Genomic DNA, 72,089 nt, shown 5'->3' on the forward strand with positions numbered 1-72,089 from the left:
AAAAGTGGAGCTGTATGCAAAGTTTGAATGAGAATTAATGGTCAGAGAAGGAAAAATTACAAGTTAAAGTTCATCATCAACCTTCTAGGCGATGGTCAAGGGACTTCAACGTGGATTTATGGTATTTTCTTGCAATCTATAAGTTGGATTGGATTGAACTTCTTGAGCATTTAGAATACTTATAAAGACACTAGTAGTAGAAGTCTCACAATAATCGGATGGTCAGATTACGAATTACAGTTTGTCGAGGCTCGTTGTCTAGAATTAGGATTTAAAGAAATAAATAAAAATAAAAAAATAAAAAAAATAAAAAAATAAAAAATATAAATAAATTAATAAGTAACAAAAAATATCTGTGCTTATAATATTCAGAAGCTATTAAAAATAGTGTTCTAAGTAATTTGTATTGGAATTAAGCTTGTACATTGAAATCCAAAATAGTTTGTGTTTAGATAGTTGAAATCCACTAGACTACTTGAATACTTGCATAACATCGTTTTATCTTCCACATCCAAATGTACGATGCATTCTCAAAGTAGATAGTATGTAATACGACACCATCATAAATCTGAATGATTTAGGAAGCCTTCCCTGTACGTAAACTAATTGGTTGACATCATGGAATTTCAGGAGTCCTCGGATTGATGTTTTGCTCAATTCCAAAATCCTTTATAAAATCCAATACAATAGAACTTTCCAACTCTAGTTCCATAGCATTAACGTAATAAATATCCCATCTATTCATTCAATATGTAATTATATGATCAGAATTCTCAATAACATCTTGAGGAACTAACGACTTTCTTGATCCCCTATACTAGTAGTTCATTCTAGTATGCTCGACAACTTGTCTTGTATCAACATAGACTCAATCAGGTGCACCAATTTCTCCTTCTATAGACTCATCTTCACAATTCGACATGAATTCTGAACTGCCCAATTGAGTTTTTTCGTGATATTGGACATGGTACATTTGAAGCACAATTTTATGATGACCTTTTTCAATTGTCAATGTACTATGGCTCCAGTCATTTCGAGCTTTAGCTTGATACAACCACGGTCGTCCCAATAAAATTGGATATGACAATATAGAACTTCGCAATCAAAAAATAATATAATCAATTTTATAGGTAAATTTCACAATTACTGTATCAATACTTCGTAAAATATCCATAAGTTTAACTCGACTAGAGTCAGCCATTCTCAAAACCATTGTAGTAGGCAATAAGTGATCCAAATCCAACTCCTCCCTTGTAGTGGCATTCATAAGATTTATACTAGATCCTCCGTCTACTTGTACTTCTGATAGTAACATTACATCAATTGAGACATCAATCGTAGGTGCACCCGGATCTGGATTCAAATTTACTTCTCAGATTTCTTTATTTCGAGATCTGCAATGAATTTTGAGGAATTCAAGGTAATTTGGCACTCAGATGCTACTACCAATAGTTGCTTCATAGAGATTGTGGGCTGTATGGTGTCCAAATCTTTTAGAATATCATATGGTTCTTTATTAGTGGTAATTCCCAATGTGCATTTCTTCTTCCCAGTCTTAGACACCAACGCAAGTAAATTGATTTTCTCTATATTGAAAATTGGTAGAGCTATTGGAACTGAATTTGACGGAGCCTGTAAAATCGGTTCTTTCAACGGATAAGATTATTCTCCCAATTGGGCTGATATTAGTTCCTTGGAATTTACGCCTCTTAGAGGATCTTTCAATGAAAAGGACGTTTCTCAAAATTGTGTAGAGAACGGTGTCATATTACGTGAAGTCTTGCTTGAGAATGCTCTGGACACCAAGCTGTAGAAAGAAGAATAGAAATTGTAATAAAAAAATCCTAATTCTAATAGAATACTAACAATGCTCTAATTTGACTACAATAATGCTAAACAAGCTTAATCAAATTCAAAAAAAACCTCAAAGAAATTTCAAAGAAATAATAAGAAATCTTAAAGAAATATTAGAATAATCACAAATATCTCTCAAATATATCTCAATTCAATCTTAATTTAATCCTAGTTAAAATCCTATTAGACTTCATTCAAACTTTAGGCCCAAATTATTTAAATCTTAAACTCTAAATAAATCCTAATAAAATCCTAAACCAAATCCTAAACCCTAAATCAAACCCTAAAAAAATCCTAATCTAAATCCTAAACCCTAAACCAAACCCTAATCCAAACCCTAAATCCTAAATCAAACCCTAATCCAAATTCTAAACCCCAAACCAAATCCTAATCAAATCCTAAACCAAATCCTAATAATTCCTACAACAAATTTAAACCTCAATAACTAATGAATAAACCATTGATCTTAACTCAAATTTTTCACTCTTCTAAAAAAATAAGTTAAAAACAAGCACAAAAAAATTGATAAGGATCAAAGTGACTAAATTGACGATATACTCAAAAATGCGCTCGGGTATTGGCCGGCCTCCTTCTTCAATCTTGATGCCAATCTTCTAGAGCCAATATCTCTCTTTTGCATTGTTTAATTGATCTAAAAATTCTCAAACGCATAGAAAAACAAGTCTAATATCCTCTCACGTAAGTTTCACTCTAATCCAACCAATAGATTGCAAGAAATCTCAAAAACCCCCACTGGACCTAAAATTCTACTTTCTAAGACCTTGACCCATTTAAACCTTAATATCCCTCAATTTAACCGTTAGATCAAGCTTAAATTTACAAAAAATATTAAACACAACTATAACCATGAATCTACAAATTTTCACCCGTAGATCTATTACAAAACTCTTGAAATCATCCAAAACGTAAACCCTATTTTATTTCATAAAACCCAAGTCATCCAAAACAAACCTTGACTTTGCAAAGCTCTTACAAAGTCATATTAACTCCAAATCACACAAACTCAACTCTTATAGAAATCCTATTTAGTCTAATATCAAATATTGCTCTCCGATTTCCAAAAGAACCCCAGAGTCGTCGTCGAGACTTAGTTTTGTGCCCTAGGGTCTGATTTCGACCCTAGTTCATAACCGGCCCTCTCCAGGTATCAATATTTAGTTTTTCTAAGTAACGTTTTTCAAGAATTTACTCTTAACTTTCTTCTAAAGATGCCTATATTATTTATTTTCCCAATCTACTTTAATTTGCCTTACTTATGGTACTACAAAGTAAGTAGAAATCACCTTTCTAAAAGGCAGCATTGATACCTTATAATTTTTCTACCCCTTTGACTATTAACTATATTTCTAAGATAATTTTTTCTAATACTTTGAACTAAGATCTCCTAAATTACAATAAGTTCCACACTGTTTCACCTATTAATTGTGTTACATCACGACAATGGAATAGATTGACATGGAACCGAAGCCTCCGTAATTGGTACCTCATTGGGGTACACAACCGATTCAAGTCTTATACTGAGTAAGAGGCCCATGTCAGGACCTGGATTGGATGTCTTTGTAATTGGGTCTAATTGGCCCTTTGCTTTAGGATCACTCAAATATTGAATTGGTCCCTTCTCCGTTTGTTGACTTCTTGTAACGACAGCTTGGACTACTTCTACCCGATGAACTGGTGAATCTTGAGGATCTTAATTTATCTCCTCCATTTTTCCTTAGCTTTGGATCTATTGATTTTGATTATTGAAATTGAATGGAGCATTATATTCCTGATAAGTATGTCCCAACTACTTGTAATTTATATATACTGACACATAATCATCATTAGCTCTAATATTATGACATTCACTGGCATAATGACCAATCTGTCTACAACGAAAACAACGAAGTGGTCTTCTTGCACCCCCATTTGACATATTAGGTGTCACCACCGGTATATACCTACTAGGTTTGTTCCATGTAGAGTTAGAAAATGATCCTAGTTGTCCCGTTGGTATGGAGGATATTTCGTTCGATGACGTCGATGGAGGATATTGTTGATACCTCTGCTACTTCTTCCTGTAGTTCTAGGGATTTGATGCAGACCCTTGATTAAAATTGGAACTTTGAAAATTATTGAATGTTCAATTTTGTCGATTAGATCGATTTCCATTCCATCCATACGTATTTTTCATTTGAACTTGATTGACTTTTGACTGAATTAGTGGGATCATGGTCTGATTACTGAATTGTTGTTGCCTTTGTAAATGCCACCAGTTTTGGGTAGGGTAGTTTCCTCTGCAAAATATACATTGATCATCCATTTGTCTAAGTGATGGACATTCCGTATCAAAATGACCTTGTTCCTTACAATTATTACATCATACATTAGGTCTCGTATTAGAAGATTTATGTCATTTCTCCTTGTCTTTAGCCAAATTCATGACCAATTCTTCCATCTTCTTTGTTAGATTTAATAACAAGGCTTCATTTGGATCTTTAACAGTCGCATTTGTAAACAACTGTGGTTGTTGATAGGTTGGTGATGTAAAATAAGATGTCATCATTATTAGCGCTATTACTTGGAGTCGTGTAGTATTAATTGGTTGTTGCAACATAACATTCTTCACATTGGAGGCAGCCATTTGTGGATAATTACCCATCGATACATTTGTCGGTTGTATTTGTTGGCTTCCTGAACTTGGAATCATTGTGGCTCCCACTATTAACAATTGGTCATAATGACATTCTTTCCACACCTTTGCTCGTACCAACGATACCTCTACCGTAGCTGATCGAGCATCTTTTACAAATATTTTTAATTTTGGTGGATGCAAACCGTTAATTAATATCGATAATATAAATGCATCTGGCATTTAATTATTTGACCATTTACGAAGTATATCCATGATTTGGCCATAATAAGACTCTACGGATTTCTTTGTAAACATCCTGCTATTCATAAAACTTTCTCGAAGCCGATCTTCAAATCCAATTAGTCTAAAATGGGTTAGAAAGGCATTCTTCAAGGCCTCCGAATTGTGAAATCTATCCATTGATTGCCGAATACACCATTCAAAAGCTGTATCTTTTAAAGTTGCTGGAAACTATCTCAATCAAATGTCTTCAGTTCTACCATTATTAGCCATGCAAGCTATCAAGAATTGAAATATATGGTGATCGAGATCAAAGCTTGGCCAACCACTAAAAATAGGTAATGGTGCCACACTTGTAGTTCGGTCTCCTATTGCTCCCATTTGTACTGCAATTGGTACTTCTGACACTCCCGCGGCCATTGGTGTTATCACTGGTCTCTTTATTATATGAATTTGAATTTTTCTTCTTTTTGTTTTTCTTGGACTTGTAATTCTTTTGTATCATTCCTGTAGGCTATTTCTTATGTGTAATCGCTCCTGTCTTTTTTTTTCTTGTCGATTAATTCTTTGATAATCCTTCCCTCCATGACTATTATTCATAATCTTCCATTCTTCTTTACAAAATCAATACTGTCTTGAATTATAACTTACATATTTGTGATCTCAAAACTAGTTCTTTTCACGTTCTCATTCAACATATAATTCCATCTCCCATACAATCAATTTCTAACATTTCATATTGTTATTATTTCCTCAGCAGCGACGCCAAAATGTTATTTTCATTGTATTCAAGCTTCAATATACCAAAGCAATTGAACTAATAGAGGTGGATTCGAACACGGAGAAAGATTGGTTGTATAAATTGGGTTTGTTAGTATCACAATTGACTATATTCTGGCTATCTAAAATCAAGTATCAAACTATAAAACACCGGGGCTTACAACTTCCATCTTAATTCAACCCATTATCCATTCTACGATTATCAATTCAACAATACTTCTTTATTCTTATTCGTTCATCCTTCACTTACTCTCTTTGTGGTTTATATATATTCAATTACTGATCTTCCGCTTACTTATTATATTCAATTTCTCAATTTACACCCTGAATTCAATATCTTCACTTAACACAACACAATTTGATAATCTCAATTCTTAAGGTCACAATTTTTTTTCAAAATGGTCAGTCTAAAGTCATATTCCACAATATTCTTATCATAGTTTCAATAATACTTCTCTCAATCACAATTCTTCATAAGTAAATAATAAAAGCAAAAAAAACAAAGAGGTAGCACCAAGCTTACTTCGGCTTATGATTCTCACAGTCTGGCCCCTCGACCTACAACTCTCACAGTCTAGCCCTTTAGCTTACGACTCTCACAATCTGGCACTCTAGACTAACTTCTTAGTATTAAAAAACTATCTATTATTCGTCAACAACAAAGAAACAAAAAGAAGTAGCACCAAGCTTGCCCCAACTTACTACTCTCACAATCTAGCCCCGATCTCCCTTTCCTCAATCTCTTTATCCTACCAAAAGATGGATCGTTGGGTAGCGGATTCAAAAGGTTATGACCTTTTGAATTCTTAACCATTTATTCTACTAATAATCTACTGTTACTAACTAAATTTCCTAACCATCAGTCTAATTATCAAGGTTATCAATAATCAACCAATAACTTACCACAAAATTTATTTACATATTCTACAAACCTTGAATATTTTATGTCAACACGTGTTTTGAATCGTCGCCAAGTCTGTTGAAATATGTCTTTGTCAAGATTCGAATTCAAGATCATTTGTCGATCAGAAAAACAACAAGGTTTGTCAAATGTACTCTCTAGATCTTACCTTGCACCTAAGGAAGGAGATGTTGCTTTCGATCAACAATGGACAATTCTCTTGAAGCCAGAGCATCTTCATCTTTGAGCAATAAAAACAATACTAATTATTGATTCAACTTTCATTAAGCAAGTTCAGTCAAGTATATCTTCTGATCCTCTTATTCATGATATTAAGAAAAATCTTTCAAAGTCTCATGATACTTCCAAGTTTAAATTCAAGAAGAATCTACTATATTTTGAGGGATGCCTATATGTTCCAGAAGGTGAAGCTTGATTACGTATTCTTTAAGCTTGTCATGACTTTTCAGTAGCATGATATTTTGGGTACAATAAAACTTTGGAACTAATATCTAGGGACTTTTGGTAGCTCCAAATGTGGAAAGCAGTCAAAGATTTTGTACAATCTTGTGATGTTTGCTCGAGATCAAAAACTCCTTGTCATCAACCTTACTAACTTCTTCAGCCATTATCCATTCCAGAACAACCATGGTCTTCTGTTTCTATGGATTTCATCACGAATCTTCCAATCTCAAGTTCTTATGATTCTATATTCATGATAGTAGATCATTTTATCAAGATGGCACATTTTGTACCATGTATAAAATCTATCACACGTGAAGAAATAGCTAAGCTCTTTCTTGATAATATCTATCACTATCATGGATTATCCAAGGATATTATATCAGATAGGAGAACTCAATTTGTATCAAGATTTTGATGGACTCTTTTCAAGATTCAAAAAGTAGATATAAGATTATCTTTGGCATTCTATCCTCAAATTGATGGACAAATGGAGCATGTTAATTAAGTTTTGGAGCAGTATTTAAGATGTACCATTAACTACCAATAAGATGATTGGACAACTCTTTTGCCATTGACAGAGTTTGCTTACAATAACACGATACATTCTTCTATAAAATAAACACCTTTCTTTGCCAATTATGGTTATCATCCACGACTTGATACTTTTGACTTTTCAAAAGCTGATAATCCTATGACAAAAGATTTGGCAAATCATTTATCAAAGCTACATACAACAATGAAGACGCAGTTACAAGAAGCTCAAGAACAATAAAAGATCAATGTGGATGTCTATAGAAAGAAATAACTACTATTCTACATGGATAATAAGGTATGGTTACTTTGTTACAATATGAAGACCACTCGTCCTGGTAATAAGTTGGACTATCGAAGGCTTGGACCATTTTCTATTTCTACATAAATCAATCTAGTGGCATATCGTTTACATCTATTGGAGTCAATGAAAATCCATCCAATATTCCACGTATCTCTTCTTGAACCATACAAGATAGTGGACATACCAAGAAGAAGACAAGCTCCACCTCTTCCTATAGAAGTGGACAATAATGAAGAGTTTGAAGTGGAAGAAGTCTTAGATTCAAGGAGGCGTCGAAATAAATTAGAATATCTTATCTATTGGCACGGATATGATATTAGTAAACGCACATAGGAGCCAATAAAAAATCTTACAAATGTAGCAAAGGCGGTGGAGGCTTTTCATCAATGACATCTATCAAAATCAAGATGAAAACCTTTCTTATAAAAGAAACAAGATCTAAGCAAGATAACATTCTACTTTCAATCTTTATTTGTAGGTTCTTTATAGTTGTGACACTAAGGAGATGGAGAACCAACAACCAGCACATTCGACTTAAGAGCCTTGATTTGCTGACCTGTCGGACGAGACATTATGATGTTACAACCTTCAAGATGACGCAATCAAGATGAAGATCTTCAAGAACGAGATGTTCTTCTTCAAATAGATGGCAAGATACAATACGTTTAGTATCACAACCTTTGGAAGGGACTCCCGATGTTTGGTGATTTTACTAGAGGTAGGAACAATTCCTGATGGTGTTTCAAATGTTTTATTCAAAACAAGTTATAAAAGTCTCAACAACAATGAAATAACTGGGTGGTCTTTCTGTCCTTGTATGAAATACTACCGATGGTTGAGAGGCCCTATCAATCATCTTCGAAGAGAACAAAGATCAGAGTATGTAGCGAATACAATTCATCGCATCATAGATTTCTTCAATATATGATGACCGCTCGTCGTAGAACTTGTCCCTAGAAGGGAGGGTAATGTCACAGACATATACATGTAAGCCAGTAATTACATGTATAAATAGGTAGAAGTAAGTAAAAGTAGATAAAAGTAAGTTAATTCTATAATATTTGCTATGAAAGCTTCCTAGAAGCTTCATAGATGCTGCTTTGACTTTATAGGTATCTTTAATTATCTTTTTGGATTAGAAATGTGGTCAACAAGTTGGCCATGTGCCACACATGTTGTTAGCTTGAAGACCAAGCTAACTATGTGGCTCACACATAGAAAAACTTGCCTTGTAAATCAAGGCATGTGTCCTACAAAGTCAATACATATTGAAGGTCCTATGGAACGTTGCCACATAGTCCCTAGATAGTATATATAGAGACAAGAGTGAAGCCTTTTTCACTCTTGTCAACTCCTTTCTTACTTTTAGACTAGTTTCAAGGGTCTCTAGTTTTCTTGGCTTTTGGCAATAGCCATTCCAGTTTCTTTCTTAATATATATATCAAGTTATTTCTATTTTGTCATCTTTCTTTGAAAGAAGCCTCACTTGTTTATTTTTTTTTATCATGTTCTTATCTTTGACACACTGCCTTTTACAACTATTGTGTAAAATTATATTTTACATTTTAAATATTGGATGTTTTTTGTGGCCAACAACCTTAATTTTTGCTAGTGTGTGTATGTATATAGAATTAAATAAAACAATAAGTTGCTATAATTGTGTACATAGTAAAAATATATTGAAGTAAAAAAATTTACCAATAATTTATGATATTTTTATTTGCACTAAATAAACATCCACACAATAAATACAATTAATTATTTTGATTGTAACATTTATTATGTAAGTTTTTTAGAACATTTTTTTAAAAAAAAAATATAATAAATGAATAACCTAAAACAAGTTTTTACATCTTATCTTAATATTTTAGATTTCTTTTACCCAAGTTTTAATTTTATTTATTTTTGTAAAATAAGTTGATTGATCAGCTATAGTTTGCAGTATATCCTACTCATAAACAATTCTTTCTTATAATTTTTTAAAAATCCATCTTAAGAACACTCTATTACTAAAACTTACATAGACATAATAGTCCCTCTCATCTGTACACTTCTCATTACAACTAACAACCAAACAAACTTATCATAAAAATAACTACAAAATTTTGAAAAAATATGTATCTATATATATATGTAAAGGTATGGTAGACATATACATCATGAACAACTTGATGAAACTACCGAAATATTCTGCAGGATTCGAAAGATTGTCAACAAAAATTTGTTGCAGTTCCGATCTCCTCTGAACAAGAAGTATATACTCATGTTACACAAAATGAAATATATGAAAAATGGTGCCAGTGGTTTTGCATTACTTTCCACCGTCTGCGCCGAACATCCAACCCGAGCTCCGGCATCCTACACATTCGTGTCAGTTACCGACATGGTCCAGTCCACATCGACACATCGTAGAGTCCAAGTCTATCTGCAATCGAGTCACGTTTCGAAGGTTTGAATCAGACGCTGCTAGTTTCGTGTTTCAGCGGTGGATCGTAATTCACTTCGAACTGAGCTTGAAGCTGGATCCTCGTCTGCACAGAATCGGTTCTAGTTGGGTTGTGTGGCTCTTGACGAGATTTGCTTGTGGTCTCTCTAGGTGTCAGAGTTGTGCTCAGAGGTGTAGACTAGCTGAAGGGAGTGGTCAAGTACTGAAATCGAAATCGGAGCAACATGGAAGAATTCCAGGCGATGTCGAGCAGGAGGGTTTTTTGCACATGCGCCGGTGTTTGTTAAGTTTCACGGCTGCAAACTCGATCGACAGACTAGATGGGTCAACGTGGGGTTGCAAGGACGCTAATCCTGCTCACTGGTTTTGAAACTGGATACACCGTTGTAGTGGAGAAACACGGTTTATGAATTCGAGCATCAGTGAAAAATTCATGGAGAGAGAGAAAGGGAGAGACAGGAGAGGAGCTGTGTTGGAGACATGGAGGTTGCATGGGAATTTAGCTGAATGAATCGAAAACTCTTGATGGCAGTACCTAATGAAAAGTAAGTTAATAAGGTGCACATTACGATGACTACATTGTGTCGACTGAGCCTTAATTTTGTAGTGTCCACGCAAATTAAACGCACTGATTTCTTTTGGTATGCCGATTGTGGCGAAATTAGCGAGGGAGGAAGTTGTCAATAGCAAGCCTGCGCAACGTCTGCAGGATTTCTACCTCTTTAGGTGTAAACCAGAATTGAAACGGGCCCTTCTTGGGGTAAGAGGCGTTGCCGGCTTCCATTTTGTACCACCGACGTCGCTGCCTTCAAGGGGTAGTAAAAATTGACCCCAATTGTCTGAACCACTACGGTGCATTCAGGCTAACCTGAGTTGATCCAGTCTTTTGCAAGAGGTGGTATCACAAGCGCTTGAAACAATTTCATAATGAACACGCAGGTCCTTGCTTTCTACTTCAAATTCTGGAGTTATTTTTATGTGTTGGTCCAAGACAGAATCTGCCGCAGGTGGTCGTGTTCGTGCTGGCAGGATGTTGTACAACTCATCGACCTTGAGTTAGCGGCAACGCAAGGATATCTCCCTTCGGTGACGGCAACCGACCTCGCACAGTCCCTTCCATCACTTGCAGTGCTTTTCAAGCGATGGACCCCGCCTCTCTCATACTTCAACCTGCACACCAAACCAGACACTGTGCACGTGTTTTACCTCATTTTGATGCTTCAGCATGGGTAAGATCACTCTCACAAACTAATAATCGTTCTTAGCGTTAGTTACCACTTCGATGTCGAAGATGCCAGACTTGCATGGACAAATATCTTGGTTTTTCGCCGTAACTGAAGAACTGATATAAAAGGGTAATATCAACATAATCAACATAATTTATATTTAATTCATGATGCTCTTTTGATTTTTGATATTTTGTATAATCTTATTTTTTAATAATATTATTTTTTATCAGAATTCATACATTTTTTAGATGATTTTTTTGTTTTTATTTATTTTTATTCAAGGCATCTTTCAATGTGAGTTTTAATATACTTTCTCACATATATTACTAAAGTATTTCAGTGTTATATATATATATATATATATATATATAATGTATTTTGGTGTACAAAGTAATATACTACATATTAGATACATCTAATAGATCTAATGCAATATTTGTAAAATATCTATTAGAGTTGTTAGAAATAATCATTTTTTATTTTTATTATAACGTTGGCTTTGTCCATCTTAATAGAAATCTGTACATGTCCAGTGTTGTAAAACAACTAAAAAAAATCACCCCAATATATGTTGCATTCGATTTCAACAAAAGTGATAAGATGGATATTAAACAAGTTGCCATCAATTTCTTTGAATGGGTGGTATCAATAGCCTCTTTTGATGAAGCTGGGTTAGAAATGATCATGGACATCACAGAAACACATACTTTCTTTGTATTAAAATTCCTACAAAACTCATCGTTTATAGTCAAAATTGGAACAACTTTGTTACTAGCCCATAACACTACTTTTCTACCTTGTCTTATTTAATATCATTATTCTTATTATCATTACTATTTTATTCGAGTATTGAAATTTTGCAGTGTTTGAGGAACGCTGATTGCGTTACAATTGTCTTTGGTTTTATCCTTTTATATGTTTTATCTCATTTTAATTCTTCTTATATGGCTGAAACCTATTAGGATTTCTTGGATACTTATAAAACACAACTTCATCTTTCATAGCCGAGTCTTTGATGTATTTTCAAACAAGACAACACATAATACAATAACATGAGGAATTTTTTACCTTCTATAGTGATTAATTGGTTTTTGTTAAAGAATTGTATGTAGAATAGTGGACGGCTTGATAGTTTAATTTTGATGAAGATGGATGACTGGTTACAGATACTAAATTGAAAAGGTCATATTTCAAACATTCTTCCTTTGTCTTGTAGCTTTTTTCCTATGTAGATTCTATCTATGTATGTTAGGACCATTATAGGAGTCACGTTGAAGTTATTCTAAGTATAGTTTTTATTGTTAAACTTCCTAAACTTGCTTATCTGGAATATATGTTGAATTTATAATTTGGTGAGTAGGTTGTTTCAAGAAATTATTTTTCTTGTGTTACATCCTAAGATGGCATTACCACCTCATTTATCTTTGAGGGCTTCTACAAAGTTGAAGTCTCCACCCATAATCTATTGAGCTTTTGGTAGTGGATAATTAACAATTTTCTACCATAATCTTGTCTGAGATCCTATTGGTTATAATCATATAGATTGAAGATTTTGAATCTCATATTCGATATTATATTAAAGATTACAAATTGTATCCATCTAGAAATGATGACACCATAATCTTGAATGTGTGGTGATATTATTGCACATATTAATATGGTTTTTTATTGGTAAGGATATTTTTTGTTCTCGTTACGTTCAAGCTTCAGTAGACCAAAGCAATTGAATTAATAGAGGTGGATTCAAACATGGGGAAAGACTAGTTATATGAATTGGGTCTGTTAGTATCACAATTGACTATATTCTGGCTATCTAAAATCAAGTATCAAACTACAAAACATCGGAGCTTACTACTTCTATCTTAATTCAACCTATAATCCATTCTACTATTATCAATTCAACAATATTTCTCTCAATCACAATTCTTCATAAGTAAATAATAAAGAAAATAAAGAAGTAGCACCAAGCTTACCCCGACTTATGACTCTCACAGTCTGTCTCTCGGCTTACAACTCTCGGTCTGGCTCTCATCTTACGACTCTCAGTCTGGCTCTCGATCTCTCTTTCCTCAACCTATTTATCCTACTAAAAAGATGATCCGTCGGCCAACGGATTCTAAAGGTTATGATTCTTTGAATTCTTAACCATTTATTTCACTAACAACCTACTGTTACCAACTAAACTGCCTAACCATCAGTCTAATTCTCAAGGTTGTCAATAACCAACCAGTAACTTACCACAAAGTTTACTTACCTATTCTACATAGCCCCACTCCTAATTGTGCAGTATCCTCGTAAACATTATTTAGCCTCAACTTATAAAGACGTAGGAGCGTTGGCTTCTTCAATCAATGGCGTTGGCTTATCACCCTTTGAATTCATGACCTTCTCCTCTTTACATCTTTGTCATCTGCCTCAGTGTTCGAGGATTTTCCATCCAAATGCACCGTCAGATCTTCATTCAAAAAATCTAATTCGCGTACCTGAGACTCACGTTGGGCAATTTAGTTGTCACACTCCTCTAACATCTTCTGCCATTCTTCTGTGAGTTTCAAAGGCATCTCTGAAGGTATTGATGCTGAAACTGGCATGTTGGTCTGCACTAAATTATTGGCCTCTTTTGTTAATGCGGCTAGTTTAGTCTACAACATCGCAACGTCTATCTGCAATTGTTCTTGCCATTCCTTCCAATCGATCATCATCCTTGCTTTCTTAGACACCATGTTCGCCATCTTCTCCTTAACCACAAAAGAAAATAGGATGCTTGTTAAGGGCATCCCTCCTACTTCTTACTATGGTCCAATTAATTAGGTCGACTCTCCCTTTTGTAATAGAAAACCTATTCCAGGTTTATGTATAATATAGTTTAAGCCAGTTGCCATTGATCCGTGTCGTAAATTTAGTATCCATAAAATCTTCCAATTGTACTAAACTATTTGGAAACCCTTCAATAACTCGATATGGCCCATGCCATCGAATTTAAAATTTTCTTAGAAAATTTTTAAATCGACTATCATAAAGAAGTACCAAATCATTTGGCATAAAAGCCTTTGGTCTAAGCTTACTATCATAATAAGTCTTCCTCCATTTTTGGATAGTTTCCATTATCATTAATGCATTGGCTCTAGTTTCATCTAATTTTTCCAATTCTTCTAAACGGTGTCGTAATGAATCTTGATCTCTCAATCTATTATCGATAGTAATTCGTAAACTTTGGACTTTCAATTCAATAAGTAATATTGCTTCCTGGCCATAAACCATTTGGAAAGGAGTAGTATTGGTAGTAACTTTATACACAGTATGGTATGCCCGTAAAGCTGCGAATAACTTAGTGTTCCAATCTGTTCCTGCTTCTGAAACTATTTTTGTTAAGATTTTACATAAATTTCCATTAATCTTTTCTACTTGTCTATTGGCTCTAGGATGATACGGTGTAATCTTACAATATTTTATGTCATATTTAGCCGTGAGTGCTTTGATTGTACTATTGATAAAATGAGTTCCTCGATCATTACCCAATTCTCGAGGACAACCGAACCATGTAATAATATTTTCATACAAAAAGGTTGCTACTGTACTTGCACTATCGGTTTTTGTAGCTACGACTTCAGTCCACTTTGTTACGTAATCTGTTGCTACCAATATATACCATTTTTGTCCATTTCTTGAGGCTGGTGCAATTGGTCCCACAAAATCAATTCTCCATTTTTCAAAAGGCGCTTGAGCCAGAATTGGTACCAATGGCATTGCTAAAGTTCCAATAGGTCGACTCATTCTCTGACATTGGATTACAATGACAGACGAATTGGTGGACATTTGCAAACATTGTTGGCCACCAATAACCAGCCTATAAAGCTTTATGAGCCGTGTTGTCCCTCGAAAAATGTCCACCACAACTATCCAAGTGGCAACCTTCCAATATAGTATGCACTTCAGTGTGATAAATAGAGTGTTATAAAAGTCCATCCTTGCCTTGTTTATATAAAGCTTCACCAATCATCGTATAAGGTACACATTTTAATATTAAGCGGCGTTTAAGTTTTTCATTAAAATTAGGTGGGAAGGTTTGAAATGTCAAGTATTGAATTATTTTACTATACTCTAGAGTAATTACATCTATCGCAAACAGTTCCGCATCGGGTAGTGCATCGTTAATGGGTTTATTACCCAATATATTGAATAATCGAGATAAATGGTCCGCATTGGAATGTGATTTTCCTGGTCTTACCTGAATAGTAAAGTCAAATTCCTGCAAGAGTAGAATCCATCATACAATATGACCACTCAATTGAGGCTTATTAATCATATATTTTAAAGCATCATGGTGGACATGGAAAATAAATTTATAACCAAGAAGATAAGGCAAAACTTTCGTATGGAATAAATTATCCTCAATGCTTCTCTTTCGATTGTTGTATAATTTCTTTCAGCTGCTACCAATTGACGACTTGCATAATAAATAGGCTGATCAAAACCTCGATCATCTTTCTGGCTTAGCACAGAACCAATCGCAATATTAGATGCATCCACATAAACTTGGAATGGTTTTGTCCAACAAGGTGCCACCAATATTGGTGCAGAAACCAATTTCTGTTTCAATGTTTCGAATGCAATTGTACATTTCTTTGTCCAAAATGGACTGGTCCCATCGGTTGGTGGTTTCTTTAAGAGATTTGTTAAGGAAAGGCATATAACTACGAATAGATAGATAAATCGTCGATAATAACTGACATGGCCGACAAATGTTCAAACACCCGTAATAGTGTCTAGCTGCTTTAATTCTACTATAATCTTTAGTTTATCTGGATCTATAGCAATGCCTACCATCAAAACTATATGATCCAACAGTTTACCAGAAGGCACACCAAATTAATACTTTTCTAAATTTAAAGAAATTCCATATTTGGCACATTGATTCAAATATTGACTTAGACATTCTAAATGCCTGACTCTTGTACTAAATGTACAGAAATCATCTAGAAATATTTCCATTAAAATTCGTAGATAATCTTAGAACACTTGCATCATTACCCTTTGAAATGTAGTTGGTGCATTACAAAGTCCAAATGGCATAACCTTATAGGCAAAGGTCCCCCAATCTATAATAAAAGTAGTTTTTAACTAGTCTTCTTTTGCAATCTTAACTTGATTATAACCAGAGAATCCATCAGGAAATGAATAATATTCATGTCCAACGACAACATCCAATATACTATCTGTGAATGGTAAAAGAAAATAATCTTTCTTGGTAGCCGCATTTAATTTTCGAAAATCTTGGCAGATGTAAATTTTTCCATTCTTTTTCGATACTATAACAATTAGTGAAACCCATTCACTGAAAAGAACTAGATAGATAAATCCAACCTCTAAGAGTTTACCCAGTTCTTCTTTTATCATAAATTAGTATTTTAGATTAAGTCAATATTGTCTTTGACGTATTGCTGTAGCATTCTCCTCCAATATAATTCAATGCTCACAAACTTCAGCTGAAATTCTTTTCAAATCCACATACGACCATGCAAAAATAATTCTATGTGTTAAAAAGTAATCCACCCAAATTTCTTTCTCTTTGCCTTTTATACCGTTGTCGTACTATAAATGCTTACAGGATGTAAAAATTAGCTAAAACATATTATATGTTAATAAATTTAAATGTATGTTAGAGTGGCTAGTAGATTAAATTAAAAGGAGTTGGAATAAGAAACTTTACTTTGTTTCTTTATTTCTTTTGATTTTGACATTAATATATATATATATATATATAGGACCTAAATGTTTAGTATGAAACCTTAGGGAAAGGTGGAAACCTAAGGATGAAAATCTAAACTAGTAGGAAGCTAATTGGGAGGGATGGAAGCAAGGCATGGTCGGATGAAGGCAAGGAATGGGGAACTTCATCCCTATTAGTCGAATACCATGCCCAATGGGCTTTGAGGAGGCTGCCGGCGACCTTAAGAAGGGTTTCGGTGACTTCAAAGGGAGCATTCGGAGATTAGAAGCTAAGGTTGTAAAGTTAAGGATTTGGAGAACAATTTATGTACAAAAATTAGAGGATTTGGAATTAGGGTGAAAAAGTTGTAACCGTTTGAAGTTAAGGTGTTTATTTAAGACATACTATTACTCTTTTGAGAGTATGAGGAGTTTTACAGCAGCTTTTGAAGATCGAAAGGTGCGACTGGAACGACGATTTCAAGGCCTACATCTTTTATAAAAGAATTATTGCTTTTGGAGTTTATATGGAGGAGTTTTAAGGAGTTGAAGGCGACGCTTTCAAATCAAAAGCAGTAAGTAAGCGGGTTTGTTTGTAGTAATGGTTGGAGCCATAACTTGAGTTTTCAGACGAATTTTTGGCTCAAAATTTTTGGAAAATGTAAAATTTTGTGTTAAAAAGCTATACATACAAATTTCGTGGCATTTGAGCTTATATTTTGTGAGATATGAAGAAAATTGCAAGTGGATGTATAAAGACAAGGGTTTGAAGCGACTATTAGGGATTACAAGATATCTCAAGATCTACAATGAATTTGCGGTTGAAAATTGTTGTAGAAGTTAATAAGAATACATCAGTACCTCATGTAAAATTTGAGTTTGTTTGGACGGTCGGATTAAGAGATATGATTTTTTGAAGTTCGAGAAAATCTCCACATAAGAATAAACAAGGATTTAGAAGATTTTATCATATTTTGGAAGTTGTGGATTACTTGAGGATTGTGTATTTGGTGTAATTACTCAAAAAGAGAAAAATTATATATAAACTTAGGGCTTCCCTTATTTTTAAGCTTGATTGAATAATTAGTGACAGCCAGAAGCCCAGCGTTTTCTTGAGGCAAACTCTCTCTACCCCAACACCATCGTAAATCTGAATGATTTGAGAAGCCTCGAATGTACATAAATTAATGGGTTGACATCGTAGAATTTTAGGAGTCCTTGAACTGATGTTCTGCTCAATTCCAAAATCTTTCATAAAATCCGACACATTAAAACTTTCCAACTCCAAATCCATAGCACTAATGTAATAAATATTTTGTCTATTCATTCAATATGCAATCATATGATCAGAATCGTCAATAACATCTTGAGGAACTAACGACTCTCCTGGTCCCCTACACTGGTAGTTCATTCTAGTGTGCTTGACAACTTGCCTTGTATCAGCATAAATTTGGTTAGGTGTACCAATTTCTCCTTCAATAGACTCATCTTCACAATCCGACATGAATTCTGAACTGGCCAATTGAGTTTCTCTGTGATATTTGACAAGGTACATTTGAAGCACAATTTTATCATTACCTTTCTCAATTGTCAATATACCATGGCCCTAGTCATTTCGAGCTTTAGCTTGATACAACCACGATCGCCCCAATAAAATTAGGTATGACAATATAGAGCTTTGCAATCAAAAAATAATATAATCAATTTTGTAGATAATTTCCGCAATTATTGTATCAATACTTCGTAAAATATCCATAAGTTTAACTCGACTAGAGTCAGCCATTCTCAAAACCACTGTAGTAGCCAATAAGTGATCCAAACCCAACTCCTCCATTGTAGTGGCATTCATAAGATTTACATTAGATCCTCTGTCTACTTGTACTTTCCGATAGTAACATTACATCAATTGAGACATCAATCATAGGTGCACCCGGATCGAGATTCAAACTTACTTCTCAGATTTCTTTATTTCGAGATCTACGACGAATTATTGAGGAATTCAAGATAATTTGGCACTCAGGTGCTACCGCCAATAGTTGCTTCATAGAGATCGTGGGCTGTATGGTATCCAAATCTTATAGAATATCATATGGTTCTTTATTAGTGGTAATTTCCAATGTGCGTTTCTTCTTCCTAGTCTTAGACACTGACGCAGGTAAATTGATTTTTTCTATATTGGAAATTAGTAGAGCTATTGGAACTGAATTTGATGGAGCCTATAAAATCGGTTCTTTCAACGGGTCAGATTGTTCTCCCAATTGAGCTGATATTAGTTCCTTGGAATTCACGCCTCTTAGAGGATCTTTCAACGGAAAGGACATTTTCCAAAATTGTGTAGAGAATGGAACAGATTGACATGGAATCGAAGCCTCCGTAATTGGTACCTCATTAGAGTGCACAATCGATTCAGGTCTTATACTGAGTAAGGGGCCCATGTCAAGACCTAGATTAGATGTCTCCGTAATTGAGTCTAATTGATCCTTTGCTTCAGGATCATCCAAATCTTGAATTGGTCTTTTCTTCATTTGTTGATTTTTTGTAAGGACAGCTTGGACTACTTCTACCCGATGAACTGGTGAATCTTGGGGATCTTGATTTATCTCCTCTATTTTTTCTTGGCTTTGGATCTATTGATTTTGATTATTAAAATTAAACAGAGCATTATATTGTTGATAAGTATGTCTCGACTACTTACAATTTGCATATACTTGCATATAATCGTCATTGGCTCTGGAATTATGACATTCACTGGCGTAATGACCAATCTTTCTGCAACGAAAACAACGAAGTGGTCTTCTTGCATCCCCATCCGACATATTAGGTGTCTCCACCGATATATATCTACTAGGCTTATTCCATATAGAGTTAGAAAATGATCCTAGTTATCCCGTTGGTACGTAGGATATTTGATTCCATGATGTCGATGGAGCATATTGCTGATACCTTTGCTGCTCCTTCCCGTAGTTCTGGGGATTTGATGCAAACCTCTAATTAAAATTGGAACTTTAAAAAATATTGAATGTTCAATTTTGTCACTTAGATCGATTTCCATTCCATCCATACGTATTTCTCGTTTAAACTTGATTGACTTCACACTGAGTCGATGGAATCATGGTCTGATTACTGAATTGTTGTTGCCTTTGTAAATGCCACCAGTTTTGGGTAGGATAGTTTCCTCTGCAAAATATACATTGATCATCCATTTGTCTAAGTGATGGACATTCCGTATCAAAATGACCTTGTTCCTTACAATTATTACATCATACATTAGGTCTCGTATTAGAAGATTTATGTCATTTCTCCTTGTCTTTAGCTAAATTCATGACCAATTCTTCCATCTTCTTTGTTAGATTTAATAACAAGGCTTCATTTGGATCTTTAACAGTCGCATTTGTAAACAACTGTGGTTGTTGATAGGTTGGTGATGTAAAATAAGATGTCATCATTATTAGCGCTATTACTTGGAGTCGTGTAGTATTAATTGGTTGTTGCAACATAACATTCTTCACATTGGAGGCAGCCATTTGTGGATAATTACCCATCGATACATTTGTCGGTTGTATTTGTTGGCTTCCTGAACTTGGAATCATTGTGGCTCCCACTATTAACAATTGGTCATAATGACATTCTTTCCACACCTTTGCTCGTACCAACGATACCTCTACCGTAGCTGATCGAGCATCTTTTACAAATATTTTTAATTTTGGTGGATGCAAACCGTTAATTAATATCGATAATATAAATGCATCTGGCATTTAATTATTTGACCATTTACGAAGTATATCCATGATTTGGCCATAATAAGACTCTACGGATTTCTTTGTAAACATCCTGCTATTCATAAAACTTTCTTGAAGCCGATCTTCAAATCCAATTAGTCTAAAATGGGTTAGGAAGGCATTCTTCAAGGCCTCCGAATTGTGAAATCTATCCATTGATTGCCGAATACACCATTCAAAAGCTGTATCTTTTAAAGTTGCTGGAAACTATCTCAATCAAATGTCTTCAGTTCTACCATTATTAGCCATGCAAGCTATCAAGAATTGAAATATATGGTGATCGAGATCAAAGCTTGGCCAACCACTAAAAATAGGTAATGGTGCCACACTTGTAGTTCGGTCTCCTATTGCTCCCATTTGTACTGCAATTGGTACTTCTGACACTCCCGCGGCCATTGGTGTTATCACTGGTCTCTTTATTATATGAATTTGAATTTTTCTTCTTTTTGTTTTTCTTGGACTTGTAATTCTTTTGTATCATTCCTGTAGGCTATTTCTTATGTGTAATCGCTCCTGTCTTTTTTTTTCTTGTCGATTAATTCTTTGATAATCCTTCCCTCCATGACTATTATTCATAATCTTCCATTCTTCTTTACAAAATCAATACTGTCTTGAATTATAACTTACATATTTGTGATCTCAAAACTAGTTCTTTTCACGTTCTCATTCAACATATAATTCCATCTTCCATACAATCAATTTTTAACATTTCATATTGTTATTATTTCCTCAGCAGCGATGCCAAAATGTTGTTTTCATTGTATTCAAGCTTCAATATACCAAAGCAATTGAATTAATAGAGGTGGGTTCGAACACGGAGAAAGATTGGTTGTATAAATTGGGTTTGTTAGTGTCACAATTGACTATATTTTGGCTATCTAAAATCAAGTATCAAACTATAAAACACCGGGGCTTACAACTTCCGTCTTAATTCAACCCATTATCCATTCTACGATTATCAATTCAATAATACTTCTCTCAATCACAATTCTTTATAAGCAAATAATAAAGAAAACAAAGAAGTAGCATCAAACTTATCCCGGCTTACGACCCTCACAGTCTGGCTCGTGGCTTACGACTCTCAGTCAAGCTCTCGGCTTACGACTCTTAGTCTCGCTATCAGCTTACGACTCTTAGTTTGGCTCTCGATCTCTCTTTCCTCAACCTATTTATCCTACCAAAAAAATGATCCGTCGGCCATCAGATTCCAAAGGTTATGATCCTTTGAATTCTTAATTATTTATTCCACTAAGAACCTACTGTTACCAACTAAACTACCTAACCATCAGTCTACTTCTCAGTATATCTTAGAAAGATACCTTAACTTTGAATGGCTATAACTTCATCATCCTAACTCCAAAATCTCTAAAATTTATACACAAATTGTAATCCAAATCCTAAACCTTGTAACCTCATATTTTTTATTCTCAAATGCTACTTTTGAAGTTGGCAAAACTCGGGTTATGGTTGCAAACAACTTCCTGAATGCCTACTAGGCATGGCCTTCAATCAATAGGGATAAAGATCTTTACGTTTTTCCTTCATCTATCCATATCTTGCTTTCATACTTCCAAATAAATTTCTTAGAGGTTTGGATCTTCATCTTTGAGCCGTAATCTTCTCTTTAAATTTTATACTAAATATCTAAGTCTTATAAAATTTAAACACTATAATCAACATAAGTAAACTTTAAAATAAATTTTCTTACATCAATTCTCTTAAAATTAACCTACTAACCACTCTATTGTACATCAATATTTATAAATATATTATATGATTTAATTAATTTTTACATATAATAAATAATTATAATACAATAGCACTTGATTGATTGAATGTGCATAAAATTTTGTGTTAATTTATTGATATAATTGAGAGATGTTTGGTTTTTAGTAAAAAAAACCTATTAGAAGTTGATAGTTTGGAGTTGAGTAGGATTTCTATGATATTTGAAGATCTATTAATTAGAAAAAAAATAAAATTTAGCATAGTACCGGAAGACTTAGACATCAAGTTATATATTAATTTTAAATTTGAGCTAATAATTAGAAAAATAGAAACCGCTAGTAGAACATCTATATCATCTTTCAAATTGATAGCTAAGTGACATTAGTGTGGTTTTATAGACGTTTTTTTCACAATTTGTGAGTTGGATTGAACTAAATTTTTATGAGCATATATAAGACTTACAGTAGTATTTGTATAAATTTTTTTATTCTAAGTAGACAATCAAAGTACGAATTATAGCTTGCTATAGCTCATTGACTAGAATTAGGGCTTACAAAGAGAAATCAAAAATATCTAATTATGAAAGTAGTAACGTAGTTGGAGTTTGTCTATGGTTGAAGTTATTAAAAAGAGTGTTTTTGAGTACTTTGTATTAGCTTTAAGCACTTTTGAATTAAAATATACATTGCATTCTTCTTATATAGCTGAAATCTATTAGGATTTCTTGGATACTTGTAAAACACAACTTCACCTTCTATAGCCAAATCTCTAGTGCATTCTCAAATAAGACAATACATAATATAATAATGTGAGGAATTTTTGACCTTTTATAGTGATTAATTGGTTTTTGTTAAAGAATTGTATGTGGAATAGTGGACAACTTGATAGTTTAATTTTGATGAAGATGGATGACTGGTCATAGATACCAAATTGAAAATAGTCATATTTCAAACATTCTTCTTCTATCTTGTAGCTTTTTTCCTATGTAGATTCTATCTATGTATGTTAGGACCATTCTAGGAGTCACGCTGTAGTTATTCTAAGTATAATTTTTATTGTTAATCTTCCTAAACTTGCTTATGTGGAATATATGTTGAACTTGTAATTTGGTAAGTAGGTTGTTTCAAGAAATTATTTTTCTTGTGTTACATCCTAAGATGGCATTACCACCTTATTTATCTTCGAGGGATTCTACAAAGTTGAAGTCCCCACTTATAATCTATTGAGCATTTGAAAGTGGATGATTGATAATTTTCTACCATAATCTTGTCTGAGATCCTATTGGTTATAATCATATAGATTGAAGATTTTGAATCTCATATTGGATATTGTATAAAAGGTTACAAATTATATCCATCTAGAAATGATGACACCATAATCTTGAATGTGTGGTGATATTATTGCACATATTAATATGGTTTTTTATTGGTAAGGGTATTGTTGAGTACTAACTAAATTGCTGCATTCCATAATAAGAAGCCTTTCATGAAGTCCAACTAAGTTGATTTCTCTAGACAATCATTTTCTAAGAATCTATGTTCCTATAGTAGAGCTATAGTAGGTTTAGGGTGTAGGTTTAACATCAAGTTCCAAAGTTCTATACATTTTTGTATGCATACTAGACTTTTTCCAAGACACTAGACATTAAATGAGGCCAATGTTAGGCCATCATTCATGAAGTATGATTGAGTAGTCATTCCCTTATTTTTGTTCTAAGTGGTCTTATGGGGTTGGATAGGCGATTGTTATGAGCTCCTTTTTCTTCATAGAATCTAAGATATTTTTCCAATTTTCTTGTGGTATAGCTTTATTTTGATCCAATATCAAATTGGAGCTGTTGCCAACAAAAAAATAGGAAGAATTACCACCAGAAGTTGTACTTATGCTTCATTGTTGTTATTTGTTTGTCATAGGGAATAATGACTGTCCATGAGCAGAGTGGTTTGTTGTTGTGCATATTCCAATCTACTATCCAATGTGTGTCATTCCATTGGTGTAATGGATTGGATCTATTGTTTTTATTGATAATTTGTGTTTGTAGCTTCTACATGATATAATTAACAAAGTGGATATTTTGAAGGGTGAATAGCGGTTACCTCACCGATAGTGCTGAAGGCTTCCTTGAATAGCTACGTCTAAGGCCTCACAAATGTACCCAGCTTGAAAAATTTGTTGGATTTGGATCATAGTTGGTATCCGGATCAAAATCAGCGCACCGTAATGTAAACATAATATCTTGGTTGTTGAACTTGTATTGTCTATTAAGAGTTTGTGTTCTGCCCTGTTCACTGGTGAATTGAATCTCAGTAACCGCCTCCCAACATAGTGGTTGCCTTTGGTGGTTCCGGGGTTGCTGTGGTTCCTATCGTTACAAAATCGATTCCGTACGCCTGAAGGAGAGTTTCGACGTCCGATTTCATCTATGACACTAGCCGCTCTAGTTCACTGTCTACGGAGCATTGATGTATTAATCCTAGTCGTGGGTTTGATTGTATAAAGTCTTCCCCAATGTCCCACTTTGACTGAATGTATTCTCTGAGCTTCTCCAGGGTGTGAAGAACAAGCTCCTCGACCTTCCGTCTCAACGTTGCGCACTGGTTTGTGTGGTCGATTTGGTCCGTTGTTGGATGCCCAGAATCTTGTGTTTGGTCCATGGTTTCGATGTCGGTGCCCTGCATGGGGTCGTGCTGGTGATCCCTTGTGGTCTTGCGTCCCCTTTAATACTCATAATATTGTGTGTATCCCTCGTCAAGTCCTTCAGATGTGGGAGTATTGGAGGCGTTGTATTATCCGTCTTTTGTTCAAGTGAAGTCGGTCTGGATGCCCCCGTGTCTCCAGGTTGGAAGGGTAAGAGCTCAAAGCTCCCTTTGGACCTTCTTTCCTTTGAATCGAGACTGGCGAAACATTCCAAACTCTCTTGCATTTCAGATAGAGTGTCAAGGGAAGGATTACTTACCTGAGAGGTCAATGTTGTTGTGGTCGCAGGTGGCTCTTTCTCGTGTCTTTCGGTGTTGTCAGCTGTCACCCTGTTTCTCCACGTCTCTCAATGCACTAGTGTCTAGCTACGCTGAGTTTTGCTGTTGTAGGAGTTGGAAATCCTAGAACGCTCTAACTCTGCCGGTTACCTTACTCGCACAATAGTTGGGTGTGCCAAGAAATTCGGGTCTACAATTCGTGTGTCCAATCTATCTGCAAATTGTTGCGAAGTTTCTCCGACTGTAGCAAGCGATCGTGCTATGAAATCTCTCAACAATCAAACATTCCGATATTTGTGGATCACTAGGGTGCGGCTCCGGATTTCACGGATACCGCCGTATCGCTGCTCTGCTCTCCTACCGCTCTACCATCTGAGCTACATCCCCTGATGTGCTACAGTGAAAACATATAAAAAACTTATACTTTGATGAGAATGGGGGCGTCGTGAATACTCGTGACCTTGTAAAAAACACACGGCAAGAGTTTCAGGAGTTGAATACCCCCCAAATCTAATAAAGGATTCAGAGGTTACGCCAACTTCCGTGCACTATGAGCACGAAGGCATTGTAACCACAATTAGAGCTTCCATATCTGATTCCTGCATGCTGAACAAGACTTCACAATAAATGGGCCAAATGTTTAGTACCGACACCAAGTGTTTCTTGTGAGCTCCAAAGCACCATGGCAGAGTGTTGATTGAATGCTTCACAAAAAGGTTCAAAGCTCCCACTGCTCAAAATTGGTCTCTGAGAGGACGTCTACAACAAAATCTCGTGGCATATCAACACTGAAATATTGCAAGATGTTCAAGAATGGACCGAGTCCTGAAGAAAATTGCAAAACAAATCAAAGAGTTATCGTTTCTCTGCTATGGCTCGTGCTCGGGCTACGCAAGCTTCTGTGACATGGCTACCAGGCAAGAGCAACAAGGGATCGGTCCCAAGCTCTCGTCTGCAGGCAGATTGGAGCGTCTCCCACTGGCTTGCATCTCCGAGATACTTCTCGCTCAAGCTCCAGAGAGTGTCACCCTCCTCAACCCTGCCCCATCTCTCCTTCTGCGTCCACACAGCCTGTCTAGATTCCGATCCCACTGCTCTCATTCCCTCCTTCTCTGTTCCCGGTCCCATGTGACGGCTTTCTGCCATGTCAGTGTAGTACTATAGAAGAACCAATTTCGCAGCTAAAAGTGCATGTGCAAAAAAAAGTCCGGAAAAGAGGTTAAGAGACCAACGATTCAGGCACCTGTTACAATTGTGTACTGTCAAGAAACAAGAACTTCCTCTACGCTCATTAAAGAATGTAAAAGTAAAATCACTCTGAGTTGAAAGAAACGAGGACTTTCACGGTGACTCTAACGAAGAATGAAAATAGTAGTGCCAATCTGGGTTCAAGAAATGGCCGGGTTCCGTACTTGATTCACCGATTATGATGAAAAGATTTAAGAAAACTCTAAACCTCAATAATCTTAGCGATCGTGGACAAACGCTCCCGCTCCCTTGACGTGAAGAGAAGTGCAACATCAAAATCGAGGAATTAAAATATCACCTGCAGTTTCTTTTACAACCCCTTTCGCATCTCCTGTTGCATTTCGCACTGCCCTGACAGACGAGCCAACCACTGATGGAGCATCCGAATCCTTGCTCCCTTGTTGCCCCATGGCTCCCGCCCCTCTGCGTCTCTGGGCCGATTTGCTTCTCGTCTCTTACCTGTCCCTAAACCAACGCCCTACTCCCTCTTTTCGCAATCAAGAACATGCCAACAGATAACAACCGATACCACAAGACCACGTCAGAAACACCTTCGCACCAGTTCCATAACCTGCAAGAATCTCAAGAAACACGGAAACAAAGACTAGATTGAATGCAACGAGGAGGCGGACACAAGAAAAACGAGATTTGACACCAACTTCGCAGAAAGCTCTATGTCTGAAAAACAGTTGAAGAAGTCTGCGAAGAATAGCACCAGATTGAAGAGGATCTCCAGGGCAGGGAAAATGTCTCGCGAGGACGCTGATCGATCCACCAAAAAGACGAGACGGAGACGAACTGAGACGATGCGGCACTCAAATCAGCGATGAAGATGGCTTTCGCAGTGACAAAAATGGGGCGCGCTGGGTAAAAATGACGTTGCGACTGAGGGCGCGAAGGCGATGCGATTGTGAGGAAACAGAGATCACCCAACACCCAGAAACGGGGTTCGGACCCAAATTCCCCGCAAATCACACGCCAATCGAGCGACGACGACTCTGTTTTTGCTGTCCCTCCAGCCCTAATTCTCTGAAACACGGCAATTTGTGAAATTAGGGTTTCTCTACTTCACCTTTTAACAAATAAAAAAAAATTAGTTGTTTTTGGTGGGTTATGTTACTGTTGTTCTGGTGGCCGAATAGGATTGTTTGTGCACAAATTTGATGTTGTTAGGACAAATTTGATTTGTTGTGTTTGTTTTCATGGATTGATGTTGTATTTGGTTTATGTGATTATCTGATAATACCAAAATTTGAAACATCGGAACATTGGCTTAATTTCATTTCTTTCAAAATCCTGATATGAGATTTTGTGGAATTTGTTAAGTGAAAATGGATTGAATTTTATTTCTTTCTAAATTAAGATATTTTACACTTTAATTTTGAATTGTTGTTTATTGTTAATTTGTGTAAAAAATGTAACTTGAATTAAAAAAATCTTGTATGGGATTATCTTCTTTATTGAAATAAAAAAAAGTGTATGTCTATATGCAAGAAAACTTCATGCCACAAACTAGTTTTATATTATGCAATGATGAAGTGCTTTGTCACAATGTGTACATTTTGTTTTATTTCTTTTTATTTTTTCTCCCAAAAAAGAGATTAAGTAGATTCAATAATAATCTACTACCAATGCAATAATTGATGCAATTCTCTTTAGAAGTTGCAAGCCCAATCCACAATGTTAAACCTTGATATCTTGTAGATATTAAGTAGAGAAGAATTTGAGCTTGTCATCCAAAATTCTCTCTTGCATTCATTAAGTAGAATTGCGGCAACATCCACACACTATGAAATTACAATAGTGACCTTTGATAAATCCTAACACCTTGTCCTATTGGAGATTGGCTAAAATTGGTACTTGTACCATTGTTCTACTAAACTCCTATTCTTATGCTATTGTAGCAACATGGTATGTTGAAATATTGATCAAAATGTAAAAAAAAAATCTTTGGAAATAAATGGGTTTTAAGATATGTGTTGAGTTTAAGCACTTTATTTTATGATGATCAAGGAATGACAAAATAATTGTAGGTGAGTATTTATATTGAGGACAATGACCAACAAAGTAGCAACAAAACTTTCAAATGAGAAAAAAAAAAAAAAAAAAAAACAAAACAAAACAAAAAACAAAAAACAAAAAAATAGAATATCTGATAATTTTTGGATTTTTTTGAAACAAAATATTTTATTTGTAAGGCTGCAACCTCGTGTTAATCACAATAAACCAGATGTATCAATATTTTTTTCATTAACTGAGCATTTTTTTCATTGGCATAGATCAATTTTGCTGAAATCCAAATTTTGATAATATCATAAGAGACGGCTTTTAATTGAATCTTTGAAGATAATTGTGAAGGTCTTGAATTAATATTGGCCCTTGTATAGAGAGGATATAATTAGTAGCTAAAAATAAAGACATCTAATTGTATTAAGTAATGTTTATATTTCAATATTAAAGATTAGTGAATCAATTAGAAGAACTAATGCTTGTTATTAATATTTTTAGCTAGTTCAAATGGTGGCTTAGAGTAGAAGTGTTAAAGACAAGAATTCAAAAAAAAATACATAAACAAGTGAAAAATAAATTAAAGAGAGATGACAAATTAAAAAATTAAAAAAAATAATAAAAAAAAAAAATAATAAGAAACTAGAATGGCTATTGCGAAAGATTAAGAAGCTAGGGACTCTTGAAACTAAATTGGAAGCAAGAAAAGAGTTGACAAGAGTAAAGAAGGCTTCACTCTTGCCTTCATATATACTATCTACATAAGAGCTACATGGCGACATTCTATAGGACCTCTAATACGTGTTCAATTTGCAAGAGATGTGTCTAACTTGCAAGACAAGTTTCATATATGTGTGCCACGTAATTAGCTTGTTTCACAAGCTATTAACATATATGATACATGGCTATTTATTTGCCAAGTTTTTAACCTATCAATCACCTTTAGACATGTTTAAAGATAAAGATTACATATTGATTTTCAAATACAATGGATTATAACTTGTGAAAAGATTACATATTGATTTTCAAATACAATGGATTATAACTTGTCTATGCTCCCTCAAAAATGAGCTAGATTAGAAGAATTTTTATATTAGAGAGGCTCCACTACTACAAGAAGGAGTCATTCGAGTGAACATCTATATCAAATTAAAATCCATTCTCAAGAATATATTTATATAAGAGATTGATTCAGATTAATGACGATTAAGATAGATAATATTAAGATTTGGAATAGAAGTAAGTGTAGCTTTGATGAAGTTTAGAATTAAATGAATTTTAAATTTGGATAAACTTAGGTTAGAATGTTAAATTATAATATAAGTAATTATTACAATTAATTAGATTAAGTTCTTGAATGAATTAGAATAAACTACTAATTATTGGGAATTTATTCTATCTTATACCAATTGTCATTCTTTACAACAAAGTCAATTGCTTGATTGAATGTTTAAGAATCATATAAATTTAGCATCAATTTTTTCACTTCATATTATAATTCATGAAAAATTAATTATGCAACATCATTTGACTTGATATTAGTCGCAAGTTATCAAAATTATAAAGAATATACTTTTATTGATTGTTTATATTATTAGAAATTTCAAATCTTATAGGTTGGAATAAGAATTATATCATGTTTTTCTTACATGGATCAAAATTTGGCCAAAAAAGCCTCAAAATTATCTAAAATTAGATCATATCATTAAAAAAAATATAAAACTATAATAAAATATAATTCAAAAATAGTATTTTTATAAACTTGACTAATAATCCTAAAATTAGATAACTTTGAAGTTGAATTTTAATAATTGATTTAAACTTATTGATGAATTTTGAAAACTTTGATCTTGTGCCATCAAACTTCTTAAAGAAGATAACTTTTGATTCTTTAATACTTGAACAATATTCTACTATAGGAGAAATAACATTATTTTGGATAGATGTTGAAGTAGCTCTAATTATCACAATATCTTTGTTTCTAATTAATCTTTTTATTCTTTGTGGTCATAAATTGAATTAATACATTGCAAGCATTAACTCTCTCATTTGCTTTTGTATTTGTGCCATTGTATTCTTCATTTTAACAAGCTCTATTATGATAATACAATAGAAAAAAAGATATCTGATATTATTTAAGAAAAATAGAAGAGAAGACTTGAAAACAAAAAAAATTCTAAAAACAATATCAACTTAGTCATGGATAATTTACAACTTTTAATGTACTTGAATCTTATTAAGAAAAAATAATAATCTACTTTTAATTAAAAAAAAAGCCAAAACTCTCATATTTTAAGTATACTCCTATCAATTTATCAAGGATAAGGATTTGAAGAGTAAGATATGTATCAAAGATAGATAATAAATAATAAAGTTTTTACATTTAAAAAAAATCACAAAAGATTAGAGAAGTTAGAGACACTTAAAATGAGACTAAAATCAAGAAAAAAATTGACAAAGTGAAGAAGATTTTATACTTATTTCTATATATACTATCTAACTAGGAGCTATATAATAATATTCTATAGAACCTTCAATATGTATCTAACTTGCAATACAAGCTTCATATATGTACATTACATGTCCAACTTATACCACAAGTGTCCAATATGTGCAATATGTGGCTAATTTTTTGGCCAAATTTTCAATCTACTAATTACTAATAGACACATATAAAAGAAAAGTTGCATCTATATAGCTTCTAAGAAGCTTCTCTATAAGATATTATCAAACTTATCTACTTTTATTTACTTCTATCTATTCATGTTATCTAAGTAATTATATGACTAAATATATATGTCAATGATACTAGTAGAAACTTATTTTAATTCATAATACACTTGCATAATTATAAGGAGATCATATTTTTTGGATTTCTTTCAAATAGTATTTAGACATGCGACAATTGAATAATATTTAATACATTTTTTTTTCTAAGAAGATTCAATAGTTTCTGTACTTCTAACAATATATCTTAAAATCTTGTATAAGTTTTCAATTCTCTTGTTGTTTATTACGACTAAAACTTCTTTAATAGCTTTTAAGATTCTTATCTTTTTCAATTACAATTGCAACCAATAAAACCTAATGCTCTTAGAAAAATTAGATCCTTCTTCAGTTTAAAAATATGTCTAATATCAACCAATATTTTTATGGTTCTATCAAACATCTTGATGCATATAGTAAAAATCTATGCATCTTGAAATCTATAATTTTTAGTGGTAATGATAAAAAAAATAATAATAAAAAAAAGAAAAAAAAATTTCTATAACAATTAATATTACTTGATTATTCAAAAGACGAGCATTTGATTCTATTTAAAAAAAAAATCTTATATATTTTTTTTGTGGTGTCCCAAATTTTTATATTCAAAACACCTAATATTGGATTTATCAAACTTAGATCTAGATTTTGATCTAGATTCACTTCTACTCTATTCTTTGCATATGATCATACTGCTTATAAATAAAATTTGTGATTTTGATGCTTTACTACTAAGACATTTCTTATCTTATATGATAAGAAAGGTACAATAATTTCTTCTAATTTAATGGTATTTTTTTATACAATAATATAGTGATAAAATATTCAAATAAAAGAAGCAATAAAATTAATAGCAATAAAGCTTTATCAATCTCCTCTATTTAATAGATTCAATATATTGGTATTCTTCTTTATTTGCAAGATATATAATTGTAGCTTTAGATACTATTAATTTATAAGGAACTTTGTTATATAATACTTTTTTAATTTTGTCCATAATTTAGGTGCTATGCTCTTATTCATGACATTGCACAACATCTCATCTACAAGGCCTATACAAATTGTACTTACAACTATTAAAATTGATTTTCTCCCATTCATTTTTAGTCTTTTCTAAAGACTTTTTTTCTAATACCTTATACAATCCTTATTGCACAAGTAATTTTTTCATCTTATGCAATTCTGCTTTCAAAATCAATTCTTTTATCTTTAAATAATACAATCTTAAATTATTCTTTCAATCAAATTTCTTCACATCTAATTTTACATTAGAAACCTTTACTATCATCTCATTTTTTTAATCCAAGCTTTGATACGACTTGATGAAACTAATCACAAATATGCATTCAATAAAAACATATGATTCAACTGAAAAGGCACAAATGAGAAGTTTGATTTTGTTGAGAGTCCTCTAATATGCTAAACAAAAGTATCCTATATCTATCTACACAAAATTGTTAAAGCAATCACCTAGAAGCTTAACTAAATTTTAAATAGCTAGTAGAATTACAATTATTCATAACAATTAGAGTTACTAATTAATACTATAAGAATGAAGGTATCCGTAATGTTGGTTATAGCTATGGTAATAGTATCAATGTTGATAGCTCATGCTGCTGCTAAGGATTCCAATAGAGGTAATGGGCTAAAGAGACATGATACACTTTCATATTTAAGATAGTCAAAGATGTGAGGTTTTTCAATTCATTTGGCAATGATATCAATCTTGAGCACCTATTTATATTTAAGGTAGTCAAAGATGTGAGGTTGCCCAATTCATTTGGCAATGATATCAAGCTTGAGCATCTTTTTATATTAAAGGTAGTCAAAGATTCGATGTTATCCAATTCATTCAGCAATGATATCAAGCTTGAGTACTTCCACATATTTAAGATAGTCAAAGATGTGAGGTTGCTGAATTCATTTGGCAATGATGTCAAGCTTAAGCACTCTTCCATACTTAAGGTAATTAAAGATGTGAAGTTGCCCAATTTATTTGGCAATGATGTCAAACTTGAGCATCCATCCATATTTAAGATAGTCAAAGATGTGAGCTTGCCCAATTTGTTTGGTAATGATATTAAGCTTTTAAATCCACTAATATCCAAGGTAGTTAAAGATGTGAGGTTGCTCATTTCATTTGGCAATGATGTCAAGCTTGAGCACCATCTCATATTTAAGGTAGTCAAAGATGTGAGGTTTTCCAATTCATTTGGCAATGATGTCAAACTTGAGCACGTCCTCATTTTTAAGGTAGTCAAAAATGAGAGATTACCAAATTCATTTGGAAATAATGTCAAGCTTGAGCACCAACTAATATCAAAGGTAGTCAAAGATGTGAGGTTGTCCAATTCATTTGGCAATAATGCCAAGCTTTCACACCAAGTGATATCCAAGGTAGTCAAATATGTGAGATTACCTAATTCATTTGGCAATGATATCAAGCTTTTGTACCACCTGATATCAAAGGTAATTAAAGATGTGAAGTTGCCCAATTCATTAGGCAATGATGTCAATCTTGAGTATGATCCTATATTTAAGGTAGTTAAAGATGTGAAATTACCTAATTCATTTGGCAATGATGTCAAGCTTGAACACTTGTACATATAGAAGGTAGTCAAAGATGTGAGGTTGCTCAATTCATTTGGTAATGATGTCAAGCTTGAGCACCCCCATGTATTTAAGATAGTCAAAGATGTGAGGTTGCTCAAGTCATTTGGCAATGATCTTAATTTTTCACAACCTTTTAAATTAAGTGTCTTCAACAAAGTCATATTTTTCACTTCATTTGGTAGCATGGTTAAGTTTGAGCATCCTTCTAAATCAAGTTCTAATATTGTAGAAATTTCAAAAAATAAATTTGGAATTTTTTTTATAAAAGAATAATTTCTCAATTGCAACACATTTAAACTCTCAAACTTTTTCCAAACATCTTCATCATATAGCATTTCTAATATTTTGTCTCTTTCATCTTTGGTTAATTTATATTTTGTTGATATTTCTAGTAGAAAACATCTTAAACTAAGAAAATGCTTTACCAACACAAAAAAATATGCTTAAAACTCTTATCATATTTTTAGATGCAAAAATACCAAAATTATAACTTAAAAATTGAAGTGATGAAAAAGAAGTACTCTTTAATTTGCCAATACTATTGTTGTTTATGTTATTGTAAAACAATCCCTCCAACTATAAACCAATATAATTAAATATACAAAAATATTAGAATTTCTCTATTAAAAATATATTTAATGAAGATACATATATAATTACAATAGAAGATTCATATTTCAATATAATAACTTTACATTATTATACATCTAAAAAAAATAATAAAAATTATAGGATATATAAAAAAAAAAAATCTAATCTTCATTAAAAATGATTCTTTCTTATTATTTTTAATTCTCTACATACCATTTAGATAATAGTCTAGTAAAATTACCTTGTTTGATAATCCATGAAATGGATCTATATTCAAGTTTCACATTCTTGTATATTTATATTCCATTTCTTTTTCAACAATGTTCCTACCCATGTCTTGTAGTTGATCATGTACTCTTATAATTCCATCTTTCTCTACTTTTATCAATGATTGATAAATCAATATTCTTAATGTAATTTCTACATCATGTTTTAATATGTTTTCTTGATTATTGATCCATATTTGCAATGCTCTTTCTTTTGACATGCCTTGTGGATAGACATCATTATAAAAGAAATGACATATATTCAAAAATACTTTCTTTTCTTCAACTTTTAAATTGTCAAAGATTACACTTAATATCTTCCAAATCTTATAGTTACTATTGTTTTCATCTCCCTCCAACTCTCTTTCCTTTTTTAACTTTTGTAAAGCTCTCTCCTAACATCTCAATCTCTTCTTCTGTCTTAAAAATGCTCCCATACTTTTTAGACTCAATGGTAGGCTATTATAAGCTTTTACAATTTTTTTGCCAATCTCAATAAGTTCGTTGGGTATATTTTCGTGGTGACAAGAATGAGTGATAAACAACTTCATACTAGTTTCTTCATCAAGTTCTTCAATATTTATTTCAAAAACTTTCTTACCACAATGCTTTAATGCTTTTGAATTTCGAGTTGTTGCAATCATTGTGCTACCATTGCTTGCAAATATGTCATCTATGGGCACAACATCTTCAATTTTACTTTGATCCTTTACATTGTCAAAGACTATGATGGTTTTAATTTGTATTAAGAATGCTTTTAACATTTTATGAGCTTCTTTTATATCCTTTGGTTTTTCTTTGACTTGAAATTATTCTAAGATATTGCAAGAAGTTGTATAGCAATCACTACTACTTTCAATGCACTTAACAAAGCATGAGGCATTGTATATGTCTTTTCCATCAATCAATATAGTCTTCACTATTGTGATTTTGTCTATTCCTCCTATTCCAACAAGAAATAATATCTTTACTTTATTTGCACATAGTTTTTTTATTTGTGATAAATATTATATTTTATCAAATATTTCTTTTTTAAGTAAATCATCTTATAAGTAGAAAATTTAATCATAAATTAAAATAAAATAAAATAAAATAAAATGATGCATATACTATATTTTAACCTTTCATGTTAACTTGGACTCATACAAATGCATCTAAACATCATTGAAGCATAGAAGAGTGTGAAAAAAACTACCAAATATAATCAATATATTCAACTATATATCTGCTTATTTTAGATTTTATATAAGTCTTACCAATGGTAATTTATTATGTATTTGTTGAAATCTTCTAATTTGATGAAAATTCTTATTTGATTATCTAAAATATGATGCATTTGCTACTTCAATTCCAACTAATTTTTTTTTTCTTTAGTAAGTTCAATCTTTCACAAATGTTTGCAATCTTTGGCCGATCCAAAGGATTCAATCTCCAACATTCTTGGATAAGTTCAATCAAGTCATCACAATTTGATGGTAAGTTTGGTCTTTCATCTTTTTCAATTCTTTATAATGTCTCTTTCATTCCATATACACCATCAAATGGATTTTTTTTTGAAAGAAACTTAGAACATACCATTGAAAAAGAATAAACATTTGCTTCAAAAGAATACATTGTTAGTGTTTCAAACTTACTTTTCAATATTTCGGGAGCCATATATGAGACAGTACCATAACGAATTTTATTCTTTGTAGTTTCTGGATTGCTTCTAACTTCAATCTTAGATATTCCAAAATCTATCACTTTTATAATAGCATGTTGAATAATCTTTTTCATAATTTTTGTCTCCATAACACTAACCAAAATATTTTATGATTTAAGATCATGATGTATAATGTGCATGTCATGCAAGTAACACATTTCTTTTGCAATTTGATATATAATATCAATAAGAAAAATATAAGATAATTTCTCTTCCATTTCCAGCATGTCATTTAAATTTTTTTGCATCAATTCCATTTCCATGTAAAAATAGTCTTTTTTGACTATTATCTCAGAAGATTCACTACTTTCTTTGGTATTATCTTTCATTACAAAATAATATGTTATCAAGTTGGGGTGGCATGAATTGGCTAAAATAATAACTTTTCTTATAAAAGACTTGTTGAATGAAACATCCATTTTTTTGATTGCACACAAAACTCCCAACCACTTTGATTCATAAATTGTTCCAAATCCTCCCTCACTTATGTATTTTATGATTTCTATACTCATCATATCTAATGATAGTTTTGAATCATCCCATTCCTCATGTTTTAGACAAAGTAAATCATCTAATCTATGTAATAGATGCTTTGCTAGTCTCCAATATTCAAAATCTTCTTCTTCACTTATTTGGATCAACCTCTCATATAGAAATTTAACATCACCTTCTACTTCATCACATGTTGCAACATCAAAAGTAATAGATCTAATATCTTCAAATTTGTTGGGATAATACTTTAATAGCATATCACTTATTACATCACAAAAACATTTTAAATCTAAAATTAATTCCCTGAAAGTCTCTTTATTATTCAATTGGAAGATAGCTTCTTCGCACCAATTTTGTTTTCTACAATTTTCTACTAGAAAATAAGATTTATTGAATATAAAAAATAACTCACTGATTAAAAGCTTGAACTCCAATACACTATTGGTACAAGTCATTAGATACTCAAAAACCTTTGTAACATATTCAATTTTCTTACACAAATGTGCACATTGATTTTTATTCAATAAATTATTTTTGTTTAATAAAACCTCAAATGTTCCAACATAGACTTCAGATCCTTTTCAAGTATCTTCAAAAATATCTTACATACTTGATATTTTGTCATATTTTTCCATGCTTGAAAAACTTGACTTGAAATAACGATGTAAATAGCTCCAAACCATGATTATATAATACTTAAATAATTTCAAAAGATATTCTATGATAAATGAATAAAAATAAAATCCAATTTTACTTTCTCACGACCTATAGAAAATTATGCATTGGATTTGTTTGGTATTTCAAGAGTATTTATCAAACATTCTTTTAACCACATTATTCTACAAATTATACAATTCTTTATCTTACATATTGAATCTATAATTTTAAAGCTAAACCATCAATCTTAAATAATCTTCATTGTTGGTCCTTCAAATAATAAAAATATTTTTATTAAATTCAACATTATTAACAAACTTTGACATAATTAAATTCATTTTAATTGTTTATTGAACAATCACAACAAATATTAGACATGTACACTCACCTATTTAAAGGAATATATTTAAGACCAATTGGATCTTATAAAGTTATACTACTCATCCTATAGATTATAAAGTAAGATAAATGTTTTAGACAATAACATGTTCAAATACTTTTGTTTAAACACACACATAATAAACAAAAAACTCTAATAGACCAAGCCACCACAATAATATCATTACAATATTAAGAATTCAATAACAATGCAAAGAGCTAATAGGATATCTAAACATTTAGACATGCAATTAGTTTAATTTGTTAAAGCAAATATCCTCTATTACATTTGCAAATTCTGATTGTAAGTAGGAAAAAGAGCACATCTATCCAATGTCTAAGTATACTTTCCTCTTTAAATTGAGATTTAGTTACTCATGAAATGCCAATCTAAGAAAAGACGTGCGGTTGAAAGTTAGCCCCTATTGTGCAAGGTGGTGTTTGTTCCAGAATGCCTTGGAAATGGGTTTATTCTTGGAAATCAACAAAACGGCACACTAAGTATATTTAACTTGAAATTCAGCTCAAAAAAAATTGAACATCACCCGCACATGTGCCGGCTACATTATCTCCTATTCCTCACGTTCATTGAACAAAAGGTAACAATCAATCGATTAGCTACAATGCATGAAAGGAAAATTCTGTATTGTAACACAAACACTCCATTTTCTGGTGGTATTGTTTAGCGGAATGGTCATCCACACCGGCTAGTTAAGCGAAACAAGGAGATTTAACTATAATTATAGCTTCACCCTCTCAACGTGTTTTGGATTCTAGAAAAGCACATCAAAGGAATACTTTCACAGTGTAAAGGTGAAGCGGCATACAACACGTTCTGCTCAGGAAAAATATGTCCGGTGCATGTTCCACAGGGTTGCAGAAATCGTACCTTCAAAGCCATCCCTACAAACAAAAATTCAAAATCCCAACAGATATTTACTGGCAGAGAATTGCAGGCCTAGAATATGCCGAATTGGTGTATGTAGATGCTCTGAAACGTCGGAGACATGTCATAACATCGTCAAAAGTCTGTAGGTAGTGGCATTGGCCGGATCGTGAGGCAATCGGAAAGCAGAAAAATAAAACGGAATGTAATCTCGTCAAAGTGGACGATTACTGAATAATACGCCTCTGAAGATGCTTGTTTTTCAAGTTTCTGCCAACAGTGCCTTATGTCACTAAAGGCGCCTCACGAAAGACTTGGCTTAAACCATCGATTATAGAAATGCAAACCACTCTCAATCTGAACGCAAGGAACTCTGCAGTACAAATAAACACAATGAGATAGCACCCATATGCGAATGGAAAAGAATTGGTTTGCACTTAAGGCACCAAATGCAGAATCTGAAACCACAAGCATTGCATAATCTGATGCGATAGCCACTGCTCCGAACTACATGAAGCCAACCATATTCCTCACCTTTTCAGTTCCAAAGAAGCCAACCAACGTTACTGTTAGGTTTAATTGACATGTACACTAGATTGAAGTTTGGATGACTACGTAGCCTTCAATTGAAGAATCTCCCAGGCCGTCCTCCTCCGAAAATAATTCATACTAATCTGGGAACATGACATGAATGACCCGTCAGAATATTCTACTAATAGCTGGAAGAATAGACATGATGTCGAAGCAGATATCCTACTGCAGGGATAACCTGACATGATCTGTGACTGCTTTTAAGCTAGGTAAGTATGTAGTTGGCAAACATACAGCAACGAAAGTGACACGGTACAGATCGATAGACCCTCGTTCCCAATAAAAAAGCACACTCGCAGAAAATAAAACAAAATTGCATGCAGACCCTCCTAACTAGAAACGAAGTGCTGATTTCATAACATATCAGCCTACGGTAACTTAAGTTTCAACTGGACCTAAGAATATGCATTTGCAAAGTTGGACCTAAGAATTGGGAACAATCAAAATTGAGAAGCATGCGGCACACCAACCCGGGGCTGCCAAGAGATCCCCAGAACGCCATGAAATCAAGCAAGTGGAGGAGTGTAAAGGAGTGAACAGGAATGTAAACGAGGAATATGAGAAGGAATGAGAGAGCGGAGGGAGCACTGTGCAGAAACAAAGATCGAAAGAGCAAGAGCAAGAGAGGAGAAGAAAGGGTGAGAAGAGCATACATACATACATACATAGCTGGGAGGGAGGCAGGCAGGCAGGCAGAGAAACGTAAGGCGAGGGAGGGAAGGGGGGCAGGTAGGTAGGTAGGTAGGTTCCAGTGAATGCAAGTGAGGTGGTGGTGGTGGTGGAGATGGCAGTGGTGCGTTCGTTAGATTGCAGGCATGGCATGGGGAAGGGAAGGAAGGCAGGAAGGGGTGGCGAAGGAGAGTCACGAGAGGAATGAAGAAGAAGAAGGAGGAGCAGGAGCAGGAGGAGGAGGGGGCGGGGAAAAGGAAGGAAGACCCGGGTGAGGAGGCGCAGCGAGACCGATGCTTCCACCCACATTCACACACACCTGAGAGTGAGTGATGTGATCAGCATCGTGTGGGTATTATTGATTCCATTGATGTTATGTTAGCACTGCCAAGTCTCCCTTGGGTCTCTATATTTGCATCTGCCCCTTCGCTCGTTCGTTGTATTCATCTGTTAAACTGCATCGCATTTCAACCCATCATGTATGTTTCCATATTTCCTTCTTCACAACCAATAAGAAGGTTCCTTTGTCCCTTTGTCTTATACCTAAGCTGTTTAATTATAGAGATAGGTCATAATACAACTTTATTATAATAATTCAATAAAGTTTTCTATTATTATTCTTATCTATATACTGTTTTTATTAAATACATTGTGTATTATTAAAAAAAATCAAAAAAAAATTGTGCATTGATTTATTATAAATTTTATTTAAAAAAACTATAATAATACTTGTCAAAAGCTCTCTACTATGCTCTAAAAATTTATGGTGTTTTTTTTATAAAAAAATAAATTCTAGGTTTTTAAAAAGTATTGAAAGTTATAATATTTTTTTAATATAATGCAATATATTTTAAATTTATTGCAAAATTTTGAGAACACAGGATTTGGAATTTTGGGCAATTTAAAATTATAATTAAATAAAAGATTATAAATTCTAAGAGTCTTTGTAACTTGTTATTAAGTTGTAACAAAAAAAGATTTTTATTTTTTATTTTTATTTTTTATTTGCAATATAAAATTCTTATTTTTTTGATCTTGCATTCTTTAAACCAAGATTTTTAAAGTCTTAATTGTTGTTGCACTTTTAAGTTTTTTTTATAATTTGTCCATAAAAACTTTAAATTCTTTTATACATATGAGATGATATGGTAAGAAGCTATTATATCATTCTTTCATCTAAGCACATTTAGCCAAAGTCAAAATTCTATATCATACATGAGCAAGTTTTATACAAATTCATGGACAAACATACACAAAATAATATTAAACAGAATAAACAAATTCTATTCGATTACATGAAATCTATTTACCTTTTAACTCACTCCTTGTTTTCCTACATAATCTTATGTTTTACCTCAGCAACTTCAGTACTTCACGAGTTGAGACAAAAATTTCATATTTTATATGTTGAACATTACAAAAAAAACAAGTGAATTGAACTTTCAACCTAAAAAGACATATACTATAGAATATGACAAGCATGAATATCATAACATGTACATCCGAAGGAAAAGAAAACTCAAATGCAAGTAGGGTGCGATGTGAGAGGCTCAAATCCTGTTCCACAAATCTGAAGGGTTCGTAACAATGTTGTACTCAATAGACGCATGATGCAGATTCCACCATAGACACAATGCTTCCTCAAGCACCGAGTCACGGTCGACTTGCTCCAAACATGTTTCTGCACCACTTGGTCCTATCACAACAAAGTTGTTGAGTGTGTGTGTGTACAACAACGAGTCGGATGCAGGGCATGTCTGAGCAGGTTTCTGAAGCTGGAAGGACTATTTTCCTCAACAGAAACCAAAAATAAATAAATCAGCACGGCTGTAACGATGGCCACTCGCGTTGGTGTTAGGCAGGGAGCGAGACGCATGCCACAGACATGCTGAATCGGAGAATTGCCGTTATGCTTTGATTCAGCCCTAAGGTCTTTCCACGGATTGTGCAAAGTCCCGTCTAATGTAGAGCCGCTGGCAGGAAATTATAAAAGAGGACTTTACTACGTGAGATGCACAGAACAATTGTTCAAAGTTAAGTCATTTTGCCTTTCCGGTCTCCCGTTTAGGTTGAATTCCTTGTTTCGACATAGATGATGTCTCGTGAGTATGCTCAAATAAATTTACTGTGCTGGATGAATAGTTCCGTGTGATGCGTCTCCAACCTCAAGCAGAACGTTCGATCGCGGCCTCAGTAAACTAGAAGGAGAGGAAGATAAAGCCCGGGTCAAGAAGATTACGCACTTGAGCGATGGAGCACGAACCAGCTTCGGGATAAGATGCTTCATTGTGGATCCTAAGAACGTCGTTCACAACTTTGAATTATTTTTAATGCGCGATGTGCAGGAATTCCACGCCAACAAGCCCTTCAACTCCGAGAGGAAGTGGGAGTGAATGTGGATCACTGTGGAGGGACATTATCAGAAGCTATAATGAGGCCCGAATACTCTTGCAATTCTTCTGATGGTAGCAACTTCCCGGAGGAAATATCTGACCATTCCAGTGCTACTGCGGGGTCTGAAGATTTTGTTACTGAGGACGAAAATACTGCAGCCACTCTTTTTGCTGACATGCAGGACAACGAACGCATATTGCGCTGCTTCTACAATGCCCTTGCCAGCGGAAATACAGTCCTAGTGAATTCTCTGCTGGCCAAAGACCTGGATCTCTGGTTCCACGGGCCACCCTGCCACCAACACATGAGCAAGCTGCTGACAGGAATCATCTCATTTCGATCTGTTACCCTGATTCCGTCGAGCATTCTTGCTACTCACAATATTGTGATTGTTGAGGGCGAAAGTTTTTGCCAAGAGGTTGCGTGGGTGCACATATGGACAGTCAAGGAAGGCAAACTGGTTCAGCTCCAGGAATACTGGAACACAGCTGTCTCAATCAACTCCAGTGCTTGCTTAACTTCGGACTCGTGTTGTTCGAAGCGGCAATTACCATTGCAGTCCACATCTCCAATTATTTGGCAGAGCAAACTCTGGCATGATGTGAATAACACCAAACCTGGACTTATCTTGACTATATGAAGCGAAGCATGCTTTGTTAACTATTGCGGAGAGGTTGCAATGTACACCTTTGATTCATTCGACCAAGTTGTTGACACCTTTGTAACCGGCTCGAGAAATAACCCTCATCTGCTTGAATAACACTCATCTATTTCCTGCGAGATGTTAACATTCACAGGCATCATGAAAATCATGTTGACGAGCCATCCCAGATGCGAGAACTATATAACTATTTATATATATATATATATATATATATATCATAACTATATAACTATATAATTATATATATCATAGAACTATATAATGTTCTGTTAGCTCCTGACCTGATACTGTCTCCCAGTCCTGTGCGTGATGAGCAATTTTAGATCTGTTTCTTAACTTCCGGGTTTGGGCGGGGAAATAGGAATGATGTTGATATGAACTAAGTAAAAGCTTGGATAGCAACGTAAAGTTCCGATTGAACTTTGTAAGAACAGTTAATTGAATTGTGTTCATTACGAATTGCAATCGCCTGATCAAGTTCTCTTGTACCAGCTTGATAAAATCCCGAAACGTGGTTACCGTCCATGGAGAATGTGACAGTTATATTATCACAACTGGCCATGGATGAATACGTCTTGCGCTAAGCTGCACTGAATTAAGTGGCAAATGACAATTACCAGATGCGTGCCATCAGAGAACATGGGATGCGCCCATTATTCTATACAGAAGTGTGTCCACAACATACTTCATAGATTCCAGTAAGCATAGAGACAGCACTTTTCACAGAAAGCAAGAATTTAAGCACACGCAGACTTCGAAGATTCTACTAATGAGACATTGGAATGATGACACTGTATCTTCAGATAATTTAGGCGCTCAAACGACGCTTTATTTTACAAATCCAGGTTTCACTAATTTTAATGGTGTTACAAAGGAGTGGGTCACATCTTGCAACTATTCGTTCATCTCTACTTCCAGCCATTTTCTTGAACCATGCCTGCATTACGAGAAGAAAAAAATTGCTCTGCATCAAAATCTGTCTCGAGAAACGCTGTGATTCCTTCTCAACTGGCTGCACTGCATTCCGTCCTCATTGCCTGCTGAAGAAAACAAGAAATTTCTAGCGGCGCCTAATGAACAGCCCTCTTCTTTATGTTAAGAGCCTGCATTCAACTACGTAACTTCTGGCACAGTCAACAAGTTAACCAGTCGATTCGAATCCTAAATAGCAAGGGGAGTTTGAGGCAGCATCAACAATGGAGCAGGTGTAGGAAAAAATTATAGAAGACACATCGATTCTCTTATCCTCCCGCGAGCTCCATTTAGCTGCCTCCGTGCACAGCATTCTACGATCTCTGAGCGTAATTACTAGAACCTGACTTGGTACTGGCTCCCATGTACAAGTCCTCCTTGACAGGCTCCCACGCTCGTTTCACTTTCCTGCACATCTCGTGTGGATCGGAAAACATCTCATCCTTCTTCGAGAGAATCTCGCACTCCTCCCGGATTAATTTCGTCAGCATCTTCTCGTCCGCGGGGTCCCATTTCTTCCCACTCAGTCTAGAGACGAACTTAAAGCCTAGCACGAAGCGGTACACCCAGCGGTCCAAGAGTGTTGGATAGTCATTGCCATGCTCCCCTTTGCCATGCGCACTGAGCGTCGCTTGAGCCTGACAGTACGCCCTTTCTATAAAAACATCAAATGGTTCGTCTCTGTTTCTAACGCAGACGTCTTGAAGAATCTGTTGGATTCGGCGATTCCGGTAGTCTTGGCGATCGTGGTCTCTGACCCTTGGCGGATTATTCGCAAAAGTTTCGGTATCATCCGGTTGCGGCCTATCGCACTTTGACCAATCAATATCGACCTCGGAGTCGTAGAAATCGGCCGTCCTGGGCTTTGACGGGTGTTTGTACACTGGATCCCTAGAATTGAACAGCTTTTCCGACAAAGGGTGGAGCTCAACCTCGCGTTGCGACATCTTCACAGGATAGGGTGAAGGATTGAGATCAGGGTCAAGAGCTTACCAGAAAGAGATTGCTTGAGAAGAAATACCTGTAATTCGATCGCAGCGATACTATCTAGATAATTTCACCGTTGGATACGAGAGTAGTGGATAATTCGTCCAGCACCTACACTCCAAGTTCCAGACCAGCCGATCCTTCGTGAGGCCAAACTGCACACTGGTGCGAGCACTCCCGCACTGTGAGAGTCACAACAGGCTAGGGCAGGAATTCAGAACTATACAACGACTACAACCAAACAACACACGCCTTACATGCGATGCCCGAGCTACTTCAACGGACGCATCGCTTGGGTCTTAAAGAGCTGGATCATGCAATTCTCATCAGTTGACAGGTGCACCGTGGACCAGTATAATTTGTGAGACGACCCGAATCCAATCTGGGTGCAAGTCCTATGCGAGGACGCACAAAACTCAAGCGACAGGGACAGCAGCAGTCTAGCCTTGAAACAGAAAAGTGTTTAGATTGAAATTCAGTTGCTTCATGAATGCATGAGGTACACTTTCATTTACTGCAGCGCTGGAAACGAGCTAGGGTACTTCCGTTTGTTCACAGTTCAACTAAACATTCTTGCTTCTCTAGAAGCTATTGAAATGGAGGAAAAATAATGAATTTTCAAAAGAATCCGCGCCCTAACAATTGTGGAGCTCTACAAGAAAAATTTCAAGTGTACCCAGACATGCCTACCGATGGGCCATACGAGTGCCAGGCTACGTCTTGCTCTCGAGCTCTTGAGATGAGGATATAGTAAATCTCTGTCATTAACATTGTGATAAAAGTGAAAGCAGCTGCCGCTGCAAATAAACTCCTTCGCACTTGCTTGCAGGACAGGTTTCTATCGCTTCGATACAGCAACCCTTTGGTTCGGATCTTGTTCTGGTCTGCACCTGCAAACAGAGCTGCCGACGCAATTATGAAACAGATCCTGCGCAAAGAGCAAAGGTTCACGGCAATCAAGGAACTGGTTGTTGATTCTTCCATCCTCCACTTTCGACACTACCTGCTTTAGCAAACAATGAACTCAATGCTTCATCATGTATCATTTAAAGCGAGATAATTGAACAAATCGAGCTAGGAGGGGTTGTAGTAATAGTTCACCATGATAAGAGTAGCACTATGATACCCACAGTGCGGGCGCCACCAGGCTTATAGCCACCCCCGCAGCACAGGCACCGTGTGACAATCATGATCAACATCTGGCCGAGCAGAAGAAAAAGAAAAGCGGTAGCAGCGAGTCCAGTTGAAATGTCTGTAGTGTACTGGCACCGCAAGGTTCCCGAATCCTCATCTACTACTACGAGATCTCCCTGCGAGCAGATCAACCCGCAATAAAGGATAGTTTCAGGTAACGGAAATCGAAACACTAACAACCTAAGACAACGGTGAAAAGGGGAAAGACGATAGCAGGAAATTTTAGACTCAAGCAGTAGTGCTCGGAGTGATAAGTTGCAGGAACTAACACGAGACATTGAATCCCTTAGGGCGATTGTGTTAAATGCAGGACAGTGTTGAGATTTGTTAGGTGTGGAGAAAGCCGTCTAAGGGGGAAGAGGTACCAACCCGGCTCCGTCTGGTCATTGCTCCAAGAGCGAGACCAAAAGCAATGAGATAGGACACAACGCTGATACCGATCACAATTTTTTTGGGGGAACCCATCTTGATCAGTGTATGGATAAAGCGTAGGTCTTGCTGGTTCGGGATTCTTCAATCACACTGCATCAGCAAACGCACACAACTTATCCCAGGAAAGAGACTTAGCCAGCTGAGGTCTTGATGCCAGGACCAAAGCAAAACCAATCGAGTGTGTCAAGATGATCAATCCATGGAAGTGGAAGAATTTAGAATCGATATATGCAATTTTGTACCCTAACACCCAACTCCAGCTTCCACCTTACTCAAGAGCAAAGACACAACCCAGTCCTCAAATCATCTCAACGCAGGCTATAAATCACCTCAACCTCGGACCCACTTGAACATCATCACTCGTCATCACAGTACTACCGGCAGCTAGCTGTACAAAAACTATGGCATTCACGTTGCACCTCTTCAGGCATGTAGAAATTTCAACGGCGACAGGCTAATTCGATGAGATGCTAGTTGATGTTGCAAAGCTGCAAAATCGTGGCAAACCCTAAAGAACTCTCCATGTAATGGCAGATTTGCGGAGACAGTGTTATGCTGATTGAGCGACGAGGGATTTGCAACCTGTGACACTCGCCAGCAGATCGGCACCGAAACAAGGAAAGAGCACATGCAGCAAACCTGGTTAAGAAACTGTGTGGAAAACATACCATCAGCAGGATCTGGATGCAACAACAATGCAAAGGAGGAACAGTGCAGCCAATGCATTGAACGAGGGCTTCATGGCATGATTGGAGGCATCTTAGTGGGCATTCATGCTGAAGCTTTTTCATGTGAATCAGTGTGAAAAGCAACTCCAATCAGTTCCCTTTTGGGTTACATGCCACATGGCTGAAGTGAATGAATATTATTGATTTTTTATAATTTTTTATGTAAAATTATTGGAGATGTTTGATGGAGAAGGGGAAATATTTTTGAAGGATGTCGGTGGATTTTTTTTGGGATTAATAATTGTGTTTAGTTGCTTGAGAGGGTGTGTTTTTTTTTAAGCGAAAATTGATCAAAAATCTAAGTGATGCATTGAATAAGAAGTTTAAATGTGAAATTTTAAAGTATATAAGAATGAAGGTGCTAGCAACAAAGGTTTTAATATTTTGTAGTATGTTTTTACTTTTCTAATGGTTTCATTATTTAGTTTGGTAAATAAATTGCTTCTTTATTATCTTGTAGGTTATATTTTCTAGTGGTATTTCATATATAAGTCTTTCATTCAATTACATTTTTTTAAAAAATTATATCTTCTTGTTTCTTTTTCTTTTGCGATGCTTTTAGCTATAGAGTATAATTACTTCTATTCTAAAACTTATTGAATGCCACAGCAAGGTGCTAAAATACCTAGGAATGACATAATGTTCTTATAATTTATGATCTATGAGCAAAATTGTATAATTGGAAGAAAAATTCTTTTCTCTTCTTCATCAATTTTCTTTTTTATTTTGTAGTTCTTTTAAACATACATCCATGCACTATCTAATATTAAGAAATCGTTCTTTGGATTATTACTCTTTTTTAATTCTACCTCATAAGTATTTCATCCAATATCCAAAATCTTCATTACTTGTTGATCCAAACACATATAATCAAATATTTAATCAATTAATTAATTAATTTTTGAAGGACTAAACTCAAATAATTTTAATCCATCTTATATTGGCCTTCAATTGTAGTGGCAAACAATCTACTTTTCAAATCTTATTTCTTTTTGTATATTATAATCTTTTCTTATTTTGTTTTTTTTTTTTTTGGATTTTATAATAAAATAGAGAAAATTCCAAATTGCCTTCACAACTTTGGAGGGAGAGAGATACTCTTATTCCATTCTATATTAACAAGTTGTATAAAGCATTTGGATCTAGTTTTGGTACTACAACAATAATAATATTCTAATTAATAACTTTTGAAGTTTAATGGGAATAAGTATGAGAAATATATTATAAGATATTTTATATCTAATAATAGCCTTTTAAAATTTGTGGTATTTGGATTGATTAAAGAGACCAAAAAATAATGTTTTCTATTCTAAAAGACTTAGATAGCATTATTTTTCTTATTAATAGTCCTTCAAAAATAAAGATGGTATTTTGGCATTTTGTCTAATCCTACCAACTCTTCTTATTCTATCTAAAATAGTTTCAAGATTCTCTTATTAAAATTCAAACAACCCAAATCTTACAAATGGTGTTTCTAGCTTTACCTTATAATACTTTGTTTATCAGTTACCAAACATTGCCATCAAATCAAATGATTATTAATACAAGTTAAGTTTTCAGCCTTCTCTTGGATTTGTGGAATTTGATCTAAATAATTATTCTACTTCAAGAATTCTACCCAATTATAAGATGTTAAACTTAGCTAGTTTTAAAAGTACTTTGAATTATCAAGACTACTAAGAATTCCATCTTCACCTTATATATGGTTATATCTATGCTAGCATCTTGTTCAATAATACTTACAAAATAGTTTTATCATAGTAATCAATTTAATATGATGAGCATAAGTTCTATCTCTTAAGTATATACAAGGTGTTACTTTAGTGACATCAAAAGTTGATGAAGAAGTCTAAATATAATTTTGATTTGGTTAAATGTAAAATATAGTATCACATCTCCTTTCAAAAGATTATTCTTTCATATTTAACTTAAAGAGATTCTATCCTAAGAGGTATTTCTTGGCCTCTTCTTCTAATATCTATAGTCCTATCTAAGTTATGCCAATTAAATTATTAAGGATGATAATTCTTAGTTTTGATCAATATTAATTTTAATCTAATCCAATTATAGAATGTTATACCATTTGGCTCATTTATTTATTCTTATGATAAATCTTTATTCTTCAAATGACTTGTCTTTTTCTTCTATATGTATTAATTCAACAAGTTCTTCATTCATGGATTTAGTAACTCTATTACCTTCCAAATCAATAGTAGTAGGTTTTATGGTAATAAGATCTTGTATTTTTTATATACAATTTAGCCAGTGATTAGAGATTGATACAATTTCAAAAAAAAATAAAATTTTTATTGTTATGTGGAGTAAAAATTATTTCTTTGGTTTTATTTTTAGTCCCTAACTAATTATCTACACTTACTTCTATATTAAAACTATTACTTTTTAATAAAAAAATAATAAATTTTAAATAATTTTAAATAAAGTTTTTTGGATCTTTTTAGTTTCATATTATTATTATCTCTAAGTCATGCAACTAGCTTGTACTACTCTTTTAGCTAATTCTATATATGATCTTTTGTATTTTAACCACCTTAATATAAAGTTGGTTGTTATCTTAATCATTTAATTTACAACCACTTATTCTTATTTTTTTATTATTTGATTCTAATATTAGATCTTAGCTACTAAATCTAGATTTATTGATCAAAATTCTCTTAACTCCTTGATTTAAAACATCTTTGTATTGAATTATAGATTGGCTTATTGTGCTTTTTTTAAAAAATTATAATAGTTTCTCCTTAAGCTCTTTTACTTGTTTTATTAATACCATCACTTATTCAAAGATCTCTAATAATTTTAATACTATAAAAATAGAAAAAATATAACCTTTGAAATGATGATCTTTTTATTTTTAAATCCCACTATCTTCTTTTTTTGTCTCAAATTTGTAATCTTTTTTTTTCTAATAGCTCTATTTTTTAGAATTTCCACACTATCTCCTATCAAATTCATTCATCATATCTTTTAAGAAAATAAATAATCATTTAATTTAGTATAAATGATATTAATAAAATAAATAAAATAAATAAAAATGATAAAAAAAAATCTACTTATTACATGTTTTAGTTGTTGATAATGGATGGCATCTTAAAATAATTTAGCCCAATTTGAGGCACAAGTGCTAATAATTGTCTTGGCTAATATGATTTTTAATGTCTTATTAAACTTTTTAGGATAATTCGAGTTAAAGATCACTATAAAAAATTTAAATATTTTCTTATGTCTTAGGTGTCATATACCATTGAATTAATATATCTTTTTAATATCATATAAATTGAGTGCATGTGTGGATATTATCTTTAAGATCATCATATTTCATTAAAGGGGCTAATTGTTCCTTTCATTCTTTACATAGTAGATTTGCATAATAAATCAAAAATCTCACTCATTTAGATTCTCTCAAATTATATTATCAATGCCAACTACAACTACTTCTTAAGTAATTTCCATACTATTGCTTCATCTTTGAACTACCACATCAAGTTGTATAAGTATCCATGCTAGAGTGCAATTAGATCTTTTTACAATCCTATGTTTTCTACATTGTCTATTAGTTGAGATAATTGATCTTTTGTAACTTTATTTGTGCCAATTGTTTCTTTATACTTCGGACTTTGGTTGCTTTGAATATTTTTTTCAACTATCTTTTAACTTCTTTTTTATTAAACTATCTTATTTATCAAATTCTTTTTTATTAAACTATCTTATTTACCAAACTTCTTTTTTATTAAACTACCTTAATTTATAATCCTCTAAATGTTGAATATTCTTAACTTTTAGAAAATTCCATTATTAAATATTTTAAGACTCTTTAGATCTAATAGAAATTGTAGTTGGCTTTTATTATTTTTTTATCTTCAACTTAGTCGATAGTATTTTTTTCATCTATCTAATTTAAACTAGATATGGACATTAATAAAAAATATTTTAAAAAGAATAGATCATACATGAATTATACCTCATATAACCAACCTTATTATCTATCACATAACAATGCCTTAATTCCATCTAAGAACTTTTTATTTTACTCTACCTTTATCAATACATATTTTTAATGTTGTAAAAATATATTTTGGTAGATATTATTTGAAGTAAGTATATAATCAATCTTCTTTATTATTAAATAACACTTAATGCATGAGTTGATCCAATACCATATTTAACTTTTTTTTAGACTCTTATAAGTCATATTTGCTCATCAAGTAGTATTTTTTAGATTTATAGAAGGTTATTTTTCTCCAAATTAAAGCAATTGCACTTGTGGTTATAATTCTTTAAATCTTTTAATTTTTTAATAGAATTATCTTAACTTAATTTCTATAGTAGATATTTATATACTCAAAATCTTAGCAAGTAAGTTTACAACTATAATATAATAAGTTTACATACCAAGCATGATCATAGCAAGATGTCACGGTGTCGGGATAGAGAGAGTTTGCCTCAAATAAATGCTCGGCTTCTAGCTGCCACTAAATACTCAATTAAATTTAAAATATAAAAATACCAAGATTATATATATATATATATATAATATTTTTTTTTGGCAATTACATCAAAATATAAGCCCAAGTACTAAGAAAACACCCAAATGTATGATAAAATATCTTAAAACCTTATATATCCTTATGAGAAATATTTCTTGAACTTCAATAGCTCATATCTCACGATTGGACAGTCCAAAAAATTATAAATTTTAAGTGAAGTACTAATATACTTTCAAAAACTTCCACAAAAAAATTCAACTACAAATTCAGTACGGATCTTGAGATATTGCCAAAACCCTAATAGTAGCTTTAAACCCTAGCTTACATACACCTGTGTGCTAATTTCTTCATATCTCACAAAATGAGTACTCAAATACCATGAAACTTTTATTTATAGCTTTTTAACTTAATAACTCAAACTTACAGAAATTTTGAGCCAAAAATTCGTCCAAAAAGTCAAGATATGGCTCAAACCATTACTATTGACAAAATGACTTACATACTATCTTTGAATTACATGTGCTGTCTTCAATGTCCTATAACTCCTTCATCTAGACTTAGAATTCATCAAACAGTATATATAAAGTGTAGCCAAGAAAGTTTTCTCTCCAACTTTAGTTGCCGATCTTTCATTGCTCTCTATACGCATATGTTATGCTTCAAAGAGTGATAGTAGATACAAATTTGACACCTTATCTCCTTCACAAAAACTCGAAATCACACAAACTCTTCACCTAAATTATACCCAAAATCTTGAACTTATTGATCCTAGCCTCCAAAGCTCAAATGCCATCGAAAGAGAAACCCTAATCTCTAATAAGGCCTCGGGCAGCCTCCTTGAAGCCCATTGGACATGGCCTTTGACCAATAGTAATGAAGTTTCCCATTCTTTACCTTCATCCAACCATACCTTGCTTTTATCCCTCCCAATAAGCCTCCTATTAGTTAAGATTTTCTTCTTTAGGTTCCAACCTTCTCTTAAGCTTTATACTAAATATCTAAATCCTACATAATATAAACACTATAATCAAAATAGATAAATCTCCAAATAAACTTTCTTATATCAATTTTCTTTAAATTTATTCACTAACCACTCTAATCTACATCAAGACTTACAAACATATTATATGTCATAATTAATTTTTACATACTATAAGTAATTATAATATGACAACGGATATGCACATGTAAGCCAGTAATTACTTATATAAATATGTAGAAATAAATAGAAGTAGGTAAAAGTAAGTTAATTCTATAGTATCTTCTATAGAAGCTTTTTAGAAGCTATTTAGATGCTGCTTCAACTTTATAGGTGTCTATAATTAATTTTTTGGATTAAAAAATGATCAACAAGTTGGCCATGTACCACACATGTTGTTAGCTTGAAGACCAAGGTAACTATATAGCCCACACATAGGATAACTTGCCTTATAAGTCAAGGCATGTGTCCTATATAGTCAACACATATTGGGGGTCCTATATAACATCCTCATGTAGCTGCTAGTTAGATAGTATATATAGAGACAAGAGTGAAGCCATCTTCACTCTTGTCAACTCTTTTTTTACTTCTTGTCTAGTTTCAAGAGTCTCAAGTTTCCTTGTCTTTTGACAATGAGTAATTCCACTTTCTTTTTAATATACATACTTCCTTATTTTTATTTTGTTACTCTTTCTTTGACATGAATTTCATTGGTTTATGCATCATCTTTTAATTCATGCCCTTGATAAATTGACCAGAGTACACGTATAATATCAAAGCTTTATCTTGTCTTGATTAAGAGTAGATTACATTTTTTTCATGATAAGATATAAGCATATTAGAAGTTGCGGATTACTCTCTTCTAAATTGATATTATTTTTAGTATTTTCTTTGTTCTTAAGTCCTTTCTTCTATTTATCTTGAGTGATATTAGATATTTTTTTGAGTGTTATTATGGTAGAGCTTATTGAAATGAAGAGTGCAATGGCTCAAATGCAAGAGCAATTGAGAGAGTTGATGCTTGCAATGCATCAACTTAGCTTACTACTACAAGGATCAAAGAGAATGGCAGGAAGTGAGGATATAGAGATGATTAGAATTGCTTCAATATTTGTAGCAAATCATGTCCTTTTATCCACGGTGGAACATCTTTCAAGTATTAGAGAACCAAGAGTTGCTTTGCTCAAGAAGTTTGGTGGTACAAGATTCAAATTTTAAGGATTTATCAATCAAGTACAACTTGTGATTGAACTTCAATCTTAAAGCTATTCAACTCTAAGATCACAAGTTAGATTCATTGATACACTTCTTTTAAGTTTAGTACTATGATAGTTTTCATCTTTTCTTCAATGACGAGATCCAATATTGGATAATCTAGAGGCATTTTTGGTAGAATTCCGGTCCATGTATGGATAACATAATGCAATTCATGTTGTAACTAACAAAATCTATATTTTGTGACATGGCAATCAATTTGTAACGTTATATGCTTCATAATTTTGACAACTTGCAATTGATATCAAGTGGGATGAGACTACATTTATTAGCCAATTTTTCTATAGATTTAATATGAAGTAAAGAAATTGATGCTCAACTTACTTGATCCTCAAATATTAAGTCAAGCAATTGACTTTGGTATAAAATACGACAATCGACTTTTTAAATTTCAATCTAAGAGTCGTACAAATAAGCCTCAACATTACTACAATTTGATGGCAATATCAAAATTTATTCAACATATATATTTAAAATTAAAGGATATGCAAATGGATGTGATATATTTTAAACCTCTTACCGAGCAAGAAAAGAATTCTTACCGTAAAAAAGAATTATCCTTATATTGTGGAGAACTTAAACACACTGTTCAATATTATCCAAAGAAGTGACAAAATCACAAAATGAGAAGCACATCTATCAAAGAAGATAATGTATTGAAAAATGAATTTGTCCAACTATAATAGAGACCATGTAGTTGGAATCTTATATAATTTTTAATGAAGGTCCTATTCTCTCCTCAGAATCCTCTCTTTATTTTATAATAGATGTGTATTTAGGACCTAATTATTATAAAGCCTCCACCTTGATAGATTTAGGAGCCTTAGCTTGTTTCTTAGATATAGAATTTGTTAAAAGTCATAAAATATCGTTAGTACAAAAAATCAAATTTGTTCATGTAGAAGTCATAGATGGTCATCTATTGTCTTTTAGGGATGTTACTCATGAAACACTTCTTATAGATGTAGCAATAAATGATCATAGTAGTTGCATAATCTTTAATATAATTAGATTTTTTTCTAATCCAGTCATTTTAGATTTATCATGGTTAGAAAAGTATAATCCTTGCATAGATTGGATTTCTCATATCTTTGACTTTTCTAAAAGTATAATTAAGAGTAAAAGTAATCCAATAGAAAGTCATAAGTCTAATACAATTAAACCTATGTTTGTAGGTATAAGAGCTTTCTTGCATGTTATAAAAGAAGGATCACCTTGTGTCATTTATGCCACACCTGTTTCTAATGATGCATAGACTTCAAGTAGCATTTTCAGCCAATATCAAGAATTTTAAGATGTATTTGAAAAGAAGAATGCAGATACTCTTCCAAAATATTGTCCCTATGACTGCTAAATTGACCTTCAAGAAGGAGCACAACTACCATTTGGACTAATCTATAGTTTATTACAAAATTAATTGGCTGAATTCAAAGAATATATTGAAGAAAATTTTAGCCAAGAATTTTATACATTATTCCAAATTACCAACAGGAGCTCCAATCTTATTTATGAAAAAGAAAGATGGATCATTGCAGATGTGTGTTAAGTATCAAGGACTCAATAAGATCACCATGAAGAATAGGTATCTTCTATCTTTGATATTTGAACTTCTTGATTAACTGAATTAACCTAAGATCTATACAAAAATAGATCTATAAGAAGCATACAACTTAGTATGTATTAAAGAAGGAGATGAATGAAAGAGTGCATTTTAAAGTAAGTATGGACATTTTGAATACAATGTTATGCCTTTTGGATTTACAAATGCATCGGCAGCTTTTCAACATCTAATGAATGATATTTTTTGAGAGTTTTTAGATGATTTTGTTGTCTATTATCTGGACAATATCTTGATCTATTCTAAAAACACAAATGAACATGTACTTCATCTTCATCATGTATTATAAAAATTAAGAGATGCAGGACTCTATGCCAAGATAGAAAAATGTGTATTCTATAGTACTCAAGTTGACTTCTTAAGATACATGTGGAATAAATATTAATTCGTTTCTATACGATATTGATAAAATAGACTAATAGTCTATAGAATAGTCAATTCAGGAGGATGAATGATTGATTTAGTTATTAAAAGTAGTTAATTACAAGTTTACGGTTAAAATCTGGGAATATGGAGTGATTATATAGGAGTTGTAGAAGTTTGTTACAGGGCCAGATTGTGATAGTCATGAGCTCGGATAAGCTTGGTGCTACCTCTTTGTTTCTTTGTTTTCTTTGTTATTGAAAAGTAATGGATAGTTTTTGAATAGTGAGAAGTGAATCTGTAGAATAAAACAGAGATTGATTTATGAGTTATTGATTATGTAATTAGAGCATTGAGTGATTGAATTATATGATGAGTTATTGGAAGATTATGATTGTTATTTATTGAGAGCTCTGTGTATTTTGACAAAGGAAGTCTGTGATTACAGAAATTATGTGAATTTAGATTGTTGGAGTGAAGTCTGTTATTTCTAGTGTTGGATGGAAATTATTGTATTTTGAGCGGTCTTTTGAGAGTGCAGAGTTGCACACTATTGTTATCAGTTGATGAAGGAGTATTATTACTGGGAGAAAGCATTGTAGTATTTCTTACAATTCTAGTGCTGAATACGGTTAATTGTGTGACCCTAATATGTAAAACTCATATACTTAGTCTTCTTCTATGTTCGAATTTCCTTATACAAGTTTATTCTGAAAGAAATTATAAAATAAGTAAAACGACAATCATATTTTGGCACCGTTGCTGGGGATAGACAATAGCATTGAGTGTTAGGAATTAACTGCCGGTTTAGTTAGATGGGAGATAGAAAGCAAATTTAGTAGAATATAATAAAAGAATATGGTTATTAAGAATAAATACTTAACAGTAAAGAGAATACGACAGTCGAAAGAAAGAATAAAGAGATTACAAGCAAGAAATTTATTGCATAATAAGCAAGAACAAAAGTTAAAAAGGAATCATCAATAAAGTTGGAATAAACCATGGTTGCATGCCTATCCGCATATCCAAGTATACCCAGAAGCTGATCGACATCAAATATTTTAGAAGTATATATAGTTAGAGAAATTGCCAAAAGTACTCCCGAAAAATTTGGTCAATAGACCAGTGTTTTCTTTGAGGCCGTTATCATGTTGTAATTTATTCATAGTATAAAATTAATGGTTATTATATTGATGTTATTTAATAATGACCTTAGAAAATAATAAGTTATTTTCTATAAAATATCATAGTTTATAGAAATCTTAAATAACTTTTGTAAGTTTTATAAGTAAAAGTAGAAGTATTAGGGTATTTAATATGGAAGATATAAAAAGACATGGGTATTGATATTATAGTATTGTAGCCTTAGGCCATCTACGGGGATAGATAAGGCAAGGATAAGAGAATCTTCACTCTTATTGGCTACAGGACATGCTCAATGAGCTTCAAGGGGCTGTCTGAGAGAAATCCGAAGGGGAGGCCACTTCTTCAGAGGACATTCGAGGGTTCAGAGGAGAGATTCAGAAAGCTTGTGTTTTGGGCTATAATTTTGGTATATAAAGTTTGTTATTTGAGTTTTGTATGAAGAAGTTAAGTTTGTTTGAAGTTAGGGTGTGAATTGTTTACCGACTGTCACTCTTTTAAGCATACAAAAAGTTGTAGAAGGTTTTCTGGAAAACGAAAAGTGTTTTTGAAAATCTGGTTTGAAGGACTACAATTTTTGTAAAAGGGTTGTTAACTTTGAGTTTGTAATAAGAGAGTTATGGCTATTTAAAGTTTGGATGTGAAATTTGTACCTACTGTCACTCTTTCAAGCATACAAAGAGTTGTAGAAAGGCATTTAACAATCAAAAGGTGAAGTTAGGAAGTTGACTTGAAGGAATTTAACTATTTTACAAGATTTGATGAAATCAGATTTGAAGTGAGGAAGAAATGGCTGGTCGAAGACAAAGCTTGCAAATTAAGGAAGTAAGTGAACCAAATTGTTGATGGTTATGTTTTGAGCCATTTTTTTTGAGAATTTTGAATGAATTTTGGCTCAAACTTGCCAAAGGTGTAGTTATAATATTGAGAAGCTATACAAAAAAAATTTCATATCATTTGAGTGTTGGGTTTGTAAGAAAACACAAAATCAGTATACAAGTGTTTGTAAGTCAACATGTAAAGGCTGTGCTAATGAAATTGTATTATCTAGAGTTTTTTAAAGAATCGACGGTTGAAATTTGAATATAAAAGAGTTAAGGGTATTGCCTTACTTCTTAGATAGTTTGAGCTCAATCTAACGGTTGAATTGAGAATTATCAAATTATAAAGTTCAATTCATCAAAGAGATTTGGTATTGAAGGAATTTTGGTATTACAAGGATTTTACTACCACAAAAAGGTTTTTGGAAATTACAAAAGATTTGAAAATTATTGATTGATTTTACTATTATTGGAAATTTAGTAATTATTATTTACTGCTACAACTTTTATTATTAATGGAGGCATGATAATTATTATTTACTACTATAATTTTTATTATTATTGAAAGTCTGATAATTATTATTTACTCTTATAACTTTTACTATTACTAGAAGCTTGGCATTTGATGTTTATTGCTACTATGTTTAATATCATGGAAAGAAATAAAAATAAAATTATAAATAATCTTAGAGTATTTTTCATCTTAGGATTAATTGAGAATTTAGTATCAGCCAAAAGCCCAGCGCTTTCTCAAGGCAAACTCTCTTGTCCCCAACATCGTTAACTATAAGTGAGAGAATCACAAAAGAATTGGGTACTCCATTGGATATGTTTCCAATAACATAAGCTTCTAAATCCATTAAAACAAGTTCAATAGAGTGGCATAAATTACTATTCAATAAGGGCCAATTCAGTGTATTTTAAAATCCATCGTTTTTACCCCAAATTCAATCGAATAACTTAATAAGGAATAATAATAGTAAATTGAGCAAACTCAAAAATTCAGAACAATTAATTGGGAAAGGTGCCAGTTGTTTTAATAAAAGATTAAGTAGAACATTGTTCTCTTCAATGGCGACGGGTGGTTAAGCGATTCCAATAGCAGTACAAATAGGTGACGTGAGTGATTGCACAACGAGCGTGGCTCCATTACCTACTTTTAGGGATTTTCTAGGTACAGATCTCAATCAACATTTGTCTCAGTTTCTCACAACATATGTAGCCAATAATGGAAGAACTGAAGATATTTGATTACAATGATTGCTAGCAACCTTGAAAGATATGGCATTTGAATGGTATAACTATCAACCGGTGGGTCAATTTTCCAATTGGAAAGTATTGAAGAATACATTTTTAATCCATTTTTGTCCAATTGGTTTTGAGGATCGACTTTGAGAAAGATTAATGACTAGCAAAATGAGTCCAGGAGAGGCAATCGAATCATATTATGGTCATGTGGCAGATATACTCCACAAGTGGCTAAATCACCAAATGCCAAAGGCTTTTGTATTATCCATATTAATCAACGGATTGCATCCATTCGAACTAAAAATATTTATAAAAGAGACTCAACCAAATATGGTAACTGTATCTTTTAATAGAGCCTAGATTTGAGAGGAATGTGATTATAATCAATTTTTAATTGTGGATGCCATGATGATTCCAATTCAAGGCAGCTATCAAAATTCGACTTGGAACGGATCAATGGATAGTTATCCATGGATGTAAGAAACAATAGCCAATTCCAGTGCCAATATTCAGGGGCCAATTAATGTCACCCCATTGCAAGCTATACCACCAAACGTGACAACAATGTATGCTCCATATTTTCTGTATCAACAAGCATTAATTACAGCAGAGTTACCATTAATACCAGCCCCAAAAGATTCCAATGAAACCTTATTATTGAACTTAAAGAAGAAAATGGACGAAATGGCCGTTAATATGGCCAAGGATAAGGATAAGAGGCACAAGCTTACTAATACTAGGACCAATATATGGAGTAGTAATTGTAAGGACCATGATCATTTGGTAACAGAATACCCTTCACCCTCACAAATGATGGGTCAATGTACATTTTTGCAGAAAAAAGTACTTAATAGCTAATTGTTGGAATTGGCAAAAGCAACAATAATTCAATAGTCAGACCATGATTCCACCGACTCAATGGAAAGTTAATCAAGTTCAAATAGGAAATATATTTGGATGAAATGGAAATCGATCTAATCAACAAAATCAAGCATTCAATAACTTTCAAAGTTCTAATTTTAATCAAGGGTCTGCATCAAACCTCTAGAACTACAATAAGGACCAGCAGAGGTATCAACAATATACTCCATTGATGTCATCGAACTAAGTACCCTCCGTACCAATGGGACAACCAAGATCATTTTCTAACCTTACATTGAACAAGCCTAGTAGGTATATACTGGTGGAGACACCCAATATGCCGAATGGAAGTGCAAGAAGAGCACTTTGTTGTTTCTGTTACAGACAGATTGGTCATTATGCTAGTGAATGTCTCAATCCCAGAGCTAGTGATGATTATGTGCCAGTGTGTGGAAATTACAAGCAATTGGGGCATACTTATCAGCAATGTAATACTCCATTCAATTTCAATAATCAAAATCAACAGATCCAAAATCAAGGAAAAATGGAGGAGATAAATCAAGGTCCTTAAAATTCTCCAATAAATCGGATGGAATGTGTTCAAGCCATTCTTCCCAGGAGTCAGCAAAAGAGGAAAGAATCAATTCAACATTTAGATGAGCTTGATGCAAAGGACCAATTTGACCCAATTAGAGGGACATATAATCCAGATCCTATTACCAGCATCTTATCCAATATGAGACTTGACTTAGTTGGACAACCCAATGAGGTCCCAATTATAGAGGCTTTGGTTCCCTTCCAAGCAGTTCCGCTCTCCATGCAGTTTTAAGAAACGTCTTATCCATTGAAAGATCCTTTCGTAGGCACGAATTCCAATGAAGCTCCAGCTATTGTTCCAATTCTAAGTCCAGGACAAAAGAATATCTTACTTCTCGAAGTTAAACTCAATCCAATGAAAAGAAAAAGGGCATTGGGAATTATTTTAAATATAGAATCCTATGATATTTGGAAGGATTTGGATGCTATTCAATCTTCTATTTCTATGAAGTAACTTCTAGCAGTCACACTAGAGTGCCGTTCTACATTGAATTCATCTTTAACATGGCATATGCAATGCAATAAGGAAGTTTGTGAAGTCAGTTTGAACCCTGACCCAGGTGCACCAACCATCGATGTTTCAATTGACAGTATTATGATCTCGAGTGTTCAGGTAGATGGTGGTTTTAGTGTCAATTTAATGAATGCTGTTACAATGGATGCTTTAGATTTGGAACACTTAGTACCCACAATATTGGTGTTAAGGAAGGTAGATCATAGCCGGATTAAACCAATGGATATTTTATGGAGTGTTCAAACTATAATTACTGGTATTACATATGAAATTGACTACATCGTCTTTTGGTTACAACATTCAACTTTATCATATCCAATTATATAATGACGACCTCGACTTTATCAAACAAAGGTCAAGAATGATTGGAGTTGAGGTACTTTGACAATTGGTAAGGACAGAGATAAAATGATGTTACAAATGTACCTAGTACACTATCATGGGGAGTCTCAATTATCAACATCTAAATTGACTTCAGACGATGAGCTTAGCTTCAATGATGTTGTAGTAGTATCAATTATGATGGCATCCATGGAAACAGCCCAACACCTTGGAGTAGTGTACTAATGTGGCGGTTTAGAAGAGTACTAGATATACCCGCCAGATTCGAAAATCTGTGCTAAAGTTAATATTGATTGGATGACCAAGTATGATGTGCACCATGTGAGTGCCCTAGACACAAGATTCAGTACTTCGTACATGTTGGACTTATTGACTGATTTTAAACGAGCACGGAAGTTAAAACAAAAAAGTAGATGCAACATCGCCTTAATCATAAATATTCCCTTATAGTGAAGGAAGAATAAAACAAAGCTTCTTGTGATTGGTTTAATTTACCCGGTACTGAATAGTGAGTGGGTTTCTCCAATTGTGATGGTGCCAAAAAAGAAAGAGAAAATCCGAATTTGTCAGGATTTCTGGAAACTTAATACGACCACCAAGAAAGATTATTTCCCATTATCTTTCACAAATAGTATATTAGACGCCGTTGTTGGGGTAGAGAGGTTTTACCTCAAGAAAGTATTGGGCTTCTGGCTGTCACTAATTGCTCAATCAAGCTTAAAATAAGGAAGTCCTAATTTTATATATATAATTTCTCCTTTTGGGACAATTACACCAAATACTTAAGTCTTAAATAACCAACAACATCCAAAATATGGTAGAAGTACTCTAAAACCTTGTATATCCTTGTGTGGAAATTCTCCCGAATCTCAACACCTCATAACTCTTGATCCAACCGTCCAAACAAGATCAAAATTTACATGAATTACTGATATGTTGTTATTAATTTATACAACAAATTTCAACTGCAAATTCGTCACGGATCTTGAGATATCTTCAAAACCCTAATCTTTATATACCTGCGTGCAACTTTCTTCATATCTCACAAACCATAAGTCCAAATGCCACGAAACTTGTGTAGATAGCTTTTTAACACAAATGTTTACATTCTTCCAAAGTTTGAGCCAAAATTTCGTTCGAAAACTCAAGTTATGGCTCCTAACACTACTTTGAACAAAACCACTCACTTACTGCCTTTGATTTGAATGCATTGTCTTTAACTCCCTATAACTCCTTCACATAAACTCCAAATGCAAAATTACCTTCGCAAAAGATGTATGTCTTCAAGTTGCCCTTCCAGCCGCACCTTTCGATCTCTAAAAGCTTCCGTAAGACTCCTCTTAAACTCAAAAGAGTAACAGTAGGTCTCAAATTGACACCTTAACTTCAAACGGCTATAACTTATTCACCCTAACTTCAAACCCTATAAAATTTGTACAAAAATTGTAGCCAAAATCCTAAACTTTACAACCCTTGCCTCTGATTTCCTAATGGCCTCTTTGAAGTGGCCGAAACCCTTATCAAGGTCGCGGGCAGCCTCCTAAAAGTCCATTGGGCATGAATTTCGACCAATGGAGATGAAGATCCTTATTTCTACCTTCATCCAACCATGCCTTGGTTTCATCCCTCCCAATTAACCTCCTATTAGTTTAAATATTCATCTTTAGGCCCCTATCTCCTCTCAAGGCTTCATACTTAACATTAAGGTTCTATAACTTTTATATACTATAATCAAACTAAGTAAGGAAAATAAAATAAAGTTTTTTTTTTTTTTTTTTTTTTTTTTTTTCATACCAACTCTTTTTAATTTAATCTATTATCCACTCTAACATACATTTAGATTTATTAACATTTAATGTGTTCTAACTAATTTTTACATACTATAAGCATTTACACTACGACACCGTAGAAAGCACGAATGTTATTTATTCCTCGATGGATTTTTCGAGTATAATCAAGTTCATATTGCAGCAAAAGACCAACTCAAGACAACCTTTACTATGAATTGGGGCACATTTTCTTATCGTGTGATGCCTTTTGGATTATACAATGCCCGAGCCACGTTCAGAAAGTGATGACTCAGGCCTTCCAAGACTATCTCTGGATGTTAATGGATATCTTTTTAGATGATTTTTGTGCATTCAATACAAAACAAGATCATCTTAATTGTCTTGGTAAATGTTTGGCTCGATGCGTTAAGTTTGGAATATCGTTGAACTTGGATAAGTATCAACTTGGTATTCTGTCTAGAAAATTATTAGGACATATCGTCTCCAGTCGTGGTATTGCTACGGATCTTCATAAAGTGCAGCATATAATGAACTTACCCAGACTAGAGACGGTCTCCGGTGTTCAAGGGTTCGTCGGCCATGTCAGTTATTATTGCTTCATTATTGATTCGTATACACTTATTTGTCAACTTTTAATAAACTTACTGAAGAAACCTCCATCAGATGGAACTAGTCTCTTTTAGACCATGGAGTGTACCGTGGCCTTTGAGGCATTAAAGTCAAAATTGGTCTCTATACCAATATTGGTGGCACCTCATTGTCCGGAGCATTTCCATGTATATGTTAATGCATCCAATGTGGCTATTAGATCGATGCTAAGTCAGAAGGATGACTAGGGACTGGATCATCCTATCTATCATGTCAATTGGCAATTGGTGGTTGCCGAACGTAATTGTACTATTACTGAACGCAAAGCATTGGACATGATATACTCGATTTAGAAGTTTTGGTACTATTTGCTCTGATATCCATTTGTATTTTATGTGGATCATGATACCCTCAAATACATGATTAATAAGCCTCAATTGAGTATATGCATTGTCCGATGGATATTACTTCTACAAGAGTTCAATTTTACGATTGTTGTATGACCTGAGAAGAACCATGCAAATGTTGATCATTTATCCTGATTGTTTAATATTTTTGGCAACAAGCCTATCCATGATGCTCTTCTCAATGCCAAATTATTTGTCGTGGATGTGATTTCCCCCGAGTATAGTGAAATCATTCAATTTTTGACCTTCCATACTTCTCTGTCGATTTTTACTGAGAAGCTTAAGAAGTGACTCATTCTAAAGAGTGCCCCATACACCATGATTTGCGATGTTTTGTACAAACAAGGCAAAGATGGCATTTTAAGACGCTGTATCTTTCGAAGTGAAGTACAGTCCATATTAGAGGGTTGCCATTTGGACAGTTGTGGTGGTCATTTTGCAGGCGACAATACTACTCGCAAGGCTTTAATGGCAGGATATTAGTGGCCTACTATGTTTTTTGATACACACCAATTTATTCGTCATTGTGATCTCTATCAACGAATTAGTTGAACCACGGGCACTTTAGCCATGCCGTTGTCGGGGTAGAGAGAATTTGCCTCAAGAAAATGTTGGGCTTCTCGCTATCACTAATTATTCAATCAAGCTTGAAAATAAAGAAAGCCCTAAGTTTATATATAATTTTTCCCTTTTTGAGTAATTACACCAAATACACAATCCTCAAGTAACCCACAACTTCCAAAATATGATAAAATCTTCTAAACCTTGTTTTTTCTTATGTGGAGATTTTTCCGAACTTCAACAGCTTATATCTCCTAATCCGACAGTCCAAACATATTCAAATTTTACATGAAGTACTGATGTATTCTTATTAATTTCTATAGCAATTTTCAATTGCAAATTCGTTGCAAATCTTGAGATATCTTGAAAATCCTAATAGTCGCTTCAAACCCTTATCTTTATACATTTGCATGCAATTTTCTTCATATCTCACAAAATATAAGCTCAAATGCTACGAAATTTATATGTATAGCTTTTTAACACAAGATTTTATATTCTTCAAAAAGTTTGAGCCAAAAAATCGTCCAAAAACTCAAGTTATGGCTCCAACCATTACTACAAATAAACCCGCTTACTTACTACTTTTGATTTGGAAGCATCGCCTTCAACTCCTTACGACTCCTTCATATGAACTCCAAAAGAAATAATTCTTTCATAAAAGATGTAGGCCTTAAAATTGCCATTCGAGTCGCACCCTCCGATCTTAAAAAGCTATTGTAAAACTCCTCGTACTCTCAAAAGAGTAACAGTATGTCTTAAATAAATACCTTAACTTCAAACGGCTATAACTTCTTCATTCTAATTTCAAATTCTCTAATTTTTGCACAAAAATTGTACTCCAAATCCTAAACTTTACAACTCTAGCTTGTAATTTCTGAATGCCTTCGAAAGAGGAACCCTAATTCCCAATAAGGCCTCGGGCAGCCTCCTTAAAGCCCATTGGACATGGTATTCGACCAATAGGGATGAAGTTCTTCATTTCTTACCTTCATCCGACCATGCCTTACTTTCATCCCTCCCAATTAGCCTCCTAATAGTTTAGATTTTCATCCTTAGGCTTCCACCTTCTCCCAAGGCTTCATACTAAACATTTAGGTCCTATATGTGTATATATATATATATATATATATATATATATATTTTAATGTCAAAATCAAAACAAGTAAAGAAACAAAGTAAAGTTTCTTATACCAACTCCTTTTAATTTAATCTACTAGCCACTCTAACACACATCTAGATTTATCAACATATAATATATTTTAACTAATTTTTACATACTGTAAGCATTTACAATATGACACCATTAGTATCAATCATGGCACGGGCACTGTTTGAAAAATGAGGTATTGATTTTGTCGGTCCCATTGCACCAACATCAAAACCTCGCCAAAAGTGATATATTTTAGTCGCTATGGACTATGTAACAAATTGGACAGAGGCTATTGCTATCTGCTATGATAATGCCAGTACGATGGTCACTTTTTTTACGAGAATATAATAACTCAATGTGGGTGTCTGAAAGAATTGGTTAGTGATCATGGCACCCATTTCATAAATGCTACCATAACTGCCTTGACAAACACATATGAGATTAAGCATCGAAAAACTACACCATATCATCTTCGCGCAAATGGATAAATGGAAAAGACCAATAAAATTTTGTGCAAGGTTTTGACTAAGACAATTTTGGGGTAGGTACCTATTGGGAGACCAAACTCTTTGAGGCTTTGTAGGCGTATCATACCACATATAAAGTAACTACCAACACTACTCCGTTCCCACTAGTTTACAGATAAGATGCAATTTTACCTATCGAGTTGGAGGTTCAAAGTTTACAGATTACCTTGAATGAATGTCTCAGTGACAACGAGTCATTACACTCTCGGTTGATAAAATTGGAGGAATTGGACGAAATACGAGCTACAACTCTTTTTTATATGGAAGCAAGTCAAAAACAGAAGAAGAGTTACTATGATAGTAAACTGTGTCCAAAGATTTTTATGCCCAATGATTTGGTATTATTGTATGATAGCCGGTTTAATTATTTTTTGAGCAAATTTGCTGGCATGGACTATATCAAGTGATTGAAGGTTTTTCCAATGGGTCTGTTCAATTGGAGGATTTCATGGACCATCGATTCAGTACTCGTATTAATGGGAACCAATTATAGTTATTTAATACATAAAAATCGGGATGGATTTTTACTTTTTGGGAGGAGGAGGTGAGAAACGGACAGTATGAGTAACATGTTGTCATTATCACCATGTAGTAAGAGAATAAGAGTAGGGCACCAATTAGAGGTCATTCTGTGGTGTTGTTATGGATTGTTTTTTTTTTTTTTTTTTTTTTTTTTTTTTGAGATTGCCATTTCTTGTGTTTCTTGTGTATTCGAGAGTAGTAGCTTCAGTTAAGAGTTAACAGTGAGAAGTCGATCACAAGTGTCGACTGAAGATGTTCCAATATGGATGAGTTAGCAGCAACATCAATTGAAACTTTGTGATATCTAGATCTTGAAACTAGAGGCTCAAGTCCGTGAATTGAAAAAGTATAATGAAGATCTCTCAAACTAGTTGAAAAAGGAGTCGATGGACATATTGGACAAGGAAGATGATTTGCATTTAGAATCAGATTCAATGGAATCCACATTCGATAATGTAGCAAATGATCAATTGGGTAGGCTAGAGAAAATAGTAACTTTATAGAGTTTTGTTAAGTAGTTTTTAGATAGGAATCAATTGTGTGTTTGCAAGGACGCTGCACAGATAGGAGTGGAGCTATGTAGAATAGATATTAGTTCGTTTCTGTAAGATATTGATAAAATAGACTAATAGTCTATAGAATAGTTACTTCAGGAGGACGGATGATTGATTTAGTTATTAAAAGTGGTTAATTATAGGATTATGGTTAGAATCTGGAAATCAGAAGTAATTACATAGAAATTGTAGAAGTTTGTTGGAGTGCCAGACTGTAATAGTAATGAGTTAGGATAAGCTTGGTGCTACTTCTTTGTTTCTTTGTTTTCATTGTTGTTGAAAAGTAATGGATAGTTTTTGAATAGTGAGAAGTGAGTCTGTGGAATAAAACAGAGATTGATTTATGAGTTATTGATTATGTAATTGAAGCACTGAGTGATTGAATTATATGAGGAGTTATTAGAAGTTTATGATTGTTATTTATTGAGTGTTGTGTGTATTTTGACAAAAGAAGTTTGTGATTACAGAAATTATGTGAATTTAGATTGTTGGGGTGAAGTCTATTATTTCTGGTGTTGGATGGAAATTATTGTATTTAGAGCGGTCTTTTGAGAGTGTAAGGTTGCACACTATTATTATTAATTGATGAAAGAGTATTATTACAAGGAGAAAGTATTGTAGTGTTTCTTAGTGTTTCAATGGTTCGGAATATAGTTAATTGTATAACCCTACAAGTAAAACTCATGCACTTAGTCTTTCTTTGTGTTCAAATTTTCTTATACAGGTTTATTCTGAAAGAAATTGTAGAATAATTAAAACAACAATCACAATGTATCATTTCAAATGATGCACTTATGATGGATTGTAAAAAAGTTAAAACAACTATGGATTGGAAGATTCCAAAAATAATAAGAAATATCTAATATTTTTTGGGCTTTGCCAACTATTATCAGATCTTTATCAAAGACTTCTCTCAAATTACAGCTCCACTTACACGTTTGACTTGTACAAACAAATTTGAGTGGAGGAAAGAAGCTGAAGTACTTTTTGAAACTTTGAAGTCAGCCTTTATTTTTGCATCAATCTTGTATCGTGTCAAATTTTTTAAAGTATTTTATATGGAAATAAATGCATCAAACTTTGCTTTGGGTGCCATATTATCACAAATGGGAATAGATGATAAACTTCATCTAGTAGATTTTCATTTTAAAAAAATTTCAGCAGCCAAGTTTAACTATGAAATCTACGATAAAAAAATTCTTGTAATCATGGATTCATTTCAAGAATGGCATCATCATGTAGAAGGCGCTTCTACTCCAACCACCGTACATACGGATCACAAGAATCTCAAGTATTTCATGTCAATACATATAATCGTCGCCAAGTCTGTTGGAGCATGTCTTTATGAAGATTTGATTTCAAGATCACATATCGATCCAAAAAACAACAAGGTTTATTAGACACCCTTTCTAGACATTCTTATCTTGCACCAAAAAAAAGAGATGTAAATTTTGTTCAGCAAAGCACAATTCTCTTGAAGCTAGAGTATTTTCATCTTCGGATAATGAAATCAACATTGATTGTTGATTCGATCCTTGTGAAACAAATCCAATCAAGTATGTCTTCTGATCCTCTTATTCACAATATCAAGAATCTTTCTTTTAAATTCTAAGATACTTCTAAGTTTGAATTTAAAAGTAACTTATTCTATTTTGAAGGTCAATTATATGTTCCAAAAAGAGAAGCACGATTACATGTTCTTCAAGCACATCACGACTTTTTAGCAGCATAAAATTTTTGGTACAACAAGACTTTGGAGCTTATATCCATAGATTTTTGGTAGCCACAAATGTCGAAGGGTGTGAAAGACTTTGTTCAATCATGCAATGTTTGTTCAAGATCAAAAACACCTCGTCATCGACCTTACAGACTTCTTTAACCATAATCTATTCCAGAACAACCATAGTCTTTTGTTTCTATGGATTTTATCACGGATCTTTCAATCTTAGATTCTTGTGACTCTATATTTGTGATAGTAGATCATTTTACCAAGATGGCATATTTTGTACCATGTACAAAATCTATCACGGGTGAAAAAATAACTAAACTCTTTCTTGACAACATCTATCGCTATCATGGGTTATCTAAGGATAACATATCTGATAGGAGAACTTAGTTTATATCAAGATTTTGGCAAACTCTTTTTAAGATTTTAAAAGTGGATATAAAAATATCTTCCACATTCCATCTTCAAACTAATGGACAAATGGAGCGTGTTAATCAAGTTTTGGAATACTATCTAAGATGTACCATCAACTACCAACAAGATGATTGAACAACTCTTTTACCATTCGTAGAGTTTGTTTATAATAAAATAGTATATTCTTTTATAAAATAAATATCTTTCTTTGCTAATTATAGTTATCATCTATGATTTGATACTTTTGACTTTTTAAAAGTTAATAATCCTATGATGAAAGATGTGGCAAATCATTTGTCAGAGCTACATGCAACAATGAAGGCATAATTAAAAGAAGCTCAAGAACAACAAAAGAATAATGTAGATGTCTATCGAAAGGAACAACCACCATTCTATATGGGTGACAAGGTATGGTTATTTTGTCATAATATCAAGACTACTTGTCATTGTGATAAGTTGGACTATCGTAGGCTTTGACCATTTCCTATTTCAATACAAATCAATTCAATTGTATATCATTTACATCTACCAAAGTCAATAAAAATGTATCCAGTATTCCACATGTCTCTTCTTTAACCATACAAGAGAGTGGACATACCAAGAAGAAGACAAGCTCGACCTTCTCTTATAGAAGTGACCAATAATGAAGAATTCAAAGTAGAAGAAGTTCTAGATTCAAGGGAGCTCAGAAATAAATTAGAATATCTTGTCTATTGGCACGGATATGATATTAGTGAATGCTCATGAGAGCTAGTAAAGAATCTTGCAAATGCAACAAAAGCAGTGGAGGCTTTTCATTGACAACATCCATTAAAATTAAGATGAAAATCTTTCGTATAAAAGAAACAAGATCTAGGCAAGATAACATTCTACTTTCAATCATTGTTTGTAGCTTCTTTGTAGTTGTGATCCTAAAAAAATGGAGAACTAACAACCAATAGATTTGATTGAAGAGCCTTCATTTACTGACTTGTCAGATGAGACATTACGATTGTCACAACCTTCAAGATAATGTAATCGAGATGATGATCCTCAAGAATGACATATTTTTCCTCAAATAGATGGCGAGATACAATACATTGTCATATTATAAAAGCTTATAGTATGTAAAAATTACTCTAAATATATTATATATTAATAAATCTAGATGTATGTTAGAATGGTTAATAGATTGATTTAAAGAGAGTGGATTTAAGAAACTTTATTTTAAGTTTTATTTATTTTTATTATAGTATTTAAAAAAATTATAGGACCTAAATATTTAGTATAAAGCCTTGAGATGAGATTAGAGCCTAAAGAAGAAAATCTTAACTAGTAGGAGGCTTATTGGGAGGGATGAAAGTAAAGCATAGTTGGATGAAAATAAGGCATGGTTGGATGAAGGTAAAGAATGGAGACCTTCATTCCTATTTGTCGAAGGCCATGCCCAATGGACTTCAAGGAGGCTGCTCGAGGCCTTATTAGGGATTAAGGTTTCTCTTTCGAAGTTATTTGAACTTTGAAGGATAAGATCAGAAAGTTTAGGTTTTTGGATATGGATTGGGTGCAAATTTTATGTGATTTGGAGTTTTTATGAAGGTATTATTGGTGCTCAATGTTAAGGTATCAATTTCGTATCTACTGTCACTCTTTGGAGCATAACTTACGTTTACAAAGAGTGACAAAAGATCGGCAACTAGGATTGAAGAGAGCACTTTCTTAACTATTCTTTTCATAACTATTTGATGAATTTGAAGTTCAAATGAACAAGTTATAGAGGATTGAAGTCAGTGCATCC

At 33.4% G+C, this 72,089-nt stretch overlaps 5 protein-coding genes, 1 long non-coding RNA gene and 1 pseudogene across 16 annotated transcripts; 1 reads left to right on the forward strand and 6 right to left on the reverse strand.

Moving 5' to 3' along the window:
* Positions 1–24,824: 24,824 nt before the first annotated feature.
* Positions 24,825–28,528, reverse strand: LOC112288767 (uncharacterized). 6 transcript variants are annotated; one of them, XR_016505368.1, is made up of 4 exons: positions 28,514–28,528; positions 27,945–28,060; positions 27,540–27,853; positions 24,825–27,311 (listed from the first exon to the last, which is right to left on the reverse strand). XR_016505368.1 is itself a non-coding variant. In XM_090254049.1 (3 exons), coding segments are annotated over exons 1-3 (330 nt in total). In that variant the 5' UTR covers positions 28,086–28,100; the 3' UTR covers positions 24,825–27,310. The 6 variants fall into 6 exon arrangements, 4 of the variants coding, with proteins under 4 accessions (XP_090110175.1, XP_090110174.1, XP_024389077.1 ...); XR_002971673.3 differs by lacking the exons at positions 27,945–28,060; positions 28,514–28,528 and having other exon boundaries at positions 24,825–26,036; positions 26,224–26,688; positions 27,123–27,311; positions 27,540–27,874; XM_090254049.1 differs by lacking the exons at positions 27,945–28,060; positions 28,514–28,528 and adding an exon at positions 28,071–28,100.
* Positions 28,529–32,596: 4,068 nt separating this feature from the next.
* On the reverse strand, positions 32,597–34,542 carry LOC149988086 (uncharacterized). The gene has a single exon (XM_090253983.1). The coding sequence runs from the start codon at positions 34,540–34,542 to the stop codon at positions 33,214–33,216; it is 1,329 nt and encodes a 442-aa protein (XP_090110109.1). The 3' UTR covers positions 32,597–33,213.
* Positions 34,543–35,078: 536 nt separating this feature from the next.
* LOC112288696 (TMV resistance protein N-like) lies at positions 35,079–36,071 on the reverse strand (annotated as a pseudogene).
* Positions 36,072–38,733: 2,662 nt separating this feature from the next.
* On the reverse strand, positions 38,734–40,664 carry LOC112288446 (uncharacterized). The gene is made up of 3 exons (XR_002971561.3): positions 40,241–40,664; positions 39,714–39,853; positions 38,734–39,552 (listed from the first exon to the last, which is right to left on the reverse strand). It is a non-coding gene; the product is annotated as an uncharacterized LOC112288446 (long non-coding RNA).
* Positions 40,665–42,870: 2,206 nt separating this feature from the next.
* Positions 42,871–43,473, forward strand: LOC112288291 (senescence associated gene 20). The gene has a single exon (XM_073537089.2). The coding sequence runs from the start codon at positions 42,871–42,873 to the stop codon at positions 43,471–43,473; it is 603 nt and encodes a 200-aa protein (XP_073393190.2).
* An 822-nt stretch (positions 43,474–44,295) lies between these two features.
* Positions 44,296–45,901, reverse strand: LOC141044383 (uncharacterized). Its single transcript, XM_073537091.2, has 2 exons — positions 45,714–45,901; positions 44,296–45,618 (listed from the first exon to the last, which is right to left on the reverse strand). The coding sequence occupies exon 2, from the start codon at positions 45,414–45,416 to the stop codon at positions 44,784–44,786; it is 633 nt and encodes a 210-aa protein (XP_073393192.1). The 5' UTR covers positions 45,417–45,618; positions 45,714–45,901; the 3' UTR covers positions 44,296–44,783.
* Position 45,902: 1 nt separating this feature from the next.
* Positions 45,903–47,869, reverse strand: LOC112288290 (uncharacterized). 6 transcript variants are annotated; one of them, XM_024532344.3, is made up of 4 exons: positions 47,751–47,869; positions 47,020–47,172; positions 46,558–46,766; positions 45,903–46,384 (listed from the first exon to the last, which is right to left on the reverse strand). In XM_024532344.3, the coding sequence occupies exons 2-4, from the start codon at positions 47,113–47,115 to the stop codon at positions 46,123–46,125; spliced, it is 567 nt and encodes a 188-aa protein (XP_024388112.1). In that variant the 5' UTR covers positions 47,116–47,172; positions 47,751–47,869; the 3' UTR covers positions 45,903–46,122. The 6 variants fall into 6 exon arrangements, with proteins under 6 accessions (XP_024388112.1, XP_024388111.1, XP_024388115.1 ...); XM_024532343.3 differs by having other exon boundaries at positions 47,665–47,830; XM_024532347.3 differs by having other exon boundaries at positions 47,722–47,806.
* Between the last annotated feature and the right edge of the window lie 24,220 nt (positions 47,870–72,089).

The sequence above is a fragment of the Physcomitrium patens genome, chromosome 11, assembly GCF_059467195.1.
Source record: "Physcomitrium patens ecotype Gransden chromosome 11, ASM5946719v1, whole genome shotgun sequence".
Taxonomy (NCBI): domain Eukaryota; kingdom Viridiplantae; phylum Streptophyta; class Bryopsida; order Funariales; family Funariaceae; genus Physcomitrium; species Physcomitrium patens.

Excerpts from the sequence above, each read along its gene's own strand:
- LOC112288291 (XM_073537089.2), top strand. The coding sequence starts at position 42,871 with ATGAGGCCCGAATACTCTTGCAATTCTTCTGATGGTAGCAACTTCCCG.
- LOC112288290 (XM_024532344.3), bottom strand. The coding sequence starts at position 47,115 with ATGGGTTCCCCCAAAAAAATTGTGATCGGTATCAGCGTTGTGTCCTAT. Across the intron at positions 46,767-47,019 it reads CAATGACCAGACGGAGCCGG|GGAGATCTCGTAGTAGTAGA; the intron begins GTTGGTACCTCT and ends ATCTGCTCGCAG. Across the intron at positions 46,385-46,557 it reads ATAGTGCTACTCTTATCATG|GATCTGTTTCATAATTGCGT; the intron begins GTGAACTATTAC and ends CTCTTTGCGCAG.
- LOC141044383 (XM_073537091.2), bottom strand. The coding sequence starts at position 45,416 with ATGTCGCAACGCGAGGTTGAGCTCCACCCTTTGTCGGAAAAGCTGTTC.
- LOC149988086 (XM_090253983.1), bottom strand. The coding sequence starts at position 34,542 with ATGCTATATGATGAAGATGTTTGGAAAAAGTTTGAGAGTTTAAATGTG.
- LOC112288767 (XM_090254048.1), bottom strand. The coding sequence starts at position 27,234 with ATGGGGCAACAAGGGAGCAAGGATTCGGATGCTCCATCAGTGGTTGGC. Across the intron at positions 26,689-27,122 it reads GGTTGTAAAAGAAACTGCAG|AGAAGGAGGGAATGAGAGCA; the intron begins GTGATATTTTAA and ends GACCGGGAACAG.